At 43.4% G+C, this 72089-nt stretch overlaps 2 protein-coding genes across 2 annotated transcripts; both read right to left on the bottom strand.

Moving 5' to 3' along the window:
- Positions 1 to 14405: 14405 nt before the first annotated feature.
- Positions 14406 to 28850, bottom strand: LOC133379499 (keratin, type II cytoskeletal 7-like). Its single transcript, XM_061614902.1, has 9 exons — positions 28041 to 28850; positions 25706 to 25917; positions 22760 to 22820; positions 21642 to 21737; positions 20168 to 20332; positions 19919 to 20044; positions 18562 to 18782; positions 17961 to 17989; positions 14406 to 17841 (listed from the first exon to the last, which is right to left on the bottom strand). Exons 1-9 carry the CDS (start codon positions 28770 to 28772, stop codon positions 17255 to 17257), a joined length of 2229 nt encoding a protein of 742 aa, XP_061470886.1. The 5' UTR covers positions 28773 to 28850; the 3' UTR covers positions 14406 to 17254.
- A 19712-nt stretch (positions 28851 to 48562) lies between these two features.
- Positions 48563 to 69128, bottom strand: LOC133379498 (keratin, type II cytoskeletal 6A-like). Its single transcript, XM_061614901.1, has 9 exons — positions 68454 to 69128; positions 58780 to 58994; positions 58167 to 58227; positions 57519 to 57614; positions 55377 to 55541; positions 53653 to 53778; positions 52208 to 52428; positions 50433 to 50467; positions 48563 to 50336 (listed from the first exon to the last, which is right to left on the bottom strand). Exons 1-9 carry the CDS (start codon positions 69018 to 69020, stop codon positions 50020 to 50022), a joined length of 1803 nt encoding a protein of 600 aa, XP_061470885.1. The 5' UTR covers positions 69021 to 69128; the 3' UTR covers positions 48563 to 50019.
- Positions 69129 to 72089: the final 2961 nt, after the last annotated feature.

Genomic DNA, 72089 nt, shown 5'->3' with positions numbered 1-72089 from the left:
TGGGGCCACCTACTACCTACTGCCCTGCGGAAAGGAATATCAAATACCACTCTCTGCGAATCTGGCTGTTTTGAAGGGTTGACTAATTGAATGAATGACTAGCCCATTCATACTCTGACCTGATCAATGAAACAAGCGAGCTGGTTATTATTGAAAGATTTCATCGATTCCTTCTCATTAAGGCGTATTTTCTGGATGTCAGGGTCAACTCCTACACAGAGTGGTTTTAGGAGGTGTTCATTGAAGCTGACTCCATGGAAGTGGTCATTTCAGTAGCTGCCAGCATAATTTCTAAGTTCAACATAGCTTCTGGGAATGCCACCATAGATTTCACTGTAGCTCTGACTAGCGTAGGGAATGTGATGTCCAACACCAATACCTCCATAGCCTGCATGTGGTAGCCTCCACTGCAAGATATTCTTTTGCTTCCACCAATGTTTGAGAGGCTCCTAGTGCTATAGGCACCAGGCTGTGGTATAGAAAGTGCACTCATCCTGCATCTGCTAAGATCTGTCAGAGGCAGAAGAGAACCCTCTTCTTCTATAGACAGGGTTTGCTATGTATAGTTGTCTGCTCATGCCCAAGCTGTGTGAAGCAATATCGGTGCTTTGGAAGAGGAAAAAAGAAAGAGTCCCCTCCAATATGACATTCTCAAGCTTCTGCTGTATATCTCTTTGCAATATCTGGGCTTGGTTAATTCCGGGGGAAAAAGTAATATGTGGTCTTCCTTTCAGTTTGGGTTTGCCTGCCAGCAGTAAAATGCCATTGCAAAAGAGCAAAGTAAACATAAAATCCCCAATGAAAGACTAAGGGATATCTATTTAACATGCTTAGTTTGCAAACCTAGTGCACAACAGATTATGCATTTTAAGAATTCTCTCTCTCTCGATTAATTATAGTTCAGCAAATTTATTCCAGAGTTTTTTATAGTCTGTGTTAGGCTATTCTAATACTGGAACTGCCTTGCTTTGTGATTTGGTATAAGGACTATATCAAGCGGCTCCTTTTCTGAGAGGTCTTATAACAACAGTATAAAAATGATGTGATGCGCAATAATAATAATAATAATAAAATTTTATTTGTGAGTCGCCTATCTGGCCGAATAAACAGCCACTCTAGGCGACGTACAATATCATGATAAAATACAATATAACCAGAAATATAATAATTAAAATTAAACAGCACTAAACAACATTAAAAACTGGCCTATCCCCGGAGACCCCATAGGCCTGCCTGAATAGCCAGGTCTTTAAGGCCTGGCGGAAACCTGTCAGGGAGGGGGTGTGGCGAAGATCGTAAGGAAGGGAGTTCCAGAGGGTAGGGGCCACAATCGAAAATGCCCTCTCTCTGGTCCGCACCAGCCTAGCTGTTTTAACTGATGGGACCGAGAGAAGGTCTTGTGTGGCTGATCTTGTCATGCGGCATAATTGGTGATGCTGGAGGCGCTCCTTCAGATAAACTGGGCCGGAACCGTATAGGGTTTTAAAGGTCAATACCAACACCTTGAATTGGGCCCGGTAAACAACTGGTAACCAGTGTCGATCCACTAACACCGGGGCGATATGATCACGGCGACGGCTATTCTTAATCAAGCGTGCCACCGCGTTCTGTACCAGCTGTAATTTCCGGACCGTTTTCAAGGGTAACCCCATGTAGAGCGCATTACAGTAGTCTAAGCAAGAGGAGACCAGGGCATGTATCACCCGTGGGAGCAGATGGACAGGAAGGCAGGGTTGCAGCCTCCGTATCAGATGTAATTGATACCAAGCTGCCCGGCTCACTGCCGAGACCTGAGCCTCCATAGACAGCTGGGAGTCAAGAATGACCCCAAGCCTGCGGACCTGGTCTTTCAGGGGTAATCTTACCCCATTAAACATCAGGTCTATATCCCCCAACCTTCTCTTGTCCCCCACGAGCAACACCTCGGTCTTGTCGGGGTTCAGTTTCAGCCTATTCCTTCCCATCCATTCACTTACGGAATCCAGGCACTTGGACATGGTATCCACAGCCAACTCTGGTGAGGACTTAAACGAGAGATAGAGCTGAGTGTCATCTGCATATTGGTGACACTGCAGCCCAAATCTCCTGATGATGGCTCCCAGCGGCTTTACATAGATGTTGAATAGCATGGGGGAGAGGATAGAGCTCTGTGGCACTCCATAATTGAGAGGCCAAGGGTCTGAAACCTCATCCCCCAATGCCACCCGTTGATGTCTGTCTGAGAGATAGGAACGGAGCCACTGTAAAACAGTGCCCCCTATTCCCAGTCCCCCCAGGCGATCTAAAAGGATACCGTGGTCAACGGTATCGAAGGCCGCTGAGAGATCGAGGAGGACGAGAAAGGTATATTCTCCTCTATCCAACGCCCTCCTCATATCATCCACCAGGGCGACCAAGGCTGTTTCAGTTCCATGTCCAGTCCTGAAGCCCGATTGGAATGGGTCTAGATAATCTACTTCATCCAAGTGTGTCTGTAACTGTTTGGCCACCACGCGCTCAATCACCTTGCTCAAGAATAGCAAATTAGAGACTGGGTGAAAGTTATTTAATTCTTGGGGATCCAAGGAGGACTTTTTCAAGATGGGTTTTATTACTGCCTCCTTGAGGGCTGTTGGCATTGCACCCTCTTCCAAGGATGCATTTACCACCGCCCTGATCCCTTCGCTCAGCCTCTCTTTACAGCTCATAATGAGCCATGAGGGGCAAGGGTCCAGCAGACAAGTGGTTGGCTTCACAGTAGAGAGCACCTTGTCCACTTCCTCAGAAGGAAGAGGCTGAAACCGATCCCACCGGACCGGAATGCTACTGACCGCCTCTGGCTCACTTCCTGTGTCCACGGCGCACGGAATCATGCTCTTCAGTCATTCGATTTTATCGGCAAAGTGTTTAGCAAATCTGTCACAGGAGGCTTTTGAATGCTCCATGGGTTCCTGAGCAACTGGACCGACCAGGCTACGGACCACTTGGAACAGCCTCCTGGGACAACACTCTGCAGACGCAATAGAGGCAGCAAAGAATTCTTTCTTTGTTGCCTTTGTTGCCACTTGGTAGGCAGCTATTGCTGCTCTAACCAGTGCCCGATCATCTTCAGAGCAGGATTTCCGCCACCGGCGCTCTAGTCGTCTCACCTCCTGTCTCAGGCTCCGCAACCGTGGCGTATACCAGGGCGCTGTCTGAGCTCTGTTCAGGGGGAGAGGACGTTTCGGGGCCACTCGGTCTATTGCACTAGTGATAATAATAATAATAATAATAATAAATTTTATTTCTAGGCCGCCTACCTGGCCGCACAAGCGGCCACTCTAGGCGGCGTACAAGATAAAGTAAAATACAACATACAAACTACATAAAAACCCAAGTGAGCTCCCTATTCCACTCCATCACCAGGGCTTCGACTGGGCGTCCTTCGGCAGGCTCCAAATCTCCCAGTGCATTCAGGAATCCTTCCGGATCCATCAGGCGCCTGGGGCGGACCATCATAGAATCATAGAATCATAGAGTTGGAAGGGGCCTTGTAGGCCATCGAGTGCTCACAGCAGGAAATCCACAGCTAGAGCATCTCCCGCAGATAGCTGTCCAGCCTTTGCTTGAAGACATCCAGTGAAGGGGATCCCACCACCTCCCTAGGCAGTCGGTTCCATTGCCGAACCGCCCTTACTGTCAAGAAGTTCAATCTGAATCTACGCTCCTGCAACTTAAAACCATTAGACCTAGTCCTACCCTCTGGGGCAGCAGAGAACAAATCTGTACCCTCCTCTATGTGACAGCCCTTCAGGTACTTAAAGAGTGCAATCATGTCACCCCTCAGCCTTCTCTTCACCAGACTGAACATGCCAAGTTCCTTCAACCTTTCCTCATAAGACTTGTTCTCCATACCGGCTATCATCCTTGTCGCCCTCTTCTGGACCCGCTCTAACTTGTCTATATCTTTCTTAAAATGAGGCGCCCAGAACTGAACGCAGTATTCCAGATGAGGCCTGACCAATGCAGAATATAGTGGGACTATTATTTCCCTCGACCTGGAAACTATAGCTCTGTTTATGCAGCCCAAAACTGCATTTGCCTTTTTTGCTGCAGCATCACACTGCTGGGTCATGTTCAACTTGCGATCCACTACAATTCCAAGGTCCTTCTCACACGCACTACTGCTAAGCCACGTATTTCCCATCCTGTACCCGTGCATTTTGTTTTTGTGGCCTAAATGCAGAATCCTGCATTTGTCTTTATTGAATGTCATTTTATTAATTTCAGCCCAATTTTCTAGTCTATCCAGGTCCCTTTGGATTTTATTCCTGTCTTCCATTGTGTTAGCTATCCCAGTTTCGTATCATCCGCAAACTTCATAAGGCTTCCCTCCACCCCATCGTCTAAATCATTGATAAAAATGTTAAAGAGTATCGGCCCCAGGACAGAACCTTGTGGCACTCCACTCGAGACCTCCTTCCAGTCCGAAGCAGAGCCACTGACGACCATCCTAATAGGTCCTTGTCCCCTGCGAAGGGTGTGTGGCATTGAGAGGTCTATATTCACCAGATAGTGATCTGACCATGACACGGGGTTAGACAAAATAGCCCCCATTTTCAGAGCACTTCCCTCGCCTCCCGAGACAAATACAAGGTCAAGAGCATGACCGGCTACATGGGTGGGCCCCATACTACTAAGGTGCAGTTCCCAGGAAGTCATGGTTTCCATGAAATCCCAAGGAGCTCCAGTGAGGACGGTCTCGGCATGCACGTTGAAGTCCCCCAAAACCAATAGGCTGGGGGTGAGCACCCATACAGCCGAGACCACCTCGAGCACCTCGGTCAGTGAGTCTGCTGTGCAGCGGGGTGGGCGGTACACAAGGAGAACCAATTACAGTACTTGTTTACAATCAGGCATCTCTCCGTTCTAATATTCTTAAGAGGCATCATTGTGTACAGTGGTTAGAGTGTTGGGCTAGGACCTGGGAGAGTCAGGTACATATCAGCCAGGAATCTGAGTCTCTCAGCCTATCTGCCCCCACCCCATGTTGTTGTGAAGAGAGAACCAAGTAAACTGCCCTGAGCGACTTGGAGGAAGGGAAGGATATAAATGTAATAGAAATGTGTTATGATCTGAAGGAAATTAAGGCAGCCACCTTGCTGAAGCTAAGCAGGTCTGGGTCTGGTTAGTGCCTGGGTGGGAGACCACCCGGGAATCTTGAGTTCCATATACACCCCCCCTGCTCCTCTAATACATCGAGGACAAAACAAGAAAAGCCCATGTACACACAGAAATCCTGCCTGTGTGGGCATTCGCTTTAGTGGAGAGGGTAGCTGCACATGCATATCCTCATATGCTCAGAGTTTCCCTCACAAATGGCATTAATGATTAAGCCTTTGTGAGTGCGAGAGCTCCAAACTGCTGCTAGGGGTGAGCTAGATGGGAGATGAGGCTGTCGGTTGTCACAGTGTTTGCACCCAATGTCATTTTTCTTATGAGGTGATGTCGTAGATGGGTTTGCTCACTCTCAGGATCATCTGACTGATGGCCAGATCACAAAGCTACACCCAGCCTTTCCTAGCAGTCTGTGGCTTGCCTTTCTTGTTCAAGTCAATTGGACCAATTCCACTTTTTTACACAGATGTGTGACCTTTTCCCCTGAGCAAATTTGCCAGCCTTTATCAAAGCTCTTTTTGGTGTTCTTCAATATTACGTGTGTGACTCACCTGAGGAGCATCCCTCAAAAGTTTACATTTTGCTTTAGATGAAAAAGCAACATTTTAGGTGACATTCTGCCTGTGCTCAAATTACTTGGGGGGGGGCGTTAGAGTGGCCCTTACCTTTTGTGACAGACTTATCATTGGAACAGTCTTTAGAAGGCTGCTGAGAGGTAATTATTTGATTCAAATCGGTAGAAGTCCAGGAGTGGAGTTTCTGCATTTCATTAAGCGTCCCCTACCTTATCAGCCATAACTTATGTACTGTCCTCTCCCATCTGATTTCTCTGTTTGTGGGATATTATGGTCCCAACTGATCCTAAATAATATATCAGGTGCTGGGGACTGGATGGTGTCCAGAGTCCCCACATGCTTGGCCATCTATAATGTTCTGCAGGAAGAGATAAATACCTCAGAAAATAGTGTCTGTCATTATTCAAATCTCCTCTAACCAGATTATTTCTTCCTAATATCGACAAGAAATGAATCCCCTATAAGATGTAGTGGTGGCCAGCTTGGATGGCTTTAAAAGGGAATTAGCCAAATTCATGGAGGATAAGGGTGCTGTTATGCTTGTGTCCTGTTGGTGGGCTTTCCATAGGCATTTGGTTGGCCACTGGGGGAACAGGATGCTGGGCTAGATGGCCTTTGGGCTGATCCAGCAGCGTTCTTCTTATGCTCAGAAGAAAGAAAAACAACAGGGCAGAGTAACTGGAAAGTGCCCTCCAGTGGACTTCTGTTTAAGGATGTCTACTCTGCTCAGAATGTTTCATAACTGTTGGGAACTGAATCCTGTAGAACCAGAAGCGTGGATTTCTTTGATGTCAAAAATGGAACTCCACTCCTTACACATACAGCTGGAGCTCACTTTTCATCTTTACTTTCTACTTTATTATTATTTTTTAAAGCAAGCCACTTAACCATAATGAGATTTCCAGAAGGCAAAAGGACACCTCCTCTCTCCACTGATGCAACAGATGCTAAACTTAGCATTATCATGTGAGACTCATGTGTGAAAACAGTCAGCACGTACTATAAAATCAGAGTTGTTGATGGATGGCACATATGAGTCCACATCCTGCACTGGAAACTTCCCTTCGGTGTAAACCATCGTCAGGGATGCTCCTCCAGTCACTTAGAACAACCAGAGAAAGAAATGTCACAACTTGTTCTGTATCCTGAAAAAGCATACAGTTATGTAGTTATTACTTATGAAGGGAAAAACCCAACAACTGGAGCAAAGACAAACTATCAAGCAATCACCTTTGCTTGCAGCCTGTATCCTAACCTGTAATTTTTGCAGTTTTCAGCAGAAGGCTACAGACAGATTTTTTTAACAATGCAGCAGGACAACAGAGCTTGATTTTCAACTAATGTTCTAGCAATTCAAATTCAAGAGATACTTTTAAAGAGCATCAGAATGTATCCAGTGGTATCACTCAACTGATGGTAAGGCTTCCATCAGTGGAACAAGGAGAGAAGCCTCTCCCCTTTGCAGCCCCTCTCACTAAATCTGCTCCAGAGGATTAAGAGACCCTCCAGAGCAGGTTTAGGGGAGCAGCAGGGGGAAGGGAGGGAGCACTGAAAATTGCTTCCCTTCCTATTCCACTGACGTAAGCCTTACTATTCGCTGGGTGTCACCTTTAGATACAACGCACAGAGTGCAGTCCATCTCTACTGGGATGGAGGATCCAAAGTTTTGGTTCTTCCTTCCTGCTAAGCACGTGTATAAAACAACACACCCAACCATTATTAGAAGCAAGAGGGCCATGTGCCTCTCCTCTCTCATGCACATGGAGATGGACCATGCCTAGAAAGGTGGTGAAATTTACAATTGGGGAAAATTCCAATTTCATGGGTCCATCTCCAGAGACAGAGGACTGTGTCCAATATTAGTCATACTCAGAGCAGACCCACTGAAATAGACATGACTAAGTTAGATCTGTTAATTTCAGTAAGTTTACTCTAAGTAAGTTGGCTACAGCCCAGAGCTCGAATTTTAGCTCCGACTTCTCTATCCATTTAGGAAATGATCCATTGAGGAGAAAGTGATAACCCCTGACTCATTCCAAAGCTTAATGAGGCAAGGGAAAGACATATACAGCAACTGTCGGTTTTATTCTGCTATTGCTGTTGGTTATATTCTTAGTTACCATGTGTTGCGTTATCTATTGTAAACAGCCCTGATACCTTTGATTGAAAGGGCAGTAAATATATTTATTTCATGTCTGTCTATCTAATTCTATAAATCTCTGAATCCAAATTTTGCAATGCCGTTCTCCAACCAGCCAATGTTCACAAAATTATGGGAAAGTGTGAATATATTAGTGAAGAGACATACAAAAAATGCATAATATTAGAAGAAATTGCTTGCTAAAAAAAGTGTACATTTGTCAAAACTGCATACGAAAATGTGTTTATTAAGAAAAAATTACACTAAAATGCTGAAGAATTTTCATGAGGATTTAAAAAAAATACAACTTGCTGCAGAAATGTGAAGAACTGAATTTAAGATTGGAAAAATGGAAAATGGAAGAAGAGAAATTGATAGATTCTTCCATCCTTATTCTCAATCCGTCTGTCTGAAATGCAGTCACTATGTTTCTCAGTGTCAATGGACACAACTGAACCTACAGTTGTAAGGAGCCCTCAGCACTGCTGCCCCCTTGCCTTGGTAAGTTTGGAGAAAGGGCGCAGCCACTGCAGCAGGGAGAGCTTGCTGTGAGGCTCAGTTTCAGCCCCAGCAAGGTCTCTAAGTCCCATTGTCCATCCCCATACATCACTGGAAGCATGGTGGGGCCTAATTTGGCATGATGTCAAATGAAAACAGGTGTGTGTTTTTTTCCAAATGAGCAATGGCCATTTTCCAGTACTATTTGTTTTAACCTGACTTGTTCCAAACTGAGATGTGGGTGTTTGCCCATTGCTTTTATGCCCTTAATTTTTGGTGTTAATGGATTTCAAGGAAATTAAATTGAGTCTTTGCTGAAGTCAATACTTTTACATTTCCCCCCCCCCTCTCCTCCAGAAAGTCCACCCAGAAATATCCATAACTTGGAATGGTTAAAAAAGAGAAGATCAATTCAGTCCAAAGTTTTGGCAGCAATAGAAGAACATGGTTGAAACTTTCCCCTCCAAATTATTTTAGATCTAATCGTTATAAAATACAGTTGGTATAGCACAGTGGGGAGGAGAGCCTGGCTGGGAGCCCAGAGTCTGTGAGTTCAAATCCCCACTCGTGTCTCCTGGGTGTCAAGGGCCAGCTAAAGATCACCCCCACAGTGAGTGGCTCTGGGGTTACGTGCCGTGGGCAAGCTGCATAGTCCCACTGGGCATAGTCCCAAGGAGCCCAGTTGCCCCCCAACTGGCAGTTGCAGACAAGGAAGGGGCTGGCTTGTGCAGCTCAGCAGGCCCTAGCCAGCTGGGAAGGACTAGCCTCACAGGGAGGCAATGGTAAACCCCCTCTGAATGCCGCTTCCCATGAACACCCTATTCATAGGGTAGCCATAAGACAGGATCGACTTGAAGGCAGCATTTCCATTTTCAATCCTTATAAAAATCACCCATGAATATCCTCCCTTTCCCACTAGATGGTGCTAGGCAATACATATTGTAGTATTTTATTGTCATGTCTTGACTTTAAGAACATAAGAACAGCCTGCTGGATCAGGCCAGTGGCCCATCTAGTCCAGCATCCTGTTCTCACAGTGGCCAACCAGGTGCCTGGGGGAAGCCCGCAAGCAGGACCTGAGTGCAAAAACACTCTCCCCTCCTGAGGCTTCTGGCAACTGGTTTTCAGAAGCATACTGCCTCTGACTAGGGTGGCAGAGCACAGCCATCATGGCTAGTAGTCATTGATAGCTATCCTCCATGAATTTGTCTAATCTTCTTTTAAAGCCATCCAAGCTGGTGGCCATTACTGCGTCTTGTGGGAGCAAATTCCATAGTTTAACTGTGCGCTGAGTAAAGGAGTACTTCCATTTGTCTGTCCTGAATTTTCCAACATTCAGCTTCTTTGGATGTCCACGAGTTCTAGTATTATGAGAGAGAGAGAAAAACTTTTCTCTATCCACTTTCTTAATGCCATGCATAATTTTATACACTTCTATCATGTCTCCTCTGACCCGCCTTTTCTCTAAACTAAAAAGCCCCAAATGCTGCAACCTTCCTTGTCTTGTGAAACAGCCCATCACCGTTATCATAATCTGTCCACTGGTGTGAATATTAGTCGCGGTGGCTATGTTCTACCTCCACTCTCGGAGGCAATATGCCTCTGAATACCAGTTGCTGAAAACCACAGAAGGGGAGAATACTCTTGCACTCAGGTTCTGCTTCTGGCTTTCCCCCATAGGCATCTGGTTGACCACTATGAGAACAAGATGCTGGACTAGATGAGCCACTGGCCTGATCCAGCAGAGCTTTTCTTATCAGCCTTCACTACCAAGGAATTGTAGAATTGGAAGGGGTCTTGTAGGCCGTATGGTCCAAACCCCTGCTTGATGCAGGAAATCCAGAGGCAGATGGCTGTCCAGTCTCTGCTTGAAAACCTTCAGCAAGAAAGAGCCCATCATCCCTGGTCATGTTACAGTTTCTGCTAATGTTCAACTGAAGCCTACCTCCTATGACATAAGCCAGTTCGTTCTAGTTCTGTCCTTTGGAGCAGCAGAGAGGAAGTATTTTCTCTGCTCTCTGTGATAGCCTTTCAGGTATTTGAAACAAGGATGGAAAGATCTGTCAATTTCAGTTCTATGTTTCTCAGAGACAGTTGTACCCTATATTTAAGACAGCCATTCTTGGACACTTGGCATATTTTCAGGAGGTGTAGCCAATGTACCATCCTTCAGATTTTGATTCCAGTTCCCATCAACCTTGACCATTGGCCATGGTTGGGCTGATGGGAGTTGGAGTCGAACAGCAACTGGAGGGCACCACATTGCCTACCCCTGCTTTACTCATCTGTTAGAGATCGGCAAATCTGTTAGTTTTAGTTTCTCTCAATTTCTCATTTTTTCCAATCTTAAGTTCAGTTCTCCACGTAGCAACATCAGTTTGCCATTTTTTTAAAAAAAGTGCTTATGAAAATTCATCAGCATCTCAGTGTGAATTTCTTCTAATATACATTTTTATATAATAATAATAATAATAAATTTTATTTGTTTTATAAAATTTTATTTTATATGCACTTACGCCTCATTACACATTTTTGCAAAGCAATTTCCTCTAACACATTTTGGATGTTATTTTCACTAATCTATGCACTTCTATGCACACTCTACCCAGTTACACTACATGCATTTCTGCACACACTACTTGGCTGGAGAACTACACTGCAAAATTCGGAGAAGTGTGGATTTTGACGGGTAGCCATGTTTTTTATTTATTTATTTATTTTATTATTTATTATTTGATTTAAATTCCACCCTTCCTCCCAGCAGGAGCCCAGGGCGGCAAACAGAAACACTAAAAACACTTTAAAACATTATTTTAAAAAAACCTTAAAATACATTAAAACAAAATAACATTAAAACATTTTTAAAAAGCTTTCAAACAAAGCTTTTTAAAACAAAGAGTTAAAACATATTATTAAAGAAAACATGTTACAATCAATTCTAACACAGACGCAGACTGGGATAGATCTCAACTTAAAAGGCTTGTTGAAAGAGGAAAGTCTTCAAAAGGCGTCGAAAAGATAGCAGAGATGGCGCCTGCCTAATATTCAAGGGGAAGGAATTCCACAGGGTAGGTGCTGCCACACTAAAGGTCTGTTTCCTATATTGTGCAGAACGAACCTCCTGATAAGATGGTATCTGCTGGAGGCCCTCACCAGCACAGCACAGTGATCAACTGGGTATATAAGGGGTAAGACGGTCTTTCAGGTATCCTGGTCCCAAGCTGTATAGGGCTTTGTATGCCAAAACTAGAACCTTGAACTTGGCCCGGTAGCAAATGGGCAGCCAGACCAATTCTTTCAGCAGTGGGGTGACATGTTGGCGATACCCTCCCCCAGTGAGCAGTCTTGCACTGCATTTTGCACCAGCTGCAGCTTCCGGACCAACCTCAAGGGCAACCCCACATAGAGCGCATTACAGTAATCCAGCCTGAAGATTACCAGTGCGTGGACAACAGTGGTCAGGCTATCCTGGTCCAGAAATGGCCACAGCTGTCTTATCAGCCAAAGCTGGTAAAAGGCACTCCTAGCCACTGAGGTCACCTGGGCCTCTAGCAACAAAGATGGATCCAGGAGCACCCCCAGACTATGAACCTGCTCTTTCCAAGGGAGTATGACCCCATCCAAAGCAGGCTACTGACCAATTATCCAAACTCGGGAACCACCAACCCACAGCGCCTCCATCTTGCTAGGATTCAGACTCAATTTATTGGCCCTCATCCAGCCCACCACTGAGTCCAGGCACCAGTCCAGGGCTTGCACAGCCTCTCCTGATTCAGATGTTATGGAGAAATAGAGCTGGGTATCATCAGCATACTGCTGGCACCTCACCCCAAATCTCCTGATTACTGCTCCCAAGGGCTTCATGTAGATATTAAACAGCATGGGGGACAAGATGGTACCCTGAGGCACCCCACAGCACACCTGTCAGGAAGCCGAAAGATAGTCACCCAATGCTATTCTCTGAGAGCAACCTTGGAGATAGGATCAGAACCACTGTAAAACAGCGCATCCAATACCCAGCTCACCAAGTCAGCCCAGAAGGATACCATGGTCAATGGTATCAAAAGCCACTGAGAGATCAAGTAAGAATAACAAGGTCTCACTCCCCCGTCCTTCTCCCGATAAAGGCCATCCATCAGGGCAACCAAGGCCGATTCAGTCCCATAACCAGGCCTGAACCCAGACTGGGATGGGTCAAGATAATCTGTTTCATCCAAGAGTACTTGCAATTGCTGTGCCACATGCCCTCAATCACCTTCCCTAAAAAGGGGGTATTTGCAACCGGTCGGTAGTTTTCACAAACCAGTGGGTCCAGGATGGGCTTTTTCAGGAGAAGTCGGATCACCACATCTTTCAAGGCACCTGGAACCACTCCCTCCTGCAATGATGCGTTGACCACACTCTGGATCCACTCGGTCAAACCCCCTCGGCAAGCTTTAATAAGCCAAGAAGAGCAAGGATCGAGAGGACACATTGCTGGCCGCATCATCGCAAGCACCTTGTCCACGTCATCAGGTTGCATCAGGTGAAACCTTTCCCAAGAAGTTGCAGCAGACGTTGCACTGGACACCTCATTGGGGACCACAGTAGATGTGGAGGGGGCATCAAGACTGCTACGGAGGCGAGCAACTTTACCCTCAAAGTGCCTTGCAAACAATTCACAGTGGGCCTCCGAAGGGTCTAAAACTCTATTTCCTGGAGTTGATGTCAACAGACTCCTGACGATACGGAAAAGCTCCACTGGATGGCTACTTGAGGATGTGATGGAGGCAGAGAGGTGGGCCTTCTTTGCTGCCCTCACTGCCACACAGTAGGCACGGTTATGATGTTTTACTTGTGCCCGATCAGCCTCACAGCACGTCTTTCACCACTTGCTCTCTAGCCATCATCCAGCCTCTTTCATTGCCCTTAGCTCACTGGTGTACCAAGGTGCAAACCGGGCTCCACAATGCTGGAGAGGGAGCTTGGGGGCAACTGTGTCAAGAGCCGGATGCGCCTCACTGTTCCAGAGCATGACAAGGGCTTCAAGAGGGTCACCTGCTCTATCTACTGGGAACTCCCCTAGGGCATTCAGGAATCCAGTGGATTCCATTAGGCTCCAGGGTCGGACCATCTTAATCTGTCCACCATCCCTGTAGGGAAGGATTGGAGCCATAAGTCTAAACTTCACCAGGAAGTGGTCTGACCATGACAATGGGGTGACATCCATCACCCCCCATCTCCAGACCACCCCTTCCTCCATCTGGAGCAAAAACCAAGTCCAGGGTGTGCCCTGCCCTGTGTGTCAGGCCAATGACGACTTGAGACAACCCCATGATCGTCATGGAGGCCATGAAGTCCCGAGCCGGAACACTGGAGGCAGCCTCAGCATGGACATTGAAATCACCCGGCTCTATCGTTCTGGGCTCCTCCAACACCACAGCCGAGACAGCCTCCACCAGCTCAGTCAGAGGAGCTGCTGGTCAGCAGGGTGGACGGTACACCAGCAGCAACCCTAGTTTACTGTCTCCTAGGCCTGACACCAGGTGCAGGCCCTCACAGCCAGCTCCAAGACAGAGTGGTTTCCTGGTGACAGAGATGGAAGTTCTGTAGACCACAGCAACTCCTCCCCCCCCCATACCTGCAGCCTGTGCTGGTGTTGCACTGAGTATCCAGGTGGGCAAAGCTGGGTCAGGTCAACTCCTCCAAGCTCACCCACTCAGGTCTCAGTAATGCACACCAAATTGGCACCTTCATCCACAATCAAATCATGGATGAGAGTGGTCTTATTGTGTACTGATCTGGCGTTAAACAACACACACAGGCCAGTGGGCACAGCAGATCAGCAACGAGGAACCCATCCATGAGAGGAGTGGCAGCAAGGAATAAGGTGCAGATAGCCTTATTTATTTATTTGATTTATATCCCGCCCTTCCTCCCAGCAGGAGCTTTATTGTTTCAGAAAGTACAAATTAGGTAGGTTCACCTTTATATGCAAACTCAGTCTATTTTCTCACCAATCTCTATCCCAAGCCACCTCACACTAAAAACAATAATTTGACACACGTTATTGTACACATACTTTTTATTTGCCAGACAAAGAGAAAAGGAAAGAACTGTTTGATAAGTGATGAGCAGGCAGTGGAATAATAATCACACACATAAAAATCAAATTGCCTTTTCTTTCATGTATATTGAGCAGAAAATAAAAGTTTTAAGCTGTTAGTATTCTTTGTTCAAGTTGTCAGAAAGAGATTTAGTAGCTGAAGCTCCTTTGACTTCAGAAGGTTCCCTCTCAGCTACAGCAGACAGATGCAGGCAAATCTGCATTAGAAACATGTATTGGCTTCATGAGCCATTAATTGCTACTCAAAGAATATTGGGGATGGTACGCTGATGGGGCACTGAACATTTTCTGTTAGAGAATATTATAGCTCCTTCTCACACAGTCCCATGAGTTCCCTGGAAATGGGATTGGCTAAATCAATTTTAATCTGTAGCAGGGAGAGGAAAAGTGTTAGAGTCCAGAAAAGAAAAGAAAAGTTGTAACAGCCTTTCCCTTACCCCAGGAACCATTGGGAAATGGTGTTATTTAAGCCAGAATCAGTCAGTATCTGCATCAAACAATAATTCCCAGGATTCTTTCCGAGGCACCATGATAGTTAAAGTGGTATAACATTGAAGCATGTGGAGTGCAGATACGATCAGAGAAACAGAGAGAGATTGAGAGATCTGTATGACTTAATGCAGGAATGAGGAACATGTGACCCTCCAGATGTTACTGACCTCCAACTCCTATCAGACCCAGCCTGCATAATTCATCAACATCTGGAAGGCCACAGGTTCCCCACCCCTGATCTAATGTAATGGACTAAGATGGTTTTCTCTAATCCACTAAGTAATAAATACTGTAATGAGAAGATCCAACCTCTATAATTGCAGGTCAATTAGATTCCCTCCAAAAATATTAGATTAAGTTTCTGAAGCTCTTCACAAAGGATGATAGTAGCAAGTCTGGCATTAGCAAACAGCATCCTCAAGCAGTTGTTGGAATCCTAGAGCCTAGGTGGGACCCCTCCTAACACCTGCCTGGAGTCTTCCAATCAGCAGCATGTGGCTTGGTCTAGAGATCAGCCATTTTGTGTTTCCACAATGCCCCTGACATAGTGTCTTGCCCAGCCAGGGGGATTCTGGGCTGTATGTGAGTATCATTGACTGCAGTTCCCTTCCCCAAGCAGAAGCAGCAGCCCTAGTAGCACAGGGAATAAGGATCCAGCCTCTTACCCACAGAGCTTCTGCTTCAAGCCCAGTGGCACCCAACGAAACTGAAATCTTAAAGGTACTATATAAACTAAGAACACAGCTTTGAGTGCACTGTTCATTAATCTGAAATCATTATAATCCCTTGGTTCTGTGCGGATTTACAAATCACAATACAGTTTAGAATTCCCACCTCTCTTAAGGTTTCATTTCCCCCATCTTTAATCAGCCTGATTAGCAGGCTCGTTATTAAATAGTGTCAGGGGGCAACTAACCCACATGCAGTGATTTGGAGTATGTGTCCTTGGAAACAAACTCCATTGATTTCATTTGGACTTTAAAAAAGAAGTCAGGCTGTGGTAGTTCAAGAGTGCTTTAGATCACACACTCCAGTCCTAAGCACGCTGTGCAGAAGACTGATCCCATTTATTTAACTGGCGTTTCTTTCCGCAAGAAAGTGCTTTATGTCATTTGGGATCAGCAGGGCCTACAGTTGATCTACACATTATGGGTGCCATGGAGATACTGCCAAAACGGTCTCTTTCTGTGGTGAATTCTCCACCACTATTACCACCACTACCAACAACAACTATAATGTTTTCAGCCTCTTACACATGAAGCAGCTGTGTGTCTTGAAAGCTGTGTGTGTGTGAGTGTAGAGAGAGATGTTGAAGGCCTGGGGGGAAAATGGAAAGATTAGGGGAAAAGTTCCCTCCTCCCCAAAAAAATAAGAAAAATGGGGAACAAATCCATTTCCTCCCATATTTTTCTGGGGTTTTTTTCCTGGGCCTTCACATCTCTCTCTTGGGTTGTGTGTGTTGTGTGTGTCCAGGTCAAGCAGCTTAGGATGTATGGATCTGTCTATTTCTTGTTTGTGTCACTTTCACACATGCTCACTCATAATTTAAGACCATTCCATTCTGTTCCTGCATTAATCTGCCTTTTTTAAAAAAAGAAATCATACCAAAAAATTGTATTTAATGTTTTGTAACATTTGTTTCCCTTTTACGGCACATTTTGAGATGATCTTTTTGAGAAGCCAAGAAGGATACCATAACATTTGAAGAAGTATGACATTGGATCAATAGCTATGTCCTGGTCCTCATTGTAGTCCAGGAGGTGCAGATTAATTTCTATCATAATTTAGAAAAATTGAATTCCTCAAGCATCTGTACCAGCAGCCACCATTAACAGGCGCAGGGATATTCGTGAGAGGATGGCACCACTTTATGTGGTAAGAGGTTGTAATTAATTATGGGTTGCATCCAAAATTAGTCCTATTCAGAGGAAAACCACTGAAATTAATGGACACGACAAACGTAGGTTCATTAATTTCAGTGGGTCTATTCTGAGCATGACACAACCCAATAGTGGAGCTTTCTCCATAAGGTTGCCCTCTTTGGCAGCACTTTCACCCGCATGGCTATATCCATCATGTGCAGACCAGCTCTCACTTCTATAGTGAGGTTCAAAATCAGGGTGTTCTGGACAAACAGATCTTGACTTGAAGAAAAAATGTTAAAAGGCCAAAGCAAGGGAATTCCATAATGCGTAGATCCCTCTCATTTGTAGGTTTTCAACATGATGCATAATGGCTCATTGCTTTCATCAGCAGGCAGAAAATCATCCACACACACACACACACACAATATTCTGTGCCTGAACTTTATCTGATGATGGAGCAGTTTCCTCCATAACCCACTCGACATCCACTTCCAGAGTTGCGTCTTGCATCTCCAGTGGTGCATGTGGCATCAGTAGAGCTAGCGACACCAGTAGTGTAGCCACCACCTGAACTCTCAGAGGTGTAGACTTCACCTGCACAGCCTCCTGTACTTCCAGTGGTGTAGTTCCCTCCACCAGCTGAGGAAATGCATTTCACGCTTGAGCTGCAACCCCCACTTCTGGAGCTGTATCCTTTGCCCCTAGAACTATAGCCTCCACCTCCAACACATTGTGTGCCATAATCCTTTGGACCAGAGTGAGCCACAGTGCTGGTACCACATTGCCCAAATCCCGAGCTCATTGTGCATCTTGAAAGGTACCCTCCACTCTTAGAGCTATATCCAGTTTTGTAGCCAAGCCTTCCACTTCTGGCGCTGAATCCTCCACTGCCGCTGGTATTTCTTGGGCTATAACTTTTTCCTCCTGATCCAGGCCCATAGACACATCTCCTTCCAAATCCAGCTCCACCCAATGTGCCATCATGTAGAGGTGCACCACCTGCAGAGATGTTGGGGCAACCCACCACAGCTAGAAGAGTAGGGGGAAAGAAGCAGTTACTCAAGCACACACATGCTAAGGTCTCTCACTCAGTGGAATGTATTGCATTTTTTCATGACAATATAGGATGCATTGGTAAAGTTACTTACCTATGTTAACTGGAGTAGAATTACATAACCTGCAAAGAGAAGGCATATTTGTTAATATTCCAAGAACAACAGTCATGTGTCTTTTTTGTTTGATTGTTTACAATTATTATTTTGTAAAAATGTGAAATTTGGCATTATTTCAGAGTTCAAATTAATTTTATTTTATTTAAAAATATTTTAATCTCACTTTTGATATGTAACTGAAGAATATTGATGAATTTAAAGGCACGATTTTTGCATATTAGCTTGCTAGGTTCAATAATTTCATATCTTGTTTGGCCATATTAGCAATAACTGAGAGCTAACCATACATTAGTGGCATAATTGATAGAGTATTTCTTCCTGGATTCCAGCTGATTAATTCAGCATCTTTACCTCGGCACTCCCTGAGGGGGATCCAGCTATGCTGATGTACTAATCTGATCTGCTGATTTATTATATGTCCTGTATCCATTTTATCAGTGTAATGTTATTGTTGATTTTATGTTCTTCATTGCCATTTTTTAAAAAGAATGGTGGCGTAGAAAAGTTTGCAAAAATTTGCATTCCAAAAAAGTGATATTAGCAACATCCTTACATGGATGCTAATTTTTTAACCCACCTGCTCTCTTCTCCTTCCAGAAGTGACTTGTACATAGCAATCTCAATGTCCAGGGCCAACTTGACATTCAGCAATTCCTGGTAATCCCTTACTAGGCGAGTAAGTTCATCCTTAGAGCACTGCAGGGCATTTTCCACCTCAGCAAGTTTTGCCTTGGCATCCTTTAGCGCACACTCACCACGCTGCTCATTCTCAGCAATAGCAGTCTGCAAGGCATCAATCTTGGAAAGGCAAAGATGAAAAGAAAAAAAGTGTTGGTGCATGAGTAGCATCCTCAGTGTAATAATACTTAAAGAGGAGAAAGACGAGCCCTTACTCTGCCTCCCAGCCCATTCTAAATAGGTAGACCCAATATCTGTAGTAGTATGTGATTCTTCTGAACTGGCATTGAGGTTAGCTGCATGAGCACATGAGCCACCAGGTGGCACTGCGCAGGGAGGCTTGACAGTGTGATCAGGACAGGTAAAGAAAGTTCAGTTGCGTCACCTCAGCTGTTGAGTTCATGCTCTCTGGTCACTCTATGTTAGACATTAGGAAATGAGCAACAACCAGAGAGGTCTTTAAACTCTGTGGTGTGAAGGACTTCCATACCACAAAGTCTGCTACAGAGTGCAGCTCTTTACTTGCATGAAGAATTTGAAACTATAGTTAAATTGGTACAGGCCTGTTTGGGGGCCACTCTTAAGGGCAAGTGTTGGGTCAGAAAAGAGGAGAGAGAGCTTCAGCTCAGAGGGCAGAGAACTTATGGAAGAAGTCAAGATATGTCAAATCTATGAGGTGGGGGAGTAGAGAACCAGAAAGGGAGGCAGCTAATAATATAGGTGAGGGCTAAAATAAAAATAACATGAGCAGGATTTTTTTTAAAAAAACTTGCAGCTTAATTTAATAATAAAAACCCATTTCCAGTTATAAATGATCTATAAGATTTGAAATGATCAGGATATAAACTACTGATCCCCTGCCCTCCCCCCTTCCCCATCAGTCCTCCTGCTCCATGAAGAGACCTGAGGTTGCGTGTTTCTGCATCTGGGGCATGGGCTGGATGGGAGCCCCCTTTGGTTTTTAAATATGAACCTCATAATCATGTTTTAAAATGAAATTGGCAGAATACCTGGTTCTTCCTCCCCCTCCCCCCATTTTTAATAGACGTGAAATGTTTCTTAAGTTCTTTCAGTTCATATCTGAGGTAGCCAACAAGGTGCCTTCCAGATGTTGGACTACAGCTCCCATCATCCCTTCTAGACTACAACTCCCATTATCCAAAAACATCTGAAGGGCACCATGTCAGCTATTCCTGGTGTACATCAAGACCAGGAAAGTTATCCCTATTGCTTATTCTCCTCCTGTTCAATCTTACCTGTTTTTTGGCATTTTCCATTTCAGCCTTGAGTCTCTGGATAAGGCTTGTCAGGTCTTGGATTTCACGGCGGCCCCTAGTCAGGTTGTCGCAGTGACGCCCCCAGGTGGTCTGCAGATCGCTGTACTAAAATTCAGAGGGAATTAATGCCTTTTATTTCTGCAACTTTGATTCAGTTACCTAAAACGTCCATGGTAATAATCAATTCCATCTGCTTCCCTCTGTTGAAGGCAGGCATATAGTGTTTACCTTTGTTTCATAAAGAGCATTGACCTCATCCTTGCTCTTCTGTACAATCTCCTCATATTGACACCTCACAGAGTTAATTATCCCCTCCATGTCCAGTTCCCGGTTGTTATCCATAGACACGACAACATTGGTGTCAGCCACTGTTATCTGTAAGCTTTCCAGTTCCTGAAAACAAAATATTACAAGGGAATTTTTTACAGCAATTTAATTAAGAGAGCAAGAGGGAGGTCATCAAGGATCCCTATTGAATTGAGACAGTTTGGACTGTTTCATGTGTGTGTGTGGTGGTGATGCAGGCAGAGCTTTTGGGCAATAGCAGAGGCTGGCAGGGATGGGTAGGGACAGGAAGATGGGAATTCGTCTCTGACCTGGATTTTGATCTGTGCCAGAGAAGAATTTAGGCCACTTCTCGTTTTGAGGCAGACTTTTACAAAATTCATATCTGAGCCTGATTCAGAAGAATTTCACTAGTATCTTTAGTTAGTTCTAGCCTGCTATTATTTGTGGTCATCAACGCTAGGGATGGGTGAGTAATTCAATTCAGTTTGCATTTCAAGCTGAATCTATAAATTCCCACTTTCCAAAATAATATGAGTACCAAAACAGTCAATCTTCAAAATTTGCACTTAATCGAATTTGCAATGCAGTTCGCCAATAAAATAATGTTTACAAAAATGCAAAGTGTGCATATAAATGAATATATGAGTGAATATAACATATATAAACGCATTATATGATGAGAAATTGCTTGCAAAAATGTGTAATTAGTCAAAAATGCCTACAAAATGTTTTATTAGGAGAAATCTGCACTAAAATGCTGGATAATTTTCATGAGGATTTTTTTTAAAAAAAAAATCACAAATTGCTGCAGAAATGCAGAGAACCAAATTCAAGACTGGAAAAATGAGAAACAGAGAACCGAAAGTGACCAATCTTTCCATCCCTAATCAACACACACACACTTTGCCCTAGTATGGCCAGAGAGCTCTAGGGAGGGTAAGAGTTGGTCTCCCACTTTGCACTGCTCTTTGGAGAAGGCAGACGCAATGAGACTCACACTGCAGCTGCCTTTTCTAAAGCTCAGCCCAAAGAGAGACAGAACCCTCCCATCCCCTAAGTCAGCCTTTCCCAACCAGTGTGCCTCCAGATGTTGTTGGACTACAACTCCCATCAGCCTCAGCCAGCATTGCCAATGGTCAGAAAAGATGGGAATTGTGGTCCAACAACATCTGGAGGCACACTGGTTGGGAAAGGCTGCCCTAAGTCCTCTGGAATTCTCAGACGACTTGGAGGAAAGGTGAAGCCTTTCCATCTTTTCACATTGGGTTTGGAGAAGGAAAGGAGGCTTTCTTGCACCTTCCCCCTTCCCCAGTGCCTGGTAAAAAGTACAAAGAAAGTAGCATGGAAGAAGTATAGGACATAATATTTTAGGAACAGGAATAAAGGATAAATCACATGGTGAGGGCACACTCACTGCTTCATGGACACATCTGAGGAACTCCAGCTCCTGTCTTAGGGCTTCCACTTTCACCTCCAGCTCCACCTTGCCAGTATAGGCACAGTCCACATCCTAAAAGACAAGACACAATAAATATATTTTTCCATAATTCGGTGACAACATGAGTTGTTTAACTGAGTGACAGAAGTGTTCAGGAAGGTCTTCATGCTTTCAGTCAAGAAAGACTTGACCTTTGGTATGGCAGACCATCAAATCAACCTCTCTTTTTGGGGCTATTAAAATATCTAACTACTCATCCCAAGTAAGAGAAAAGTGCCACAGCCAGAGACAGCGCCCTTCCCATCATCGTGCAGCTTCCCAGTACTTGGCACACCACATGAACATGCGGCAAAATATATACTCATGTGACTGTCCTTTCCATATTGGTATATCTTGCCACATTCAAAGTGGCTCTCACCATACACACCTGGAAGTAAGTCCCATTAAATTCCATGGGACTTTCTTCTGAGTAGACACGCCTGGGATTACACCACGTCACCTACTGCAATCCACTGTAGCTGCCACAGAGTCAGCCCCTCTGTTTTTCTTTCTCTGACCTGACATCCCATTGATATCAGCTTGACTCTACTTTTAGAGATATGTTTTTTTAAAAAAATCTTGACCCCTCAGTTCATCAGTGTAACATAACATTTATATGTATGATAGGAATCTGTACCCGGCTTTTCTATAAAACAGGGTGGGGAACCAAGAGCCCTTCAGATATTGCCAGATTACAAATCCCATCATCCTTCACCACTGGTTGTGTTGGTTGTAGTTGATGGGAGGTTGAATTCAGCAACATCTGCAGGACCCTACCACTTACCCTACCATCACTATAGGTGATTCACAATGAAAGGCCCATAATATTCATCAGTGTAAGATTAATATAATGTGCCTTTCTTTTCCATTGTATAACAGAAGAAAAGTCCTGCAGGTGCGTCTAGTCTAGCATTCTTTTTCCAACACTGTGTTTAGAAGATGCTTTGGGGGAGCTTCTCAAGCAGGGCAGATTACAATGACCATCCTGCCTTCAATTCTCTTTGATCATTTTAATAAATTGACCTTTACCAAACCTTGGAGCCAATGTAACTCACCTTCTTTAGCACCACAAATTCATTTTCTGCAGCCATACGTCGGTTGATTTCTTCTTCATACCTTGAGATGGAGAAAAGAAGGAGATACAAAGGTCCTTGAGAGTTCAGAGTGCCGCGCCTAAATCAGCTGCATTGCAAAGTGTCAGGGAATCAATGTCAGGGTGTCGATAGAGTGCTGGACTTGTACTGGGAAAACTTTGGTTTGAGAGTCAGCATGGCTGACAAGCAAAGGGTGGAAGCAGGGGTGAGCCGGTCATCATGTCAAGTTGGGAGGGGGGAGAAATTTGATTCAGTTCACATTTCAGGCTGAGTTTATCAAATCAGCACTTTCTGAAACTATGTGAGAACTGAAACTCAGCCATTCTTGGAAATTCACACTTCTCTGAGTGTTGCAATGCACTTCTCCAAGCAAACAATGTTTAGAAAAATTTGTGGGAGAAAATATGCACAAAAGCGAATGTACTAGTGAAAGTAACATACAAACATGCATTATGTCAGGAGGAATTGCTTGCAAAAATGTGAACATTACTCAAAATTGCATACAAAAATGTTTTATTAGAAGAAATGCACACTAAAATGGGGGCAATTTTCATGAGGATTTTATTTTTTTTTTAAAAAATTGCAAATTGCAGCAGAAATGCAGAGAACTGACTTTAAAACAGGAAAGAAGAGAAATGGAGAGAACCAAAATTGACAGATCCTCTTCCAACCCTAGTGTCGAGTCAGTCAACATTTCTCTGCTGAATCTGCCCCATGGGGACTGAAAATAATAATTCTATAATGCTAACGCTTAGCATTCATTTATAAAGCACATTTCAGTTGTCCAAACTATTTCCCGCACATTACCACCATAATCTTTACAGTTGTAAGGTTGTAAGGTAGGGCAGCATTATTCTTCCCACATTGCAGATAGAAGGGTGGGGTCTGAGGACATAGTGGGAGGCATGCGGTTTGGATGTCATTGTGGGGAGGGAGATTCAGAGCAAAAGTAAAAGGTTTGTTCTTGCATACATTCAAGGTTGTTGTTGTTTTAAGCTATGTATTTAGAAAATATTTGCTGGGGTTACTTCTCATTCCTCACAAGCGCTATAGACAAGTCATTCCTACAGGACAGACATTCTGTATTTTTAAAGTCAGGGTTTCGTGCCTTTCGCATAGTTGCCAAGTACATGGAAATCCATGAAGGACACAATCCTATGTTCCCTAGGAAGGCATCCCTGAGGCCGTAGGCAGGGCTGGTGCGAGGCTGCAAGGGGCCCTCAGTATGGTGCCATCAGTGCTCCCTCAACACGCCCAACACATATCCCCACATACAGTCATGACTGTGCAATATTTTCTTTTTCATTTCTGCTGCCTCTTCCGCAGTGGCACCAATAATATAACCACCCTCCACCCTTCTTGCTGCTCTCCCCCAGATGGCATCTTGGCATTGCAATTTTAGATTGGGAGCCATGCTCAGTTCTCATTTGCAGTAACCATCTGGCATCTTAATTTACCCAAAATACAATGCCCCAGCCTATAGATCTATAAAATATAGATCTATGAAATCCATAAATTATATTGGTCTATAGGCTGAGCTATATAGAATTTACAGATCTATAGGCAAGGGCATTGCATTTGGGGTACATAAAGATGGAGGGCATCCACAGCAGATGGGAGCTCAGCTTCACTCTCACTCAGAACTGACACTGCTACACATCCCCTGCTAAAGCAGCCACTTGGAGGCACAACAGAAGAGTAGTAAGCATGGCTGACTCAGGCTGGTGAGGGGCCTTTCTGAGCCCCTTGGGTCCTCCACCAGTAACCAGTCTGGCCAGCTACTGGCACTGAGCCTGGCCATAGGGTATTATGGACCTGGAAGTCTCCACGTTACAGCCAGAGAAATGTCAATGGCTGTCCCTCCTCCTCTATCAATACTTTGATAGTACTGAGAAGAGGAAGTTGTCTGGAATGGATTGAAGGAGGTGTTGTATCCTCAGGACCCAAAGCTCTTACTTTCCCCCAACATGCTCTTGACAAGAGAAGAAAAATCCACCAAGCCTGGAACTGGCATATATTGTTTCCTTTCAGCTGCCCCCCCCACGCCCTCCCAACCTGTCACTGTGACCAGTGCAAGTCTGTCGGCAGCTAGCCTGTGGATTCTCCCCTCCACTCACCATTGTCCTCACACCATCCCTTCATACAGGTTGCCCTGTAAACTCTTTATTGCAGCAGTCGCTCAGTGTGAGCCAGCAATACATATGCTCCAGGGGAGCCTTCCCATGAGATTAGAAAACGGCCTAGTTATGCAACCCTATACATGCCTAGAACACAACTGAGTCTTTATTGTGGTATAGGGTGGTGTTCTCCAACACTGGCTCCCCAGATGACCCTTGGGTAAGTTGGCTGGAAATGGTAGGAGTTGTAGTGCAACAACATTTGGGGGCTCAACGCTGAAGAACACTGGCGTAGGATACAATGTGCTGGATTTTTTTCTAGGCACACCTTAGTTCTCAAACCCCTATTCAGCCATGAAGCTCACTGGAATACCTTGACCCAGTCAGTCTGTCTTGGCTCACCTTACCTGGAAGGGCTTTGGTCAGGTTAAAGGGGTGTGACTAACCCCATGTATGCTGCCTTGAATTCATTACAGCAGGGATGGGGGACCTGTGGACTTCAAGAGGTTGCTGAACTACAACTCCCATCATCCCTGACCGTTGGCCATGTTGGCTGTAGCTGATGGGAGCTGGAGGCCAACAATGTCTGGAGGGCCCTCAGAGCCCCCCCCCCTGCATTAGAGGAACAGCAGAACACAGCTAGAGAGTGCCAGTTCTTTCCCACTGCACAACCACAAATAGTTGGAGGGCACAGCTTCCACATAGATATAGGCCCCTTACACCTTCTGTGAAGAAACCAGACCTCCTGGGCAAAGGCAACTTCCATCTAGGGCAATGACCCTCCGTTCACCTGCATTTGTACTGTTCAACCACGTCCTGGAATTTAGCTTGTTCCAGCTGCAGCTGCTCCCGCTCATTCAGCAAAAGTTCTAACTGCCTTCTCAGGGCTGCAATGTAGTTCTCAAACAGGTGGTCAATGGTTTTCCTCTCAATCGGCCCCTGTTGCTGTAGGCAGTTCCATTTGGTTTCCAACAGTTTATTCTCTTGCTCCAAGTGCCTCACCTGTAATTTAAAAATGGCCACAATGACATTGTACTGAACATAGAAACCTATTAGGTGTTCCTATTAGGGGAGGGGGGAAATCTTCCTCAGTTTTTGAAGGAGTGTTGTTGTTGTTGTTTGCAGAGCCAGCCATTAACATTGCATACATTTCTAAAGCTGAGGGAAGAGTTAATTGGGCAATGAAGAAACAGAGTAAACTCACAATTATCTAAGAACAAGTGGCCCATCTAGTCCAGCATCCTGTTCTCACAGGGGCCAACCAGATGCCCCTATGGGAAGCCCACAGGCAGGACCCGAGTACAATAGAATTCTCCCCACTTATGATTCCCAGGAACTGATATTTGCCTAGTATATAATGCAGCAGAGCTAATTCCTTAGGGAATTTTGCTGCCTGAAAATTAATGAATGCCTTTAATTTTAAGTATGCAATGATGCAAGATAGGATGAGAGCTTTTGAATATGTCATTGAAAAATGGCTTGCAAATAAACAGAGTTGCAAGCTTTCCAGTGCGATCCTATATATTGTTACTCAGACAGAGCTGGCACTCAGCAGTGAGCCCTGCTGTGTTCAGTGGAACTTACCAAGTGTATTTAAGACTGCAACCATAATCAATTTAATTGGTAACCAGTTAAGACTGCAATTCTTTACACAGTTGCTTGGGAGTAAGTCCCACTGAACACAGTGGGACTCACTTCTAGTTAAAGAAGGTAGGGGAAGGGCCATAGGTCAGTGGTAGAACATTTGGTCCCAGGATCAATCCCCGGCATCTCCCAGTAGGACTAGGAGAGAATCCTGTCTGAAACCTGGAGAGCCGCTGCCAGTCAGTGTAATCAGTACTGAGCTAGATGGATCAATGGTCTGCACTGAGCTAGATGGATCAATGGTCTGACTTGGTATAAGGCAGCTTCCAATACTCTAACAACAACAACAACAACAATAATAATAATAAATATCCTGCCCTTCTCCCAAAGAAGCCCAGGGCAGCAAATACACAAATGATAAAACAATAAAAGAATCTAAAAGCAATTGCAATACCAATGCAGACAAGTGGGAAAAATCTCCACTTAAACACCTTCTGGAATTGGACTGCTCGTGTGCAATCCTGCAGCTGCAAACTGTGCGCATCCCCACCTCCATAGGCCAGAACAGCTCCAAGGAGCTGATTAAAGATGGCAGCCATGGGCATCCACATGCTCATCACACGTGAAAATGGGGGACTACCCTTGAAGATGGTCTGGAGACTGCAGCTATTGCAAAACTCAGTGGGCAGAAGGGACCCAATTGTTCTTAAAGATCTGCACTGGCTGTCTATTAGTGACTGAGCCCAATTCAAGGGTTTCATACAAATGTACAATGCCCTAAATGGCTTAGGGCCCGGGTACTGAGGTCAGCCAGGGAGGCCCTTCTGAGGGCATCATCACTGGCAGAGGACAAAAATGGTTGGCCCCGATTTTGTATGTCTTTCAGCATGTGCTGAATTTTTTTTTCTTTCGGCAGGCCTTTGTGTATACTATGCCCAGAATGAAGGACTGTACAGTAACACTTTTTGTGGATTTTGGTTCTAAACTGTATTTGTTTTATCTGTTTAACTTGTTTTTTGTGACCTGCCCTAAGATCATACATGACATAAATCTTATAAATAAATAAAATAACATAATAAATGCAGGCCAATTTTAATAAGCCGGGAGATATTAGAAGCCCAGTTGATAATAGAGGCTGTTGTGCTTCCGGTCGGTGTGTTACTGTAATATGGAAGCCATCTCACCGCTCTCTCATATTTCAAAAAGACATCTGCCCTGTGTTTTTTGTAATATGCATAGTATTTAAATTAAATTGACTAATCAACTAATAGACATTTTAGTTGATTAATCAATTTAATATAATTAATTGACAGACCTACAAAACGACAAAGAGAAATGTAATGACAAATTGAATAACTCAGAACCTAAACATGGTAGAATATGCTGTCCTAATGGTTCTGCATCTTTCGGTTTCCCACATAAGCCCACCTTCATAAATTATTGGAAGGTCTTTGAAAAGTAAGGTGGTTCATCTTGGTCTCTTTACAGCGGGCTAACTTAAATAGAATGCCACAGAGTTGACTTTCATTCTACAATCTCACCTTATCAATGAAGCAGGCAAACTTGTCATTGAGGGTTTTGATTTCCTCTCGCTCTTGCTCTTTCACCCTAGAGATCTCTGGATCAACCTGTATGCAAAGGGGCCTCAAGAGGTTTGCGTTGACTCTGACTGACTGGATCCCCCTGCTGTCACCAAAGCGGCCAATGGGCTCGTAGCTGACACCACCACGGTAAGAACGGCCACCAAAAATGCCTTTGCCGCCACAGGTACCACCACCCAGACTTTGACTGCCAAAGCCTACTGTCCTGTAACGTCTGCCACCAAGACTTTGGCTGCTGAAGCCACCATACTTGTAACCACCGCTGCATCCACTGCCATAACCTCCAAGGCTTTGGCTGCTGAATCCTCCAGCTTGGCCATGGGCCCCTGCACTTTGACTACTGTAGCCCCCAGACCTGCCACTTCCAGGACCATAGGCTACGGGCCCAATGCCATAGCCAAAGGGCACAGCACCATAACCCATGCCACTATAGTCCCTAAACCCTGCGCTGTATCCACCAGAGCTTCCTCCATATCTGCCAGCATCAGAGAGTTTCTTGCTACGGCCAGTGTTACAGTGGCTTATGCTGCTGTAGCCACCGCTTCTTCCTGCTCCAGTGTAGCAGATGGAAGACAGACTGTTGCCACCCCTAAATCCATGGCTGATGGCTGAGCCAGTTGTGGTGCCCCTACTTCCAGTGAGGGACTTGGAACTGTAGCACTGCCGGCTCATGATGTCTTGTTCAGAGATGGGACAAAGATTGCTGAAGCAAAGATGAGCTGCAAGCAGATGTCTCAGAGAGAGAGAAAGAGAATGGAACCCTTTTCACATGCCCATTAGAGGGTTACCCTTTATATACCTTCAGTGAGCTGGGCTTGGCCACATGATAACAATCAGTTAATCCATGGGGCTAGTTGGCTTGGAAGTCATAAATGGTAAATGAAATGTATTTCTTTTTCAACATGCATACAAAAGGAGACATCAAAGAAATCTAACCTTATGCCGATGAAGTAATCTGAAATGGAAAGAAGTTGCTTGGCTTGCAAGGCTCTTGAGACTATGATCTTGTGTTATCTAAATTAACCTGTTTTCCATAAGGCAATAAGGTTTGAGCTAAATGGTTTCAGAGAGGCCCTTTGCATTTTGCCTTCTGTAGATTTCATCATTCTCCCTCTTTCATGCCATGCAAGAGAGAACATTTTGCAGACTTGGATTTTAGGGATTTGTGATTTGAGATCTGCAATGAGCCTCTCCAGCAGGGTTCTTGATGATATGGACTGAGCAAACAACCTGGGGGGGAATAAGGTAACCCCAATGAGACAAAGTTAAGGAAACATTTTCAAATGCCTCATGATTGCCAAGTGGTTCTTGATGGCAGGTTAACCAGAACTATTACTGGAAACTTGAAGGAAATGAGAAGAAAGAGGCTTAAAAGGGGGGGGCAGGCAGGTCTTGGGTTGTCAAGAAAGCCATTAATTGTGTCTGAACACACCCTAATTGAAGAAAGAGGAACATGTAGAACTTTTTTAAGATACAAAACTTAGACATGGACTTGATGTATGTACCACATGGCTCAGTTTTTGTGGTCCTTGATTTTCGGCAAGTGCTGTTAAATTATGGCCTCTGTGACCATCACTCATGCATTCATCTTTGGTGTTGCTGAAAACAGCACTGCTTATTGAATTCTGTCTATTTTTACAGGACAGGAAAGAAGATCCTTGATTTTCTGGAGGGGAAAGTGAAAACAAATATGAGAAATGAGCCACTGCAATTGATCCGCGGGCTGAAACTTGTAACGGCTATGCCTCTTTAATCTACATGGACTGACACCTGACAATCGACCGAAGTGATCTGAATGTGATGGAGATGTGTTGAGATGGTTGTGTTGAAGGCAAATTTCATTCTGTTTTGATGCTTCTTGGAAATAGGGCAGAGAGACAAAGACCCTCCGCAAGCTTTAAAGGCCTGCAGTAAGATATGGGTGTGGGCACCTTGCTAGACTACAACTCCCATTATCTCTGGCCATTGGCAATGCAGGTTTGGGCTGATGTGAGTGGGACTGCAAGAACATCTGGAAGGCAACAGGTTCCACATTGCCGATATAATCAAGATTACACTGCAAATAACAAACCCAGTGTATATCAAGAGCATTTCTCATAGCTACTCTTTTCATATCTCATCTCAGCAATATTACTGACACAGGTCAAACAGCCACTCTTGTGTTAAAGTGCTTGCGCCCGTAGCATGCATAGCACATCCACCCATTTGATTATTTATAACATTAACAGCTCAATGAGTAGAACCAGCTAGTTAGCCAGAAAATCATCAAAGCATGAACTCAGCATTCTCCCTTCTTGTCTTCTCCACATCCAATATAACAATGTTGATCTATCTTATGGTGCGGTTGTAGGGATTACTGAAACAAATCAAACAAATCAAATAATTAATAAATAAATAAAGTGGGTGCTTTGAAAAATACTATATAAAGGTTAAAGCATGCAGGTGATATCTCTAATACTGGTGGGGCGATGGTGTTGTATAGTGACCCAGTTCATACAAGCAATAGGATATATAGAGATACGTACATGAGAATCATTTGATTGTCTACCAAGGCACAAATTCACAGCAGTTGAAGAACTGCAAAGCATCAAAAATGGTATCTGGTAGATCTGAGAGACCTAGGCTGAAATCCTGAAGGTTGTTGTCCAACGGGACTAAACAAAGCAGTGGAGCCTCTGCTGCATCTGCAACCTTGCTACTTATGCTGACTGAAGCAGAAGGTAGGGGTAGGCAAAATTGTTATGCAGGCCTGGAGCTGGTCACGATGATGCCCGGTGCTGTCATGTGATGGCAGTGGGGCTGGCTTGAAATCCAGTGGAACCTGGGCCAACAAAGCCCCTTCCTCCCCAGATTGCTCTGTTTTGAGGCTTTCTGTAGGATCCTGCTGGCAAGGATCCCACCAACACCACCTCTTCCCACCTACCTATTCGAGGGGTAGCAGAGGAGAAGACATATTGGCTTCTTTTCCAACTTGTGGGCTTTCAAGAAGATTCTGATTGTCCACTGTACGAAACAGGATGCAGGACTTGACTGACTTTTCATCTGACCCAACAGGGTTCTCCTTATGTTCTTTCGTCCTGGCTTTCTCCCAGATCTGTCAGATTCTGCACTGGTTCTGACTGCCCTGACTCCATCCTCTGACCCTGCCTAGAGTCCAGAGAGAGGGCCAATATATATTAAATCAAGTCAGCATCCTAGCTAATGAGACCTGCATTGTCCCAAATTCAGGCCTCATTAGGTGTTACCCAAAATGGTATTTGAAGTCCTAATGCATATGTTACAGGTGAGCACATACTTCGCCATCAGACCATACACATTGACTCAGCTCCTTTTCAGGACTGGCCTGTTAGTTGGGGTCTGGACCTTGTGTAAAATAAACTAGGTCAGTCATCCATAATGGGTCTGAAGAAATCATCAAGGCTAAGCTAGGACTGAGCAAGTCAGTCATTTGCTAACTTAAATGAGAAATCCGATCAGTATTGGTTAGACAAGCCACTTTCACAGGACTGGAAAGACGTGCTTTTCTACACCAAGTGGAGATAGAAACCACCTTGCAAAGTGCAAACATTTGTGACGGCACAAGGCACACATCGGGGGAAGTTGCCTTGCACGCTGGGCTGCCTTCAGCTTTTGCTTTTGTCTCAGATGACAATTAAACTGGCCACTGGCATCATGTCACACATCTTATTGTATATATTTGTATATACAATAAGATATTGTAATAATATTGTACTATCAATTGTATATTATTGTCTTGAGGTGGGGCAGGGGGAACACATTCTCCTGTGAAGAGATGTGAGAGCCTGTGTTGGGTAGTGGTTAAAGTGTTGGACCTAGACCTGGGAGACCAGGATTCAAATCCCTACTCAGCCATGAAATGACCTTGGGTCAGTTACTGTCTCTCAGGCTGTGAGCACACTAGTCACCTACATCAAAGCATTTCCATTGGCCACATCTGGAGGGGCAACAGGTTAATCTGCCGATCAGCTGCGAAATCTCTTTGAAGCATTTTTTTTAAAAGCAATCAAGCTGATCCCACCAGGTTTTACAGGGAAAAGGGGTGTGGTTTGCTAGCATCGTGTGCCCCCGTTTTCAGAAGAGAGAGGTGGTGATGCACTGGAACCAGCAGAACAGTGAGTGAGGCTCTGAAAATAGAAATGGACTGCCTTCAAGTCGATCCCGATTTATGGCAACCCTATGAATAGGGCTTTCATGGGAAACAGTATTCAGAGGTGGTTTTACCATTGCGTTCTTCTGAGGCTGAGAGGCAGAGAACCGTGTATGCCACCTTGAGCTCTTTGGAGGAAAGGTGGGGTATAAATGGAATAGTAATACTGTTGCTACTGATGATGATGAAGGTGAAGATGTTTTGCCTACGTACACATCATACATTTAGAGCATATTTAGAGCACACAATATATTTACAGCATATTTTTCCCCACCAAAAAAAAATCCTGTACAGTAAACTGTAGTTTTACCCCTCACAGAGCTCCTATTACTAGTACCCTTAACAAACTACAGTTCCCAGGATTCTCTGAGGGAGGTCATGTGCTTTAAATGTCTGGTGTGTGCACAGCCACAGTTTCATAGAGCAGAGGAAAGGGATTTGCATGAGCCCAGAATAAATCCCACCGCCTCAGGCAATTGGATCGAGTGAGCTATGCTTGCAATCTCAGGTGTTGTCATGAGTAATTTGTTCAGAAATTGTTATACTGGCACAGTTTTAATGTCTTTGTAGGAGGAGATCACTGTTTTGATTTTTTGGCAAGGTGGGGAGAGCAGGTCATGCACTTGGGCAATTGTTCATCACATTTCTTTGTACTAGCCAACACTTTCAAAGCTCACTGTATCCTGATCTGGAGGAGCCACCAGGTCTAAGGGCTGTAGAACAAGAAGAGAAAGGATGACTTGGGATTCTGTTCCAACTTTGATCCAGCAACCACCTCCCTTTCATTTGAAAGGCATATCTGCCTCTGAGACAGCATGGGCAGCATTTGTTGAGCACAGTGTCTGTGGCATAGTAAAACTAGGCTCATTTGCCTTGTTAATACCCTCACTAGACATCTGTTAATTTTATTGGGTGCATGAGGAATGCCAGGCTCACCATCTTCTGTAGGGAGGAACCTTTCCAGCTGAGATGCAATTTGCTCCATTAAATATACGTCTCCTGTAATTTGGCAACAGCTTACGGCTACTAAAGTTTACAACAACAAAATCTGTTAAGAGGGGGGAAACACACAGAATTACTTTTGCTGAGTGAAGAGAATAGACTTATGGTTACACAGAAGAGCACAATCTTCTGAGGGCCCCTTGAGACTGGTGCTGTTTTATGAGTGGATTCTGCAGCATGTTCTTGACACATTAATGGTGCATCCATGGTGGATTTATTTCACTTTATTAGTGTTGCGATACTTTCCCAATGCTACTACATTATTGCTGTCCAAAGAGGCTTTAGCACCAACAAAAGCAGACAAAACATGCATCTGTGGCATAAAAAGTTACAGGATTTCAGCAAGAAAGTATGGGATGTGCATGATTGGAAATGGAGTAGTATGACCTCCCCAAAACTTCCAACAGTATTGAAAGTGAGATGGCGTGTGACTGCCCCAATAGCATCATGAGCACAAATCATGAATGCATAATAAAAAGAGGAGGCCTTATTTTAGAGATTAAATATCACAATTAAAAGAAGAACCCGCATGCTCTCCTTTTCTTTTCCATTTATGTGCGTGTACACTTCTTTTTTCCAGCATGTTCCTGTGCTTCCTTACTTTATAGTGTGCACAAGTGGAATACTTCTGGGTAGGCATCCCACCATACCTCTACAAGTGGTAGGCTGAGGGGATTTGTTTGCTAATAGATCTGCTTGTGTCCAAGCACAGCATCAACAGAGGCAGGCTGGTGGAGGGTAATTTCACCTGAAGCAATTCTGGTCATACAAAACAACCCTCCAAAGAGATTCATGAAATGGCATACTTGGGTGGGTAGGCAGGGCAGCTTGGTACTGGAAGTGTCAGGCTGGCATCCTTTCACATAAGTAACAACACTTATGAGTAAATGATCCAATACAGAAGCTTATAGGATCAAGCCTAAAGGCTCTAATTACATCCATGGGACTATAGCTAATAGCCTTGTGGACATGCTGGGCTTCAGTTCCACTGCCAACTGCAACAGAAGCGACCAGTGTTTCTATGTCTGGCATTGGCTGTCACAGGGTTGCTTCTGGTATTTCATTTCCCTTCCTACGCATGAAGAAGGGCCACCACCACAGACGACCTAAGAGTATGTGATGGGTCCATGCCAGAGGAAGCAGCCGCTTAGATGAATATTGCAAATGCCCAAAATCGGCTTTATATTTGCCCGATTGTGGAGACCAGTGAATGCTAAACTGGGGCCCCATCTGTCACTGCTTCTCTGCTTTGTTTTTTTTTTTTAAAAAAGAGAATGTGGTGATTTATACACTTGTCTATGATTCTATTCTTCACAACTCATACAATATAGATGTGTTTTATACTTGGGTATCTGTAGCTGAGTGCAGAATGTTACATGAGAAACTGCCAAGTGATTCATACCCGACCCACTTCATGCTACAACGTTCAGCCATTTCCCCCACATGAACATGCAAAGCACAAGTAGCAATATGATCCCTGTTTCCTTCTAGCAAAGTGATTACATAGAAGGTTTTTTAAAAAATCAATTTTCAACTGCCCAAATATATCCCTTCCCCACCCCCACCCACCCCAAACAGAGGACAGCACATTCATGTCCAAGCATGGAATGGAGAACAATATTGACTAATTAGACAAAACAACCCAAGGCCACTGAATGAAAACAAAATAATGACAAACACGGATTACTATATACACAACACTGAAGTTATCCAAACAATACAGCACATGTAAACAACAGAACGATTCTCCAATAAATGCAGGACAAGATCTCCAGGATTGAAACTTGTCTCAAAATTGGAGAATACAAATGAATGGCAGCTAAAACCATATTGACTCAATTTTCTTCCAGATTTTTCTTCCTTTTAGGGGAATATCAGTATTGTAAACCCTGTTGTGTTTTATTAGATGCTCCTGTGCATCTGAATGCAAGCGAAAAGTTGTAATTCCAATTGCTACGGTCCAATGGCAAAGCATTTTCATTCATCAACGGGGTGAATGTATAAAAGCTGCTGTTGATAACTGAACATTCCTTACCATTTGTTTGTTTTTTCTAATTATTTGATATTATTCTCCATTTGACTTTGACTTTGTCTCTTTTTTGTTGGGAACCCCTCATCTTGTCTTCATGTCCAAGAGCAACCAATGGAAAAATAGAGAAGTTTCCTCATTCCATCCTGATGCTATCATTGGAGTTCATCTGGTGTTCATCACTTCTAGATTGTCCCCACCACAAGAACCATATCCTCTACTACTAGAGCCATAATTTCCATATCCAGGACTATATCTGCCACTGTCTCCTCCTCCAGAACTGTATTCACCAACATTGGAGCTAGTTATTCCATGTCCTGGACTGCCTCGCCTTTGAGATACAAGATCTCTATTTCCAGAACTGTGCCCACTTCTTTCATAGAAAACACAGCCATACACAGGAGGTAAGGTTGACTCATTTCCACCACCTTCATATGCAGCTCTACCTTCAGAACTATGTGCGCATGAGCCAGATTCAGCTCCTTCTCTGGACCCATATCCATCAATCCCAGGCCCAATATCTCCACCAGAACCATATCTGCATCTTCTAGGACTGATCCCACTTCCAGAATAATGTCCTCTTGGGCTACACAATCCATCTCCAGGATTGCTAATGCCTCTGGAGTCATGGTCCCCATTGCCTTCACCTCCAGTTGTGCATATAACTCCAGGACTCTCAGAGGCATACCCATCATTTCCAGAACTACATCTTCTACTCTCACTAGCCCATGGGTTACACTCTCTACTCCCAAAACTGCTAATGCACTGGAACTCTCCTCTTTGTTTCCAGAGCCCTGTCTACTTCTTTCACAGCAATAGTCATCACCTCCATACTCAGGAATTGGAACTGAGTAAGTACTAACACCTTCATGTGATACTGGTCTACTTAGAGAACCAGATCCATGAGTTCCAGACTCATTTCATCATCTGGAGTCATATCCACCACTTCCAGAATGAATATTCTCATCAGCACCATTTCCCCTTCTTCCAGGATTAATCTCTCTTCCAGAACTGTACCCTCTGCTGTCAGAAGCTGGGCAATACTCTCTGCCTCTAGAACTGCTAATGCCTCTGTAGATAGACTCTCTATTTCCAGAACTGTGGAAGTTTTACCTTCTTCACAGCCACTGTCATTCTTTCCATATTCTGGTGGTGGAATTGATCCATTCCTTCCACCCTCAGTAATAGGTCTGCTTCTAGTGGCATATACATTCTTTCCAGATTCAGTTCCTCCTCTAGAGCCATATCCAGAACTTCCAAGGGTGAGTTTCAGGAAGGTGAGGGGGGCAGGCATAGATCAGTAGTACTGCTTTGCATGTAGGAGGTCCCAGGTTCAATCCCCGGCATCTCCAGGTAGGGCTGGGATTGGCCACTGTCTGAAACCTTGGACAGTATCTGCCCATCAGTGTAGGCAATACTGAGCTAGTTGGACCAATGGTTCTCTCTCAATATGGCAGCTTCCTAGGTTCCCCATTCACCATAAAGCTTCCTCCAATGTTCATCCAGCAATTATTTTTAACCCCTACTTCCTGCACTGGCCTGATACTATGACCAAACTACTCTACAAGTTACGCGTTATCATGCATTTACTGCCCAATCCACACATTTCAGTTCCCTGGTTTTTTTTAAAAAAATATTACTTGGTCCAGAAGAGACCAGCAAGCACTACACTGAAAATATGGGTGTGTGAGTGATGAGACAATCAGAAAGAGGCTGATGTGGCTGGGCTCAGGGTGGGGTGGGGAGTTGCCCTTCATTGCCATACTCCATGTCATTCCATGTTGGAGGACGTGTCCAAGTGGAAAGATCTTCTTATTGGATCAGTGTTTATATAGAGTGGGGTTGGCCTAAAGTCAACGATTCAGGCCAGGAGTATTGCTGTCCAGATGTTGTTGGACTACAACTCCCATCAAGCTCAGTCCACATGACTAGTGGTCAGGAATGCAGGGAACTGTGATCCAACAACATCTGGAATGCACCATGTCGGCTATCCCTAATGTAGGCTTCAATCCTGATTTACTTGAGAGGAGGTCTCATGGAATTCACTGAGGTTTATGTCTGAGTAGACATGCGTATGTTGTCAAATCAGGGGAGGCAGGAGTACATGCAGAGTACTGAGAGAAAACTAGCTGCGTTCTGCAAATGATGTGTAATCCAAAGAATGAGGGAAGTGATGCAACACACAATGGAATCTGCCATCAGCAAGCATAGGGCTGAAATCTTGTACCCATTTACCTGGGAGTGAGCCCTACTGATTTCTGTTAGGTTTACTTCTGAGTAGGGATGGGAGAGAAATTCGATTCACATTTCAAGCCAAATCTATCAAATTCACACTTTTATAAACAATATGAGAACCAAAACCCAGTCATCCTTTGAAATGTGCACGTATTCAGATTTTGCAATGCAAGTCACCAATCAAACAATGTTTAGAAAAGTGCATATGTTAGGGGAAAGTGTGCATAAAATTATGAGTGAAAATAACATACAAAATGCATCATATGGTGAGAAATTGCTTGCAAAAATGTGTATGTTAGCCAAAACTGCCTACAAAAACACGTTTATTAAGAGAAATTCACACTAAAATGATGGAAAATTTTCATGAGGATTTTTTGAAAATAAAAATTTGCATTGCTGCAGAAATGTGGAGGACTGAATTTGAGACTGGAAAAATGAGAAACTGAGAGAACTGAAATTGACTGACCATTCCAACCCTACTACTAAATAGATTAGACATGCATAGGATTGTGCCATTAAGTGTATAAGATGTGACTGGCCTTCCATTTGTAAAAAAAGTTATGCCTGAAGTTAACTTTATTTTATTTATTTATTTATTATTTGATCTATATCCCGCCCTTCCTCCCAGCAGGAGCCCAGGGCGGCAAACAAGAGTGCTAGAAACACATCAAAACATCATAAAAACAGACCTTAAAATACATTAAAACAAAACAACTTTAAGAACTTAAAAAAAAAAAAGCTTTAAAAACATCTTTAAAAAGGGGTTAAAAACATATTGTTTAAAATAAAATAAAAAAACTTATTAAAAGCAATTCCAACACAGACACAGACTGGGATAGGTCTCAACTTAAAAGGCTTGTTGAAAAAGAAAAGTCTTCAATAGGCACTGAAAAGATAGCAGAGATGGCGCCTGCCTAATATTTAAGGGGAGGGAATTCCACAGGGTAGGTGCTGCCACACTAAAGGTCCATTTCCTATGTTGTGCAGAACGGACCTCCTGATAAGATGGTATCTGCAGGAGGCCCTCACCTGCAGAGTGCAGTGATCAACTGGGTATATAAGGGGTAAGATGGTCTTTCAAGTATCCTGGTCCCAAGCTGTATAGGTAACTATGATATTTTATTTTATCCATTATTCCAAATCCAAGTCCGGATATCCTCAGATCTAGTTTTGTCATGTTAACTTTGTCTATAATTTATTTTATGTCTGGGGTCTCCCTCTCCCCTAGGCCTTCAAGAATATGACATATTCTGTAGGTTAACTGAGTAAAATAAATCAAAACAACAGCAACGAAAATACCACCTGAGACTGGCACATTACTGCAAGGATATGTGTAGGACTCCATTGCCTCAGTTGTATTAAGGCTGCAGAGCCCATATTGGAAAACATAATTTAATTTAACCCCAAGCACTTTTCCCATACGTATCCTCCATCCATTCATTGCATGGAAATAAGCAGGAAAGCTAAGAGGCCTTTCTTGAAGGCCAAATAGCAAGTGTCTCATGATGTTGCCATGGGCCAATAAAAGAGAACAATTAAGCCAATTAATTTTTCAAATGGCTTAATCTCCAGCAGCAAGCTCTTTGGCTCAAGTGCTTGCTCCATGTGAAGTCCTGTCCTGTTGCACAGCGTGCTGTAAGCAGAACAAGCAATGTAATTAATCGTGTACTTCCTGGGAAGAACTGCAGCCGGCCAAAAAGACTGACAGCATCTTAAATTGCTGAGAAGCAGTGACAGGGGCTGAGACATGCAGTGTGTGTTGACTCAGATAGTAAGCAAGTGTGTTTCAGACTGTGGCCTTAGGCAGCATGGGATGCCGGATATGGTTGGTGTATAAAGAACCACATTTCCTTCATGCAAGGGTGGGGGACCTATTAAAATGGCCCGCCCCTGGAGACTAATGAATCCTGATGCTTTTCAAAGGGCTCTGGGGGATTTTCCGGCTGATAGGACTGGCGCTCCTGTCGAAGCCCTGGCTAATCTGTGGAATGCAGAGATGACCCGGGCAGTGGACACGATCGCTCCTGTGCGCCCTCTCCTTTGTAGAGCTCATACAGCTCCTTGGTATACTCCGGAGCTAAGAGCGATGAAGCAAGATAGGAGACGGCTTGAGCGGAGTTGGAGACGAACTCCCGACGAATGCAATTATGCGCTGGTTTGTGCTTCTACCAAGCGGTATGTAGGTGTGGTGAGGGCGGCGAAGAAACAACATTTCGCTGCCACTATTAAGTCATCTCTCTCCCGCCCAGCGGAGCTTTTTAGAGTTGTCCGAGGGCTACTCCACCCTGGCCCACAGGACATGGTAGATACATCGGTAGCCCGCTGTAATGAGTTTGCTAAGCACTTCCAGCATAAGATCTTATGCATTCGTCGGGACCTAGATTCCCATTTTATGACAGTTAGTCCTAATGAGGTGTCTGGAACACAGTCTAGTCATGTTTTGTTGGATGAGTTTCAGTCGGTTCAGTTCGAGGACGTGGACAAGGTGCTTGGACAGGTACGTGCAACCACTTTGGTACTTGATCCTTGCCCCTCTTGGCTTATAAAAACTAGCAAGGATGGAACAGCTGGCTGGGCCAAGGAAGTGATAAATGCCTCTTTACGAGAGGGAGTGGTCCCTGGCTGTCTGAAAGAAGCGGCGGTGAGATCACTCCTGAAAAAACCTTCCTTGGACCCAGAGGACTTTAACAACTATAGACCAGTGGCAAATGTTCCATTCTTGGGCAAGGTCTTGGAACGAGTGGTTGCTGACCAGCTCCAGGCGCTATTGGATGAAACCGATTATCTAGATCCATTTCAGTCGGGTTTCAGACCTGGTTTTGGCACTGAGACGGCCTTGGTCGCCCTGTGTGATGACCTATATCGGGAGAGAGACAGAGGGAGTGTAACTCTGTTGATTCTCCTTGATCTCTCAGCGGCTTTTGATACCATCGACCATGGTATCCTTCTGGAGAGACTTGCGGAGTTGGGTGTTGGAGGCACTGCTTGGCAGTGGTTCCGCTCCTACTTGGCGGGCCGTCTCCAGAAGATAATACTTGGGGAACATTGCTCGACCCCGTGGGTTCTCCAATATGGGGTCCCGCAGGGTTCAGTCTTGTCTCCCATGCTCTTTAATATCTATATGAAGCCGTTGGGTGCAGTCATCCAGAGTTTTGGAGTGCGTTGTCATCAGTACGCTGATGACACGCAGCTCTACTTCTCCTTTTCATCTTCTTCAGGTGAGGCGGTCGATGTGCTGAACCGTTGTCTGGCCGCGACAATGGACTGGATGAGAACTAACAAACTGAGACTCAATCCGGATAAGACTGAGATGCTGCTGGTGGATGGTTTCTCTGGTCAGATGGTGGATACATACCCTGTCCTGGACGGGGTTACACTCCCCCTAAAGGATCAGGTTTGTAGTTTGGGAGTCGTTTTAGACTCTTCCCTATCACTCGAGGCCCATGTAGCCTCGGTGGCACAGAATGCGTTTTACCAACTTGGGTTGGTAGCCCAGCTACGTCCCTATCTGAGTAAGGAGGACCTTACATCAGTGGTTCATGCTCTGGTAACCTCACGTTTGGACTACTGCAACGCGCTCTACGTAGGGCTACCTCTGAAGACGGTTCGGAAGCTACAGCTAGTGCAAAATACGGCGGCCAGACTGCTAACAAGAACTAAGTGGTCTGAGCATATAACACCTGTTCTGGCTCGCTTGCACTGTCTTCCAATATGCTACCGGGCCAGATTCAAAGTGTTGGTATTAACCTATAAAGCCTTATACAGCGCGGGATCACGATACCTGCAGGAACGCCTCTCCCGTTATGAACCGGCTCGTACACTACGGTCTACTACGAAGGCCCTCCTCCGGGTCCCGACCCTTAGGGAGGCCTGGAGGGTAGTAACAAGATCTAGGGCCTTCTCAGTGGTGGCCCCCGAATTGTGGAATAGTCTCCCCGAGGAGGTATGCCTGGCGCCGACACTATTATCTTTTCGGCGCCAGGTTAAAACCTTTCTCTTCTCTGAGGCATTTTAATCTAAGTTATTTATGTAAATGTTGTAATTGGTATTTTAGATGATGTACTTTTATATTTGTTATATTGATCTTGTAATTTTATTATTGTATATGTTTCTATGTTTGCCGCCCAGAGAGCTGTTTGCTAGTCGGGCGGGATATAAGCTGAATAAAATAAAAATAAATAAATAAATTCACAAATAGATCAGTAGCACCAATAATCCAGCAAAGGAAAAGCATGGTTTAATCGGTTTGCTGAGGCCAGGTAGCTCATTATGTGGCATGCTTTCTGAATTCAGAATGGGAATCCTACATTCTGTCCAACATGATGAAATCAGTGCTGACAGATGTGAGTCTGCTTTGGATGTTACCATTGATTTAAGTCCAGACTCTGTGAAGGCAGATGATTCTTCTGGAAGATGCCATAAGTAGGAAAAGTAAGTCTCAGAGAGATACTGCACTTAGGGTGACCACTTAGACATTGCTGAAAAAAGAGGAAACACATCACCAAAAAAGAGAGAACACATCTGCATAAAAATTGCATATGCTTTTATATGTATAGATGCAAATTTGTAATAATTTATATAATTTAAACCAAATTAAATACATCTCACTACCAAAGTGCTCAGTCTGCTGTCCAGGTGCTAACTGTTAATGGGGAATAGATGGAGAAGGTTAACCTGAGAAATGAGATTTGCCCACTGGCTGTGAGGGAATTTGAATCCAGGTCTCCCCAGTAAACACCCGCTGCTGTCCACTCTATCAATTCACTTCTTACTCTTTTCATGAGGGGTTGCATGGTGGAGCCACTCTCCTCCACAACCATTTGTCATTTTGTTTTCAGGGGGTAGGGAAGCATCACAGTGTTTTCTCCAGATTACAGTGAGAATCAGTCCCAGAAGGTGCCTTCAAGATCAATAGCAGGCAATTCTCTGCTTGTCTTGGCTGTCAAAAGAAAAGAATCTGCTGCTTCCTCCATTGGTCAACACAAGTGTTAGCAGTAACAATTTATTTATTTACTATTTATTGATTAATCAGAGCTTGGAAAAGTTACTTTTTTGAACTACAACTCCCATCAGCCCAATCCAGTGGCCATGCTGGCTGGGGCTGATGGGAGTTGTAGTTCAAAAAAGTAACTTTTCCAAGCTCTGTACATTTATATTCCATCTTTCCTCCAAGGAGCTCAAGGTGGCATACATGGTTCTCTTCCACATTTTATCTTTGCAACAACTCTGTGAGGTAGGTTAGGCTGACAAGTGGTGATTGGCCTAATGGCTGAGTGGGGATTTGAACTCAGGTCTCCCAGGCCCTAGTCCAACACTAACCACTACATCAAGCAGGTTCTCTGTATGTGCCCTCCAGAAGAAGCTGATGTAAAGAGGCCCACAATCAGTAGGTGCAGAGAGCTTTTTCATCCCCCCCCCCTCTGGTCAGTCCAAGACATTGGCAGCCCCCACCCCATGAAAGTGCAGAGTACCCAAAACCAATTAGGTGATCTGAGACAGAAAATCCCACAAACAACTTTCCTTACTTGCTGCTCTCCTATTAGTGCCCAAGGCAGCTGCCTCACACTACCTAATGATAGGGCCAGCCCTGACCCATCACCACAACCAAGGGGAGAGGTCTGCACTCTACTTACACTATACGTTGGGTCCCCTCAGACAGCTGATTCCTACAATGAATTCCCTTTAGTTGGCAACGTCAAAGATGAAGTGACTTCAGGAAACCAATTATTTCAATCCACCTTGAGGTATAGTTCAAGGATATTACTTAATATAAAATTGGATAAGGTGGCTTTCATCTGATAAGATGCTGTCAGCTTGCGCCGGCTCTTGCAGTATCCTTGTATCAAGCTGAATCTGCTCATCATAGTGCCAAATGCCCCTTTTCAAGCACAACTGTTTTACCATGAAAAGGCTTTGGCCCAGAAGTCATCCTGAACTAAAGTTTACTTCTTGCAGAAGCAACATCCTCAGGAACATATAAAGGTGCCTTCTACTGAGTCAGACCACTAGTCCATCTTGCTCAGTATTGCCTATGCTGACCAGTAATGGCTCTCCAGGGTTTAAAGCAGAGAACATTCCCAGTCCACCTGTAGATGCTGGGGATTGAAGCTGGAACCTTCTGCATGCAAGGCAGATGCTCTGCCACTGAACTACAGCCCTTCCGCTTAGCATATACTAACTATTCATTACATTACTTTACTTTGTTGTTGTTGTTATATGCCTTCAAATCGATTTCAACTTATGGTGACCCTATGAATCAGCAACCTCCAAGAACATCTGTCATGAACCACCCTGTTCAGATCTTGTACGTTCAGGTCTGTGGCTTCCTTTGTGGAATCAATCCATCTCTTGTTTGGCCTTCCTCTTTTTCTACTCCCTTCTGTTTTTCCAAGCATTATTATCTTTTCTAATGAATCATGTCTTCTCATTATGTATCCAAAGTATGATAACCTCAGTTTCATCATTTTAGCTTCTAGTGATAGTTCTGGTTTAATTTGTTCAAACACCCAATTATTTGTCTTTTTCACAGTCCATGATATGCGCAAAGCTCTCCTCCAACACCACATTTCAAAGGAGTTGATTTTTCCCTTATCCGCTTTTTTCACTGTCCAACTTTCACATCCATACATAGAGATTGGGAATACCATGGTCTGAATGATCCTGACTTTAGTGTTCAGTGATACATCTTTGCATTTGAGGACCTTTTCTAGTTCTCTCACAGCTGCCCTCCCCAGTCCTAGCCTTCTTCTGGTTTCTTGACTATTGTCTCCATTTTGGTTAATGACTGTGCCAAGGTATTGATAATCCTTGACAAGTTCAATGTCCTCATTGTTAACTGTAAAGTTGCATAAATCTTCTGTTGTCATTACTTTAGTCTTTTTGACTTTCAGCTGTAGTCCTGCTTTTGTGCTTTCCTCTTTAACTTTCATCAGCATTCGTTTCAAATCATTACTGGTTTCTGCTAGTAGTATGGTATTGTCTGCATAGGGATAATGCCATCTATATCCTCCTTTTCATTCATTTTTTCATGTGTATTTGTAGTTAATAAACCCAACAATTATTATGTGGTATCAGAAGGGCCAAATGAGGTAGACAGTGAGCATTATTTGCAGGGCTGATCCAAGGCATTTTGTTGCCTGGGGCAAGGGCAAGATGATGTTCCTCATTTCACATACAGGTCGCATCCACACCATACATATAAACCACATTTATACCACTTTAACAGTCATTGTAATGTGAGTAGGAACTCAAGTGAATTAGAAGTAGTTGTATGGGGAATCAGTTGGGGGTGGTACCAGTAGGAAAACGAAAGTAGAGCTCTTGGTTCTGCAGCAACACACTGTTCAATAAAGTTTGTTCCTTCTACACAGTGTTTGGAGTTCATTTCAACATTTGCAAATATTACAGTCATGACTTCCCCCAAAGAAGCCTGGGAACTGTAGTTTTCCCCTCACAGAGCTACAGTTCCCAGCACTCTTAATAAACTGTAGCTCCCAGAATTCCTGGGGGAAGTCCATGAGCTTTTAATGAACTTTAAAAGTATGGTGTGGACATGAACACTGAAGCTGACTGTACTGGGAGTTTAATTTTACTTTGGCACTAACAACAGGACAGCATCCACCTTAGGGCAGCAGGCTGAGGGACTGAAGGTCAGGCCACACAGCATGTGCAGCACACACAGCTTTGTCCTTCCAAATGTAATCACCGCTCCTTGCCCTCCAGCTTCTGCAACCAGAGGGAGCCGCCTCACTCCACCTAATGATAGGGCCTGTCTTAATTTTGTGGGGGACATCCACTTTCTGAGAAGAAGCTGCATTTGGGGTTTAGCTGTGCCTGTCAAATTTCTGCTACCCATGAAATGGAGCTCCGCCAATAAAAGCTGGCAACATTTCTGGTGAATTGTTGTTGTTTTTAGAGTGTACAATGGGGCTTAGTCTGAACATGCACTTGGACATGGAGATAAGCGTTGCTAGCCATTAATGGCTAATTGCTGCATATCAAAGTGCTCTTCACAAAGAAGCTACATAAGAACATCAGTAGAGCCCTGTTGGATCAGGTCAGAGGCTCACCTAGTTCAGCATCTTGTTCTCACAGTGGCCAACCCGATGCCCTAAGGGAAAGCCTCTCAGCAGGACCTGAGTGCAACAGCACCCTCCCCTCCTGCGGTTTCCTCCAGCAGCTGGTATTCAGAAGCATGCTGCCTCCATCTGTGGAGGCAAAGTGGAGCCATCATTGCTAGCAGCTGCTGGGGCTGGTTCAGATATTGCCATCCTTGGACACCTGAAACACTATTGATATGTGAACCATGTGAGTACACAGAAGACGTTGAACCTCTGCATGCATAACATTGGCTACCACTGACTCAGTCCAGAAGCTTTGCAGTTGGGCACTCTAAACATGTGGCAAGGCCGTGCTGAGATCTGGACCAAAGTAGTTGTGACTGCTTCACTACAGGCTGAACTGCATCCCAATAAGATCAAATGACACCTGCCCCTGATTTGTCCTATATGCATCACCGAGAGTGAGGGCACTGTCCTCCTCCCCACCCACCTTGTGTGTCTCCCTATCATGATTCCAATGTCACCTGGTTGTTGTGGGAGCATTGCATCCAAGTCGAACAGAGGTGCAGAACCCCCGACCCATGGGCCAAATGCAGTCGTAGTCGACTTGAAGGCACATAACAACAACAACAATCCCTATCATCTCAGCTTCTTTCAATTTCTGATTGGGAATCCTTTTGCAACTCATCATCTCATTAGCTCATTATCCTGTACACTGTAAGGGAATGCTTCTGAATTCACACTGTTATCACAACAGGCACCACCCATAAATGATAAAGGAGGAAGCCACATTTCCACAGCATGCTCAAATATCAGGCTTGATGAAGCACCTTAGGATGTATTTTCTTGACAAGCATATTAGAAGAATAACTGCCCTGAAGGAGAATGGTTTTCTGTGCTTTGGGTGTTGTTGCCATCCAGGCAATGAGAGGCGCCCCTCAGTCTGCAGCCAAAGTCTACAGAACACAAGCATGGCCTGAAGCCCCCTGTGTGAGTGTGAACCTTCTGAATCAGCAGATTGTGTAAGTTGCCTTGGGAGTAGGGGGGGCTGGGGAAAGCTCAGGGAGGCATTGCTCCTTGGCAAACTCTGGACTGTCATTATGAGATTAGTGCAGGGGGGAGTGAAAAAAATACTATCTGTATTGGAATTGTTTTTAAATGTTGCAGAGGTTTTAATTGTATTATCACTGATGTGTTTGCCACCCCGGACTCCTTTGGGAGGAAGGGTAGAATATCAGACAGACAGACAGACGGACAGATTAGATAGATCAACAGATCGATAGATCGATGAGAAATGCACTTTAGAATTCAGAGTTCATGTAGCTGCTCTGGATTTGTGATCTTGTTCTTCCTCCTCACCCTAGCTCTGCCATGCCACACTATAGATTTTATCTATCTACCTACCTATCTATCTATCTGCACATCAAATAATATATTTTTGAGCTCACTGCAATTTACTGTGTCCCTGTTTGGAAAATCTTAAAATCTGAGCAAAGAATAAGGCCTCTCACAGCCTTGAGCTGAGAAGAATTTAAATTGCAGTAAAGGTATGTTCTGAGGTCCAGATTTTGACTGAGCTTATGAAATTCCTCCTCTACAGTTTTGCAAGAGGTGGGCCTTGGGGGTGGTTGTGGGGGTGAACTAAGCTCCCTATACAGCAGCGATTAGCCAATGCGGTGCCTCCAGATGCTGTTGGGCTATAGTGGAAGGGAGTAGATAATGTTTAGTTTCCCTACGGAAATTGCTTCAGAAACTTGTCTCTCTTCTTGATTCTTTTATTGATCCCTATTTATGGATTCCTTTACTGATTTCCTATCACTGATTTCAACTACCTTCAAATATCTGAAGGGTGTGTTGCAGAAGGCAGAGCAGACTTTTCCTCTCTTGCTCCAGAGGGCAGGAGGAGAACTCATGGCTGGAAATAGCAAGGGAACAGATTTTGGCTTGAACATTATTAGACACTTCCTAACACCAAGGGCTGTTTGACACTGGCACAGATTGCCTCTCAGAATTTGCTGGAGGTATTTCAGCAAAGCTTCAATAGCCATCTGTCAGGGATGCTGTTGTTGCAGCCTGCATTGCAGATCTGATGTTGAGACAGGGTTGGACTAGATGGCCTCCAAGATACCTTTCAACTTTTATTCTAATGTGGTTGGATAGGAAGCATTCCTCCACAATGCACTGAAAACTGCAGTAATACCAAGGGCTGTTGTTTATTGTTCCATTAGTGCAATCCGTGGTACTCATGGGAATATTTGTTTAGAAACAGTTGACAGCACTGACAGTAATATGATGGGTGCCTTAGTGCCCAGTGTGCACACTTTTGCCTTTGATTAATAGATTTTGCAGAGCCATGTGGTGCTTCAAAAATCTGCCTGACCGGTTTGACCACAGAATCACAGAACAGAAGAGTTGGAACAGGCCAATAAGGCCATCAAGTCCAACCCCTGCTCAAGGCAGGAATCCAAGTTAAATCCAAGAGCAGTGGACAAGAGAATGGTCATGTGTACACCACAAGGGCAAAGATGCCTCCATCACAGCACCTTCAGCTCTCTCCCTCTCTCTGTCTGTCTTGCCTTAGGCACAGAAGAAGGCTGCTGTGACTCTTTCAAAAACCCTTTAGATAGACTTAAGGGACTCACTTCCCACTCACTAGAATTGTAAGGATGACAAGCAGGAGAAGCTGGCTTTCCTCCTGGTAAATTTTTAAAATAAATCATTATAGATTCATAAAGCTGAAACTGATTTTCCTCTCTCACCGCTGGAGTAGTCTGGAGACATGACAAGTACCTTCTGCTTCACCTATGTGGTCTCCAGAGTGACCTGTCGTGGGATTAGCCTTCTTGAGCCTGTTTTGTGAGGTAAGCACATTGGAGAGAGCACCACAATCTGTAAAAATATCGTATTTCTTCCTGTTGCCTATAGAGATACCATGCTTTGAGCTCTAAAAACAACAATGAGTCTTGGGTTACCATAAAAGCTAACAGATTTATTGCGGCATGAGCTTCCATAGACAAGAGCTTACTTCATCAGACGTGTAAAATGGCCAAGGAAGTTGTTGGATACTTGAATTGTAGCTTATTGTTAGCAACATTTAACATTTGAAACACAAACAGACTGTGTTAGTGTTCGAAAATGCCATTTACAATATTTTTTGTTTAAAAAAGGAGTTCATGAAAGCACCTCTGTTGTTTCGTGCTGTCTTTTTTCTTCCTTTCTCTTTTAGCTTCAGAGCCCTCCTTCTTTGCCACAAACTAGGTCTGAGGAGGAGGCACTTAGGTGAGAAAGCAGAGAAAAAGAAATTCTGGGACAAGCTTATGTGCCTGTTTCCTGCAGAGTTAAGCAACTGTACAACTAGCAAAACGGAGGGAAAGTGCTCTGAAACCAACATTAATAGAAAAGATCAAGTATCAAGTGAGAAAGCAAGAGTGCACTGGAAAAGTAACTGCAACTTTATTGTGTGACTGAGTGTTGAGCTGAAAAAAACTCTCACAGGTGATACACCACAGTATCATGTCACATGGTGCAATTTCTCCTGGACTGTAGCACTTAAGAGCCTGCCGGTGAGCAATCGCATGTCCAAATGCTTCCCCATTGATTAGAAAGCCTCCCTGTGTATGTACAAAACTAGCATACCAGGGAGAATGCTAGGCTAGAAACTCTTCTCCTTAACACATGGATCTAGGGAGGATTTATTTTATTTTTCAGCATATGGGGGAATATTTAAGCCTTTCCCCATACAGTGCCTGGAACAAAGATGCACAAGGGGACTTTTCTGATCGTGTCTTTTAGCTTGCAGAGTGATATAAACAGAATAATAGAATATTTGGCATTTTCTGCTTCCATTGGTGAGGAAATATGGAGCTTGTAGGGGACAGGTACCAGTAATTATGTGGGGGGGACGTAATTGGGGAGAATCTTTTGTTTCTTGAAGCAGCAAATGGTGGATGCTGGGGATGGGTGAGAAATTCAATTCAGTTTGCATTTCAAGCTGAATCTATCAAATTCTCACTTTTTGAAACACTATGAGAACCGAAACACAGCCAGCCTTTGAAATTTGCACGTAACTGAATTTTTCAATGCAGTTCACTAACCAACCCATGTTTACAAAAATGCAAATCTAAGGGGAAAGTATGCATAAAATGAATATGTGAGTGAATACAACATATATGAATGCATTATATGATGAGAAATCGCTTGCAAAAATGTGTACATTAGTCAAAACTGCCTACAAAAATGTGTTTTATTAGGAGAAATTTGCACTAAAATGCTGGATAATTTTCATGATTTTTTTTTAAAAAAACTGCAGATTGCTGCAAAAATGTGGAGAACCGAATTTAAGATTGAAAAAATGAGAAACTGAGAACCGAAACTGACAGATTTTTCCATCCCTAGTGCATGCATTTTTGAAGTGGGGGGGGGACTTTAGCTGCTTATTCTCTTGCTTGAGGAGCTTGTGGAATGTACAGTCTTCATACTTGAACTGCCCCCTCCAAAGCCATATCCACCCCCAGTGATGCTGCCGGAACCACTGAGGCTCCCTCCACTACTAAGCCGGCTCACTCTTCCTCCTCCAACACTGATATGGCTGTGTCCACAGCTGCCACTTCCACAACCAAGGCTGAACCCGCTTCCTCCTCCGACTCCGTATCCACTTCCTCCTCCGACGCCGTATCCACTTCCTCCTCCAACACTGTATCCTCCTCCTCCTCCACTGATGGTGCTGGAACTGCTGACCACAGCTGTGGGATAAGAAAGTCATGTCACAGATTCCCTTCTGTCCCTCAAGCAAAGAGCCTGGCTTCCTAATGTAGTCAAGGGCTGAGGTATATACTTACAGATGTTAAATGGAGTTTGGAAATCTCCAGACATCCTAAAAAGAGAAACAGCACATTGACATACGAATAAATCATGCCAGACCAGGCTGGTGCTCTCATTTGTTCTAGGGACTGATTTAATTCAACCTTCCTCAACCTGGTGCCCTCCATATGTTTTGGACTACAATTCCCATCAGCCCCAGTCAGCATGATCAATGCTCAAGGATGAGAGGAGTTGTAGGCCAACAACTTCTGGAGGACACAAGGTTGGGGAAGGCTGGGTAACTTGATAGGGAATGATGTGCACATAATTCATACTGAAGAGGGTTCCAAGAGGGTGGGAAAGTCAAGGAACTGAAAACTGCGAGCATATTGCTCACCCACAATGCTGTCATTCAGCAATTAAACAAAAAATGGGAGCAATCAAGAATTCTAATCTATTAGTGCTTCTTCAGATACAAGATCAATTTAGAGCTCTAAAATCCAGAGAGAAATTATATTGAGTAGAATTTTAGACACTATATTTCTGGTACTCAGAGTAATATCTGTGTGTTCAAAATGCATTAGGGTAAGCAAAGAAGTTCATTGGGGCATGGGCTAAAGAACCAATTAACAGAACTGGGGGCTCTACGCAGAGATTCTAGCCCATCACCAACTCCTGGGATTGCCTCCAATCCCATATCCTCCAATGCTAGTAAATAGAATACTCTCCAGAAAACCCTGTGGCTCCTGATTCACCTTGCCTTCGCTATCATACTGTACCCAGAGGTTGTAATAGCTACATACAGAAACTTTCTAGCATTTCACCAGTGTGTCAGTAACTGTGAGATGGCCTTTACCAGGGATGTGAGGGCTCAGTCACACACCTCCCTGTAGCAGTATTTCGGTGTTCAAAGACTCCTAGTCAGCCTCATAGCAATACCTAAGGCGGGGATGGGGGAACCTGTGGCCCTCCAGATGTTGTTGGACTCCAACGCCCATCTGTGGTCAGTGATTATGGGAGCTGGAGTCCAGCAACAGTGGGACGGCCACAGGTTGCCCACTCCTGCTTCAATACCTGCATCTGCCTACATTGATTCTATTTATTTATTTAGGAAAAAAAGTTAAAGACTTGGCTTAAAAAAATTCAAGCAGTGTACATAAACTAATATAAAACAATTACTAATATAAAAGCAAGCATATCTAACTAAGTTGTGTGACTGATAGCCTTGCTGGGGGGAAAAAGGTTTTGTTAACAGTTGTCTAAAACAGTATAGGAAGGGTGCCTGTCTTAATGTTAATAGGCAGGGAGTTCCAAAGCATAGGTGGTGGCACACTGAAAGATTGTCTCCTAACAGCTATAGAACAAACATGGTATGGCACTTGTGAAAACGCAGATTCGACAGATTGAAGAGGTTGAGTAGGCAAGCATGTACGTTCTTCACTTAAGAAACTCTCCAAGGTCCTATCCACCCCTACTAGGCAATGGCTGTTCCATAGACTTGATATCGGAAAGGACCGCAGCCCAGTGGCAGAGCATCTGCCTTGCATGCAGAAGGTCCCAGGTTCAATCCCTGGTGCTTCCAGGCAGGGTTGGGGAAATCTCCTGCCTGAAACCCTGGGGGATGCTGCCAGTCAGTGTAGGCAATATTGAGTGAGGTGGACCAGTGGTCTGACTCAGTGTAAGGCAGCTTCCTATGTTCCTAGTCGAAACAGAAAAAAACGTCTCTTTCAAAACATCTGACCACCAAATGCCAGGCACCTTTTACCCCTGGATCCACTTTTAGCAAGACATGTCTTGATTCCTCTGTACCTACCTACTCTCCTCTCCCTCTAGCAGTGTCCTGTATGTGGCAATCTCAACATCCAGGGCCAGCTTCACATTCATCAGTTCCTGGTAGTCACGCAGTAGGCGAGCCAGCTCGTCCTTTGCATTCTGTAGGGCAGTCTGAAGGTCAAGCAGTTTTGTCCGAGCATCCTTGAGGGCCATCTCCCCACGTTGCTCAGCTTCTGCTATGGAAGATTGCAGACCGTTAACCTGAAAAAGAAAAGGAGGAATGCCTTCGTCGGTTACTGGTTATCATGTAGCTTGGCTTCTTATGTCTTTCCCCAAACACTGTTGTGAAAGACAGAGAAGGGATCAACACTGGCAATTCCCTAGGCAACTGTAGATCTGGTGATATTTTAATCTAAGAGTTTACAGACTTTACCAGAGCTCATTTTGATGATACAGGCCCCAGTAAAATAACCCGACAGATTTTGCTGTCCAGGGCACTGACAGTCAGAATCATTACATTTCCTTTAGCATCATGGACCACTTTTTCTCTAACTACACTCAAGGTTGACTCTACGCACATATCCTACATCCCAACCCTGAAAGCAGCAATTTGCCATTGTGCTTCCTCCACACACCTTCACATTGCTGCTGTCATTGGTGATGCTGCTGCTTGCTACAACTAAGGATGCATTTTTTGCTTTTATGAGAACAGAGCAGTACTGAAGTGGTGCTCCTGGCTGTGTCCAGAGGGAAGTGAATGAGGCAAAAATCAGGGCAAAGAAACTATGAGTGCAGAGTTTGGATCTTTCCTTCACTCTGTTGGCTATGGCCAGCTCTATCATATCACAAAGTCACAGTTCAACACTCACACAAAAATTAAAGAAAGATTTTTTCGATATCTGATATTGCAAGATCCACTGTTGGTCACTCCATCCATCTTTCCCTCTCTATTACTTATTGCCTTGCCTGCTGTGTTGGGCGTTCCATGGCCCTCCATTCCCCACCCTACCCCCACTGTTCCTTAAATCCACATCCTTTCCTAAACCAACAAATGTACCCAAATATTGATAATTGCAACCGTAACACCTGGTGAGATCCTGGGAGAAAGGGGAGGTGTTCAATTATTTAGGATATATGAGAACTGTCTGGAGGCATATTATTTAGTTCTACTGATGAGGCTAGCAGGTCTGGATCTGTGAGTTTCCTAGATGGAACTCGCACACACTGAACCATATGTAAGCTGTTCTAAGCTCCTTGAAGGAAGAACAGGATATATAAGTATAAAAAAACAAATAGCCAGGTAAGAGAAATCAGGAGGAATCATTTGGATATCTTGTAAATTGGTCAAAATATGTCCAGGATGAGCTGTCCTAGGTTTCTACAGCATTTTACAGGAGATGAAACCTTGAACCTCATGAAACCGCTCATTGTCATAGTAAATTGGTTGACCACAGGCTACAGAGAGGGGAAGAAGTCATGTCTTACAGCTTTCTTCACAATTTCAATCTCAGCGTGAAGTCTTTGGACAATCCGGCTCATGTCTGCAATCTCGTCTTTCGTGGATTTCAAGTCATCGCCGTGTTTGTGAGCTGTGATTTGGAGTTCCTGGAACTGATATCCACAAAACAAAATAACAATTATCATATCTGTCATAAATAAATCATATCAACAAGTTCTTCTTGATGTGTGTGTGTGCTGGTAGATATATATATATCGTAAAGGAATTGGTATTCAGCTAGATTTCAGTTGGTTGCAGCAGATTGCATCCGTTAGGCAGGACAGCTTGTTGCAATTTTACGAAGAAAAGTTAACTACCTATATTTCTACACAGATTCTACACAGAAAGTTCTGGATATACTAAACCAGGGATGTGGAATCTGCGACCATCCCAGTGTTGGACTACAACTCCCATTATCCCTGACAGTTGACCATGCTGGCTGATGAGAGTTGAAATCCACAACATCTGAAGGGCCATAGGTTCAATATCCTTGTACTAAACCACAATATCTGAATATCTTTTGCTTTTCTCGAAGTGAGAAGCCGTCATCTAGCTGTTATATTAACAAAGGACCAGTTCACAAATATATTTTGTATGTGGGGAAAAACCTTTGTGTCTTGGAGATTGGACTCATGTAAAAAAGCATAATGTGTGAACTAGGCAATCATGGATATAGCATTCTCTGCAACTAGTATGAACTGCTATAATAACTAGTTCATTCCCACCTTAACATCAACTATCTGGGGAGGGTGATCTTGGGATTTGAAGAAACCATGACATTGGCCCCACCGAAATAGATATATCCATCCAGTACATAGAAGAAGAACTGCTTCTAGACCCAGTGTGGTGTAGTGATTAAAGTGTTGGACTAGGACCTGGGAGATTAGAGTTCAAAGCCCCACTCAGCTGATGATGCTCACTGGATGACCTTGGGCCAGTCGCTGTCTCTCAGCCTAACCAACCTCACAGGGTTGCTGTGAGGTTAAAGTGGAGAGGGAGATAACCATGTACATCACCCTGAGCTCCTTGTAGGAAAGGTGGGATATAATCATAATCATCATCACATATGTTTTTAGAGTAGTGCTCCCCATCAGGTCTCTAATAGTAAGGTGAAATTGCTAAACGATTTATGCTTCTGAATGCTACGATCAGATCAAAACAACCAAGAGGGGTGAATAGTTTAACAATTTCAGTGCTCTCCCCCCCCCCCCAAAAAGAACAGAGAGGATTTTCATGTTACAAAGGTATTTTATCAGTTGTGGTTCATTTTGTGTGCCAAACTATTCATTTCATTTTCCTAAAAACTTTGGGATGAAGCATAATCACCACCTGAAAAGATAAACATTGGCTAATGAAAACAACTGGTGATTACTTAAGTCATATATACAGCCAATTTGAAATTATTTTATTTGTACTCATATTCTTCAAACGCTGAGAATTCAGAAGATTTTTTTTAATGATCGACCCATAAAATCTGATATGTTTTCTGAAATTCGATGTCTGGATTTAAGATTTTGATTCAAGTTATTTGCTGTCTTAATTACACGTAGCCAATGTCAGGGATTCTGAAATTCGACAGGGGGACTGAATTCAACTTTGAATTCCAGTGAAAATTTTGGAACAGTTCAGAAATTTACTGTCAAATTCAGAGAGGTTGTTGAATTTCAAATTTTGGTGAACCTTCTTGTTCTGCATCACAAAGAACTCTTACCTTGTTTTGGTACCAAGCCTCTGCTTCAGCTCTGCTCCTATTGGCGATATCTTCATACTGCGCTTTGACTTCAGCAATGATGCTGTTCAGATCCAAATCTCTGTTGTTATCCATTTGTAGGATGACGCTGGTGTCTTTAACCTGTGACTGTACCTGAGCCAGTTCCTGTGGGGATTATTAAAGAGTTCCAGTTAGCAAGTGAAGAACCCTTTCCCCCAGTCTTGGCCATTACACCTTATAGTTTCCGGCACATGCAGGTATTTATTTATTTATTCCAAGTATTCTTATCCTTCCTTTCCATTAAAATAAATGTTAAAGACACCTTACAAATGTAACTGAAACTTGTGGTTGATGAAAAGAAAAGGATTTCACCTGATCTTTTTTTAAAAAAGTGAGCTCCCTGCTCTTCTGCCAGCTAAGTCATACTCAGAGTAGACATATTAAAATTAATGGACCATGGATTTCAACTGGTCTGCTCTGAGCATGACTAACTTTGGGTTTCACACAGAATCTATTTCATAGAATCAGAGAATAGTAGTGTTGGAAGGGGCCTGTAAGGCCATCAAGTCCATCCCCCTGCTCAATGCAGGAATCCAAATCGAAGCATTCCCAACAGATGGCTGTCCAGCTGCCTCTTGAATGCCTCCAGTGTCGGAGACCCCACCACCTCCCTAGGTAATTGGTTCCATTGTCATACTGCTCTAAGAGTTAGGAAGTTTTTCTGGATGTTCAGTCAAAATCTGGCTTTTTGCAACTTGAGCCCATTATTCCATGTCCTGCACGCTGGCCCTCCTTTATGTGACAACCTTTCATGTACTTGAAGAGTGCTATCATATCTCCCCTCAGTCTTCTCTTCTCAAGGCTAAACATGCCCAGTTCTTTCAGTCTCTCCTCATAGGGCTTGGTTTCCAGTCGCCTGATCATCCTTGTTGCCCTCCTCTGAACCTGTTCCAGTTTGTCTGCATCCTTCTTGAAGAGCGGAGACCAGAACTGGACGCAGTACTCAAGATGAGGCCTAACCAGTGCTGAATAGAGGGGAACTAATACTTCACGTGATTTGGAAGCTATACTTCTGTTAATGCAGCCTAATATAGCATTTACCTTTTTTGCAGCCACATTGCACTGTTGGCTCATATTCAGCTTCTGATCAATGACAATTCCAAGATCCTTCTCACATGTCGTATTGCTGAGCTAAGTATCCCCATCTTATAACTGTGCATTTTGTTTCTTTTTCCTAGATGTGGAACTTTGCATTTATCCCTGCTGAATTTCATTCTGTTGCTTTCACCCAATGCTCCAGCCTGTCAAGGTCCCTTTTGAATTTTGTTTCTGTCTCCCACGGTATTAGCTGTGACCCCCAATTTTGTATCATCTGCACACCCATGCCAATTTTTTCCCCTGTTCTAATTTCTTGCTGTGTTTTCTAGTGATCTTATTGAAGCTGATCTGTAATTCTTAATGAAGTTTTAGGGATTTTTATAATTTGTGGGGGGCGGCTGTTTATTTGCCTCCATGTAAGTTAGGCACGGGGAACCTATGGCCCATGGGCCAAACTTGGCCCACCAGGCCTCCCCATTGGGTCCATGAGGCCATTTCCCCCCAAGCCACACCCACCTACCCTACATTTGATATAATATGTGATGTCAGGTATGGAGGAGGGAGAGATGCGGCTGCAGAAAGCAGGACTGAACTCCCCATGCATCAGCTGCGTAACAAAGGCAGCCATTCACTTATATGGGGGAGAGGAGAGGCTGTGTTTGGAGGCACTGTTGTAAGGGGGGAAATTGGTCCTTGACCTCTGATGCTTGGCAACCTGACCTTCATGTGCCTCTGTACAAGGAGCACGTAACAACATAGTACATCCCTCCCAGGAATCCTCCCATCCCATCCTCTCATAAGGACACGAATTAGTTTAGCTTATGTTAAAATAATGACTGGCTGAAAGACAGACGTTCATTTCTGGATGAGTTATAGCTATTTTTAACACAGTCAAGTTATTATGGGAACAGGTTGTCAGTGGGTATGATTTTGATGAAGTGCATTAAATCTGTCTATGGAATCTCTTGTCTGAACTGCAGTTATTTGTCACACATGGGATAATGAAGTTAGTTTAGGAGTAGATAGAGAGGGGAAGATCCTTACCTCATCAAAGAGTGCTCTTAAGAACTGGATGTGTTGAGTCAAGGAATCAGCCTTGGATCCCAGATCTATCTTATGAATGTAAGAGCCATCCACATCCTTCGGAGGAAACATAAAGTCACTATTATTTAGCATAAGTAGGGTTGCACAGAGTTTAAATGTAGAACAATGCCTGCAACAGGACACAATATTAGGTAAGGACTTCAGAACATATGAGGGTGGAGCAAAACTGACCATTGTGGACGTACTCATTAAGAACAAACTTCAAGAGCTGAACTTACATTTTATCAAAAGTTCAGTTTAACAATCAAAATTCATTCAGAGCTGAACTATAGATGAGCATTTTAAATATTTCCTTGCAGGTGTGTGACATAATATTTCATGTCAGCTCTAATGTTGACTGCTTCAACAGTCAAACAGTGCAAACCATGATGTTGTCTAGGTTTTGCACAAGAGTGACTGTGGACGACCACAATATGAGTGCCATCATTACTCTAGCACTACAGGAGGGTACATGAATACAAACATTTAGTTACTGTAAACCGCCCAGAGAGCTTCGGCTATGGGGTGGTATATAAATACAATAAATAAATAAATACATAAATAAACAAATATTTAGGATGGGGACATATAAGAAATAATGCCCCTTACCTTTTTGAGCACCACAAAGTCATTTTCACAAGCTGTACGTTTATTAATTTCATCTTCATATCTGTTGGAAGCAGGGGAAAGTATTAATTATTATCTTCATCATTTAAGTATATACAATATTTTTGTCATTGCCATGTTTGGAATACAGATCTTACAGTATGCATCTTCATAACAATTCTGTGAGGCAGATGAGGCCAAGAGACAGACAGTAACTTGCTGACAATCTTACAGGCAGCTCCATGCTTTGGCAGAGTGCTTTGTCCCTAGAAAATGTGTGGTCTGCGGGATCACACTAGCCTTGTGGCAAATTAACTGCTGATGACAGGAAAAGCCCTCCAAGAAGCTCAGAGGTAGGGAATGTTGTTCAGTCTGAGGGCCATATTCTCTCATAGGGAACCTTCTGGGGGTCACACGCCAGTGGTGGGTAGGGCCTGAGGCAAATTGGACAGAACAATGGATGCCACTCTTTTATTTGTAGAGTAAGCTGCATCCCACTCATGCAAAAATCTGACATTTTTACTTTCACGCACAACACCCTCTGCCCCATCTGGGCAAGCAAGAGGAAAGCTAGGAGTTCAAGGACACATTTTCCCCACCCCACACGGTCACATACTTGTTCTTGAAATCTTCCACAAGCTCTTGTGTGTTCTTCAGTTCTATGTCCAGGTGGTTTTTATCACCGACTAGGGAATCGAGCTGCCTTCGGAGAGTGTCAATGTAAGCCTCATAAAGAGGCTCAAGATTATTCCTCAGAGCTGGAGTTCCCTGCTGGTAGAGCAAGTCCCATTTGGTCTCCAGCACTTTGTTCTGTTGCTCAAGGAATCGCACCTGGAACACAACAGGGAAATAGTAGAGAAGAGATGTGTGGTTATATTACCTGATAGCAGAGCAGGGCCGTAGCGCAGTGGTGGAGCATCTGCTCTGCATGCAGAAGGTCCCAGGTTCAATCTCCGGCATCTCCAGGGAGGGCTGGGAGAGACTCCTGCCTGAAACCCGGGGGAGCTGCTACCAGTTAGGGTGGATAATACTGAGCTAGATGGACCAATGGCCTGATTCAAGGCAGCTTCCTCTGAAGGGCAAAACAGAGTCAATTCACAGATGGAGCTGTTTTATCATGTCGTACAATGAATAGGGTGAGTCTCTGACCTTGTGTTAAAATATCCATCATATGCATTTGGAGGTGTTATAGTCCTGTAATAGGACTATACCACCGTGGGTGTACCTGTACTTTTGGACTGGCTCACAAAATGCAAATACCAGGAGAGGCACAACCTTTTTCAACCTTCCTTCCTGCCCATCAGTGCATTTTAAATGGCCAATTGAAATGGAAATGAAGTTATATACAATTTTAAAACTTTGCAATATTTGACATTTTTTTAAAAAAAACATTCGAAGAGGTTGAACTGTGATATTTTAAAACACTGAATTTTGAAATTTGATTGCAAAGGACAATTAAAATGATAAATGCTTTTTCAAGACAATATATATTATCACATTTAATTCACACTACTGGAAAATATGAGAGTGCAGTGCAACTGAATGCATTGCACTGACTGAAAGCAGACTGAAAGCCTATTTGTCTCTGTTGCCTCCTTTATCCTCTGCCTTCCTCTCTTCCAAAGATCAGGACTGTTCTTGACTACAGTAGGGCCCCACTCACACGGCGGGTTACGTTCCAGACCCTCGCCGAAAAGCAAAACCCGCTGAAAAGCGGAACTCCGTCAATAAAATGGCGCCCGATGCCTGGAAAACACCGTAAAAGCGGAACAAGTGCCGTATGAGTGGAGCCGTACTCTAACTGAAAACTGCCGTATTAGCGGAATGCCGAAAAGGGGGCTGCCAAAAAGCGGGGCCCTACTGTACTACCTGCAATGCATCTTGTTTTGTTTTATTTTAAGGTGTGCCTGCCTATCCTACAAAACCAAATCTGCTTTAAAGATTCTTTACTATTTTGCAACAAACTCTAGGAACTCTAGTTCCCCAAGGATGGCCAATGCACCTAACAAGGAATCCTCTTAAAGGAATGCAATCCCTTTGGAATATATGTACTATTTTTATTTAAAAGTTTACACCCAGCCTTTCTATTGATATCCAAGACAGCTTCTGTGAAAGATGAAAAAAATAACACCAAATTAAAACATTGAATAATTGTGTCTGACTAAAAACACTGTGGCAGTCCAGGTTGTATTTCTGTTGTACATAAACTTGGAGGATCACTTTATTTATTTATTTGTTATTACATTTATGTGCCACCTTTTCTCCAAGGAGCTCAGGGTGGCGTATAAACATGATTCTCCCCCTCCCAATTTTATCCTCACAACAACCCTGTGAGTTAGGTTAGGCTGAGAGGCAGTGACTGGCCCAAGGTCACCTAGTGACCTTCATGGCTAAGTAGGGATTTGAACCCTGGTCTCCCAGGTCGAAGTCCGACACTCTAACCATTACATCACACTGGCTCACTTTATAGGATATAGTCTACATCATGCTTTAGGGCCCCTGCAGAGGTCCTTTTTATTGTGTATTCATGATGATTTGTGCTCATGGTGGTATTGAGGCACTTATAAATCATCTTGCTTTCAATACTGTTTGCTCTTGCAAATGTTTTAGGGCAGACATACTGTTCAGATTCCAGTTGGTGCATGCCCCATAACTTCCTGAAAATCCTGTAACTTTTCATACCACAAATGTTCCAGTTTATTTCCCCACACACAAACACTTTTGTGGTGTTGTAGTGCAAGATGGCAGCAAATGCAATAACGCTGGGGAAGCATTGCAGAACAGTTAATAAACTGGAATGATTTGTGGATGGTCCAGTATAAATCCACCATGACTACACTATTATTGTGTTGATAACATGTTGCAAAACACACCCGCAACATACAAACCGGTCTGGAGGGTCATTATTGAAGATCTGCTCAAAGAAGATTTGGGAAAGTGAAAAAACAGTAATGTTTTCTATCTAGTAAGAGCTCTTTATTATAAAATCTTGATCACAGAACCACTGCAGTGAGAGCAAACAGGTTATACGGGGGGTTGAGGTTGCGTGGGGTGGGGGTAAATGCTTTCCAGTTAAAAATGTTATCACTGTTAAGGAGTATATCAAACACACAAACTCATTTCCTAACAGTAACTCAATGCTCAGTTCAACCCATTCTCAAATTACTCCCGTAATACTGGCTTTTAAAGTGTGGGAACTGAATGCATACTGGAATGTTGCCAAGGACTTTCCAGATGGCCCTGGGCGAAGGACTATCTATCTCACCATTTGAGCTCCTTCATCTGTACAACAAGAATTATAATTATAAGGAACTGAGCCTAAGGAGATGTTGTAAGAATTAATCAGATAATGGTTTTTGAAGCTTGGTGCAAAGATGTAGGGAACATCACAAAATATTGAGGAGATAATGGGGAGAACCCAGAGCCCTGTATAGCAGGTGGAGGGACTCTTTGGCCCTCCAGAAGTTGCTGAACTACAACTCCCATCAACCCTGGTCATTGACCATGCTGGCAGGGGCTGATGGGAGTCGGAGTTCAGCAACATCTGGAAGGCCAAAGGTTCCTCACAGCTGCTGTACATCTTGCAAAGGGAGGGATTCAATTCTGACAGAAGCAGTTAGAAACTGTTGCTGTTGAAAAGCATCAGCACAGAGATACAACTAGAAAGGGTGAAATTATACACCCAACTGAGACTGACTTTGGGTTTCACCTTCTGCACAGGATCATTCTGTGTGGAGTTCTGCATATTTTCTGTTCTTTGGCAATTATGCCATGTCTAAAATAAAGCTTTTGTATCTCCCTTTTTCAGAGATAAGTGGGGGTAAAGAGAAGATGCAAAGCCTGGACTTCAGATGTGACATGGTTGTGGAAAAATACAACGCATTGGGAACCTGCACTCTTGTCCACCAAAGCTGTTCTCAGGGTTGACACCTGGATCTACAACTGAGTACAATTTAAAGGGACATTGTGGGGGCTACTGGCACCATTTCATCTCCAAGGAGCATCAAGTACCTGGATGAAAGCATATGGATGGAATAATGATGGCATAAATCAGAGGTGGGGAACCTATGGCCTCTCTGATACTGTTGGACTCCAGTTCCCATCAGTCCCAGCTGGCATAGCCAATGGTCTGGGATAATGGGAATTGTATTCTAGCAACATCTGGAGGCTCACAGGTTACCCATCCCTGACATAAAGACTGTGGGAAACGGTTTGGTAGATCCTGGCTGGATGGACAGAGCACCCTGAAGAAATTATGAAAGTGGATTCCCAAGAACCTCTGAAGAAGACATGCTTCACATAACTGAGAGTGAAGCACACCCCATGGCTCTCAAGGTTCATATTTCACATTACATACAAATCCATCCTTGTGTTTTAGGTGTGCACATAGTTTTTAATGTGAGAATGGCTGGATCAGTATATTGTCCAATATATTTGTTGGGAAACAAATAAGGGAAGTACTCTCTTAGCTACATTTTCTTATCCTGATAGGGCTAGGAGGCATAAGCCTGCAATCACTGGACCTCCAGCTTCATCCTTCATTAATTTTGGTCACAATCCAACTCTCATTTACACCAAGCTAACAGGAGTTGGATGCAGGGAAAATCCAGCTCAGCCAGCTGGGTCCTGGCTCAGCTGGGCTACACCAGCATAAGTCCCTCAGCCCAGCTCAGCAGAGGCACACCAGGTCAGCTGAGACCGGTGCAAGTGGAGCCAGTGTAAGGCCCAGAAAAGGGGCACGTCTGGGGTGTGCTGGGGGAGCCAAGGTGAGGGGACTTAAACCACATCCAACCCATGTTCAGAGCACTCCTGCAGGTCCCAATCCAAACAAAAGTTATGCCGGGGGTAAAGTCAATGGAGAGGGCTTACTCCCTGATGGGGGTAGTTGGGAAAGCAGGCTTTTACTTTCTGGTCCCTGTGCGCAGCTCCCAGCTTAGCCAGTGTTCAGCCAACCCAGAGGCTCCTGAATGGCAATTGGATGCAGAGGAACTTTACACCAGCTTCTCTTGCTCCAACACAACTTAAGCTGGCTTCCTCTGAGTTGGATTGCTCTGCCCATGTTCAGCACAAACATCCACACCTCCTGACTCTATATCTGGTCTATCCCACCTATTGTAGCCACAACAGAACAAGCAGGCTGGAGTAGACTGAATTGTTTCCACCCAAATTCAACATTCATATGTGTATATATGTAACTGAATTGTTAGTCATTCTTCAAACAACATTTTCCCAGTGCAGCATCTGTGTTCAACAAGTATTCAAAACTGAGTCTAGCATTTCAATAGAGATGGGTGATTCTTCCATTTTGTTTTCTCTCAGATTCTCATTTTTCCGATCTTCAGTTCTCCATATTTCCACATCCGTTTGCAATTTCTTTCCTAAAAAAAGTCCTCATGAAAATTCATCAGCATTTTAGTGTGAACATTACCTAATATACACATTTTGTGTGCAATTTTGCCTTAGATATTTTTTCAAAGCAATTTTCCTGAATATAATGCATTTTTGTGTCAACTAGGAATGGACAAACCTGTCAATTTCAGTTGTCTCAGTTTCTCATTTTTCCAGTCTTAAATTCAGTTCTGCAGCATTGTGATATATATATATATATATATATAGTGATATATATATATATATAAATTTAATGACAATTGTTTAGCATTTTAGTGCACATTTCTCCTACTAAACACATTTTTGTAGGCAGCTTTGACTGTGCACATTTTTGCAAGCTATTTCTCATCATATAATGCATTTTGTACATTATTAGTACTAATATATTCCTTTTTGTGCACACTTTCCCCAATATATGCATTTTTGTAAACATTGTTTGATTGGAAAACTGCATTGCAAATTTCAGATAAGAGTGGCTTTTTTTAAAAAAAAGATGGCTGTGTTTTGTCTCTAAATGCAAACTGAATCAAATTTCTCCCCCATCCCTAATTTCAATGAATATATGCATTCATATGCACACTTTACTCTAGTAAATGCATTTTGTATACATTACTTGACTGGAGGGCTGCATTGAAAAATTGAGAGAAATGATGGCTGTGTTTCAGTTCACATCTTGTTTCAGAAAGTGTGAACTGAAATTCTCCCCGTTCCTATATTTCAAAAACACTGATATTTACATTTTACTAATCAGTGGTTAAAATCAGTGTTCTAGCTATCACATGTGGCTCAGAAACCATAATATGGATACCCCGCCATGCAGTGCAGTGGATTTTTTAAATACTCCTTCCTTCATCAAGAAGTGTGGTTAAATTGTCTTACAGCACAATCCTATGCATGTCTACTGAGGAGTAAGTTCCCCTGATTTCAGTGGGACTTACTCCTAGGTTTCTGGGAACAGAATTGCAGACTTTTGGGGGGGGTCTTCAGTAGCTTTGATTTAAATTATTCTGACCATAGAAGTCTAATACAGCTATAGATTCTGTCCACTTCCATTTGCTAAGTTAGGAAAGTATCTGCCCTCTTACTTTATTTACATTTTAAAACTGAAAAGCAATGAAGTTCTTCTTGCAAGTTATAGATATATATTACCTAATGACTTTGTTAAAGCAACATGTCAGCCTTCTGAAAAGCAATGAATATCCCAAAGTGAAATGTTCTGAATGAGTGTTTTGGAATCTAATTGACAAGTTACATATCAGATTTAGTGTTAACTGAGACAAGACATGACTTCTACATTACAATTGCTGGAATTTGTCCATCTGGAAGATGCTGACAAATCTTAAAGGCTTCAGACAAGAACTGCAAAAATGATGAACATGGGGAAAATATAGCAAGGAGAAGTTATGTTTCTCTTCAGCTGACCTATGTTTTCAGAACTGTCATGTGGCACAACCCTTCCTGGACTATTCCACTTCATTAGGGGTGGAACTGACAAGTTTGAATGATCCCCCATTTTCAAAGCTTTCTGTAAATGACTATACTAGTATCCTCCTCTTGCTTTCTATGTGCAAGGGCAGCATAATGTGGAGGAGTGATCAGAAATGCAGTTTCTGATCTGAAGTGGAATGGCTCAGAAAGTGTTGTATGATATACTACTGAATGTGCTTATTTGGGCTTTTAGAAAAAATAAGATTAAAGTGAGTTAGAACGATATCCTTTTTCAAATAATTTTATTGATTTTCCTAAATGTGCAAGAAATCATTATTGAAATTACAAAGGAAAAATGCATACATATCCTTGAAGCATCTAAAATAATCAAAGAAAGGAGAACAAAGAAAGACAATAGACTGACATATTTTAGATATTGAAAAAAAATCTCTGAAAGGAGGCAATCAAACTACAGGGAGCCAGAAAATGTTTAGTAGCATGACAGCAGTTGTACACCAGCCAAAGTTACTAGCTGGCTATCTCAGGGATAGAAAATTCTGATAAATCAGTGGATTTTGCAAGGATGTCCTCTCACTTTTACTATGAAAACCTTACTCAAAACAAGTATATCTGATCAGAGAATATCTCAGATCAGACAATCTAGGAAGGCACTGAATCACATGTTTATATATGCAAATCAAACAGGTACTCACTTCTTGGCCTTTGGCAAGTTTATGTTTATTCCATACTTATGTAGCCATTCTGTACTAACTAGATTATCCTACGTGGCATGGTATATGAGATGCTGAAAAATTCAGTTGCCTTCCTTTAAAGGAGAGGTGGGGACCTGTAGTCCCCCAAATGATGTTGAACAACAACTCCCATCATCTTTGACCATTGGCCAACGACATCTGGAGGGCCACAGGTTCTCTGTCCATGTTTTGAAAGATAAAACAGCAACATTTCCCATTCTCATTAAAAGACCAAAAGCCTTACCCCACCACTGCCAAAATCCCTGGGAACTACAACTGAAATGAAGTTGGTGAAAGGATTACCCACTATGTTCTCCTAGCTTAAATGTGAGGGGAAAGGCAAATTAGTTTCTCCAGGTTTGAAGTTTCTTAAAGATTCTCAGTTAAGGAACAGGGCTGCAGCATTTAGTTGATTCGATTGCAATCTATCTCCAGCTACCTGAAAATGAGTCCATTATTTATTGTTGCTGAGCAGGCATGTGCTGCTAATCAGTTAAGGAGGCAACACCTTTTTTAATTAAAAAAAAGTTAAACTTTTAGTATCCATACTTATTTTTTAAAAAACCACAGATGGCAGGCACCAGTCTTAGAAGATGTGTTCCCTTTTCCCTTAGATACCTGAAGATATGCCTCTTTTCAGATGGTGCCTGCTGCTGCGACACATATACTATAATCGAAAAGCAAATAATTGTTTTATTCATGTGACGGTTTATGCAGATCGATTTAATGGGTTAAAATGCATAAAAGCCACTGATAAATAGTGCAATCCTGTTCATAACTAAACCTGATTCAGTACAATTAGACTTATTTCCAGGAAAGCGTGGGCAGGATTTCAGCCTAAGATTCTTCAATTAGGTGGTAGCCTAACATGGATACCATTGGACTGAAGCATGTTAGAGGTGAGGGGGAAAGATGCAGAGCTTGGGAAAGTTACTTTTTTGAACTACAACTCCCATCAGCCCAATCCAGTGGCCATGCTGGCTGGGGCTGATGGGAGTTGTAGTTTAAAAAGTAACTTTTCCAAGCTCTGGAAAGATGCAGTATACATTTTGGACAGAAAAAGCTATGTTAGGTGTGTCCGAGGACTGGTTATGCCAGAGGGATATTTTTATTTTCCCTGACCTCTTGAAACCAGATAAGTTCCATGCCATATCACAAACTGCTTTGGAAATTCCCTGATTAGTTTCAACCCACCCCATAGGCACCAATACTGGAACCATAGTTCTTTGTATCCTCGCTACTGGCTTTAACCAATTGACCTTTGATGTTGCTGCTAGAAAATTAATCAAAGATTTAATATTTATGTATATTGTTGTTGTTGTTGTTTTTAAAAAGTCACTCTCTCAATCATAAATTGCAAAAGCAACATCTGAAACGGTTCCAAATTCAAAAGCGTTAGCTCTGAAATCTTGCAAACTGCTGACTTGATGAAATTTCATTTCCATTCTATTTGGAATGCATGTGAGGCATTTGTTGTTTAAAAGTAGTTCACCCATCAAAATTGCCTTGGATGTGGAAAGTTTATACCTCAGAGAGAAAACAAATAAAAGAGGTGCAAAGAGTTCAGTTTACATTTCACCCAGCATGCTCTACACTTGTGAAAACCTGCTGCTTAAAATATACTTTCATGTGAAGTCCAACTGAGCTATATTTATTCAGTTGCAGTTAAAGAACGCTGGGAACACAAAATGCAATTTTGAGAAGCAGCAATTAAATCTTGTCCCAAACTACTTGCTCTGCATATGAATGTCCATTGAGGAATCAAAATGGTTTGCGACTCATTGCCTGTTTATAAGGAAAATATAATTAACATTGCTGATCCTACATTTGCTTGCAAGATTTCCTGAAACACTAGAATAGTGTTAGTTCAATGTTAGCATAACATGTTGATTTAAAGAAGCTGCCTTAACAAGCCAACAGTCAATCTAGTCCAGTACCATCAATGACTTTTGAATATCTCTAGCAGAGATCTTTCCTAGCCCTTGTGCTGTGGAGTGAATTTAGATCCTTACACATGCACTGTTATAACTGAGAACTTAACCCATTCCATTTTATGTTACTACTATATGCCCTTCCCTAAGCAGGTAAACGCAAACCATGGAATCAAGTCTTTAAGTATGTCCAACCAATAGTGTGGCCCACAAGCTAAATCTTGCTTACAGGGACATGAAAACGATGAAGTGAGATCATGGTACCCAAGGTCCAAGTCACCCAGATGGTATGTATTCCATCTTTAGAAGCTTAAAAATCACAATCTCAATTATATTGTACATCCGGAGACAATTTATCAGTTAGGTGAGGTCAGATATGGTTTATCTTTTTCCAAATGTATGCATAGATACAATGGCAGAGTTGGAAGGAAACTGACTACTCATCACATTGAAGCCATTGTCTCCAGACAAGATGTCCTTCTTATACCTCTAGCATCCCTGACAGGTTTCTGTTCAATCTTCTTTGGACAAGAAGGATATTCTACAACATCCCTAAAACTAATTACGTTGCTGAACTACCCTTATGGTTCCTAACGTTTAACCTAAATCCATAGATTAAAGTCATTTGTCCTTGCCCTAGAACTATAAGGAATAGAACACCTACATTTTAGTGCTTCAGGCCTAGTGACTCTTTCCTCCTTATACTGTTATATGTTCACCAGGATATCCATGCACTGAAATAGCACAATTCTAAACATTTGCAAAGCAAATTTCTCCCTGTTCCAACTTACCTTATCAATGAAAGAGGCAAATTTGTTGTTGAGGGTCTTGATCTGTTCCCTCTCTTGCACCCGAATCCTCTGGATCTCAGGATCAACCTCCATGTGCAGAGGAGCCAGTAAGGTCTTGTTGACAGTAACATTGTGGATTCGCCCTGGTGCTGGACAGGGAGCAGGGCCTGAAAGGCCATATCCACCACCACCAAAGCCTCCAACATGGCTGCCAAGGGCAACACCACTGCCATAGCCCAAGCCACTGCCAAAGCCTACTCCACCACCAAAGCCTCCATAACCTGCACTAACACTGCTGAATCCTAGACCACCCCCAACGCTTCTTCCACCAAAACCTCCTCCAAAATGACCTCCTCCGCCACCACCAGAAACTAGGCCCAGGGATATCCGCTTGCTTCCACCAGGGCTGTAGAGACTTCTGCTGCCAAAGCCACCACTGAAAGCTCTCACTCCTCCAACTGGAACGATGGAAGTTGAGCTGCTGCGCATTCGGAAGCCACTGCCAGAAACAGAATAGCCCCTTCTTCCACCTGTTGAAAAGGATCTGGAACTGAATTGCCGGCTCATTGTGGCTCCTTGGGAGGATGAGAGTTAGGATGGCAAAAGTTAACAAGCAGAGACAGCTGAGCAGAGATTGGAGGAGACCGAGAGCCCCCTGTGATGTGGGAATGGGATAATTCTCCTTATATGTGTTTGGAGAGCTGGGCTTGGTTGCATGGGAATGGGAAAATGAAGGCAGAATATTCATCAAGGGCTTGCCTTGCCTTCAAGCAACGAGTTCTCCACTAACGGCTCAACACCAAATGCAACACACCTATTACATAGCTTTAATTTGTCAAAATTGCTTGCTTTGCAATCTTTGCTTGTTTGCATCTCTTTCATGTTAACCACTGTTAACAAACCACTGTTTGTTTCCTTCGAAGGGCTTTAAGCTATGGTACACAAGGCAAGATAACGCAATGAGGAATGCCATTAATGGCGTTGCATAGAGAGATCTAAATACGAGTCAAGAGGAATTATTCTCTGCAGAAGCTATAAGTTGCACACATGCATACATTATTGAAAATAACCTACAAAATGTGTTATAGGAGGGGAAATTGCTTTGCAAAAATGTGTATATTAGGCAAAACTGCAAAAAAAATGTAAGGAGAATCACACTAAAATGCTGGTGAATTTTCAGGAGGCCTTTTTTTTAAAAAAAACATTGTTTTGGAGAACTGAAAAGAGTGGAAAAACTAGAAACTGAGACAAGCCAAAATTGACAAATTTGCCCATCCCTGATGGAAACCTCAGTTTAATAGTGTGAATAGCCATAGTTTTAAATGGAAGATGTGTCTCAAAGGTGGAGGATTTTCTGCCTTTATCCTTCAGTGAAATGATTTTTAAATAGATTTGCATGGAATGTTTCCAGTTCGCATCCAATGTGCAAAGAATGATCTCCTAAAGCAATATTAATTTTAAAAAATCCTTTCTTGCTAAGGTTCCTAGAAAAATCATTTTGTGAGTGAAATATATATCAGAAATATGATCCTTGCTCACATGGGCACGGCCTCCACAAATGGAGGGATCATCATAGAGGGATAAATAGAATCTCTTTCTCAACATGCATGCACAGGAACAAGTGCAGGCAGCATAATTCACAGTTATGGGAAATATACTAAGGAAGGGTCATAGCTCAGTGGCAGAGCATCTGCTTTGCATGCAGAAGGTCCCAGGTTCAGTCCCTGGCATCTCCAGGTAGCTCTGTGCCTGAAACTCTGGAGAGCCACTGCTAGTCAGTGTATATTATACTGAGCTAGATGGATCGATAGTCTAATTCAATATGAGTCAGTCTCCTGTTCTTATTAGTAGGTCTGATTGCACTAACCAGCACTCCCTATCTACTTGGTCTAGTTGTGCAAACTCCAGACCTTGTGTAACCTAAAGAAGAAGGAGCTGGATGGATAAAGACAAGGGAGGTGTGTGCACAGACTCTCCATTCCCTCATAGCAGTGGCCAGCTTGTTGTCATGTCTGTGCGTTCACCTGTGAGTACATGTTGAGAGGGATTTGGGAGAGTTTTATGTGACATATTGTGCTTCCCATTCAAGGAAACAGAAAGCCTTGAACAGGAGGAGGGGGATAGGAAGTGAAGTCCATTCAAAATATTTGTTCCATTGGTATTGCATTTCAAATTTACACCCAGTGATGACTTCAGTTAATTTTCCATCTGTTTTTAATATTTATTTGTCCAATATATATAGGATATAAAAGAAGCTCAGGGTGGCAGACACAGCAATGATAAAACTTTTTTAAAAAACACTTTAAAAAATATTAAGACAGTTAAAAACATTATAAAACAATAACAAACTTTGGATAGTATATTCAATGCCAGTCCTACATTGTACATTGAGGTTAACAAACATGACTCACTTAGGATCATTAGTTTCAGTGGGTCTATTCTAAGTAAGGCTTAGTTGAATACAACCCATTCTCTCAGCAAATGATTTCAGGATTGCCCAGAATGGTATGTTTCAGCCATCAAATGCCTGGGTAAACAGGAATGTTTTTAAATCTCTCCTGAAAGTCAATAATGAGGAAGACAGACTCATCTCACTAAGTGAGGTACATTATGTTCAGGGCCGGCCAGTTATCCAGGCCTATCTCTACTTTCAAAAGTGTTAAACCAGGGTGCATTCTGGCTCCTACCTTGTTCAACTTATATATCAATTCCTTGATGGACTATCTTATTCCGCACTGCTCCCATCAGCCAAGACTGTCTCAAAGGCCTCTCTCCATCCTCATGTATGCTGATGATGTAGTTCTGCTATCGCTAACATGTATTGGGCTAAAACGGCTTCTACGTGCGCTCGCTTCCTTTTGTCAGAATGAGCTCTTGCTAATTAATTACACCAAATCGAAGATTCTAGTCTTTTCAAGGAAAAGGACTATCCACCGCTGGCAGATTAATGGCCATCAAGTTGAACAGGTGTCTACTTTTAGATACCTCGGGCTAATGTTCCATTCGTCAGGCTCATGGTGCCACCAAGCAAGCAGAGCTATTTTAAATGCCCAAAAAAGCTTGAGAGCCCTCCTCTCCTTTTTTTATTCAAAAGGCGGCCAGTATGTACCCTCAGCAATTCGCATCTTTGCAGCAAAAATCATCGCCCAGATGCTCTACGGTTCGCAAGTTTGCACCTATTCCACCTACGCCCCTTTTGAGTCAGTCCAAACCCGATTTCTATGCTCCCTTCTCAGTATACTGAGCTGTGATCCTAACTACATTCTTCGTTTAGAAGTTGGGGCCCTCCAGATAGAAACGCGTATTTGAATGAGCAAGATAACATTTTGGTTAAAAATGCTATTCGCTCCAGTCGGCCTTACCTCACTTATATTGACGGATTCTTTGCAGTCCAATTCGAAATGGTCTTTGCAAGACAAATTGCTCAGTCTAGGCTTTTCGATCTCATCAATCTCTACCTTGGAACATCCCAAAGCAAAAGCCCTAATTTTCCAATGGCTTATGGATATCGATTTCCAAAACCACATAACGCAAGCTGCACCTCACTCCCATCTCAGGTTCAATTCAAAACCATTCAGCGCCGCCTGCTATCTAACCACCTTGACAACACCAAAATTTAGGATAGCTTTTACCCGG

The sequence above is a fragment of the Rhineura floridana genome, chromosome 3 (genome assembly GCF_030035675.1).
Source record: "Rhineura floridana isolate rRhiFlo1 chromosome 3, rRhiFlo1.hap2, whole genome shotgun sequence".
NCBI lineage: Eukaryota > Metazoa > Chordata > Lepidosauria > Squamata > Rhineuridae > Rhineura > Rhineura floridana.
Note: the sequence above shows the minus strand (reverse complement) of the source record. Positions and strands in the feature narration are given on the sequence as shown.

What these genes read in the sequence shown, in the direction of transcription:
- LOC133379499 (XM_061614902.1), bottom strand. Translation starts at nt 28,772, where the DNA reads ATGAGCCGGCAGTGCTACAGTTCCAAGTCCCTCACTGGAAGTAGGGGC. An exon ending in TTGCCTGCTTCATTGATAAG is followed by an intron (nt 25,918 to 28,040) that starts GTGAGATTGTAG and finishes TTTAAATTACAG; the next exon opens with GTGAGGCACTTGGAGCAAGA. An exon ending in ATGCTCTTTATGAAACAAAG is followed by an intron (nt 20,045 to 20,167) that starts GTAAACACTATA and finishes TCTGAATTTTAG; the next exon opens with TACAGCGATCTGCAGACCAC.
- LOC133379498 (XM_061614901.1), bottom strand. Translation starts at nt 69,020, where the DNA reads ATGAGCCGGCAATTCAGTTCCAGATCCTTTTCAACAGGTGGAAGAAGG. An exon ending in TAAGAGCACTCTTTGATGAG is followed by an intron (nt 55,542 to 57,518) that starts GTAAGGATCTTC and finishes TAATCCCCACAG; the next exon opens with GAACTGGCTCAGGTACAGTC. An exon ending in TTGAAATTGTGAAGAAAGCT is followed by an intron (nt 52,429 to 53,652) that starts GTAAGACATGAC and finishes TTTCTTTTTCAG; the next exon opens with GTTAACGGTCTGCAATCTTC.